General features: G+C 32.0%; 2 protein-coding genes across 5 annotated transcripts in view; both read left to right on the forward strand.

Moving 5' to 3' along the window:
• Nucleotides 1-3,300: 3,300 nt before the first annotated feature.
• Nucleotides 3,301-55,865, forward strand: LOC123710075. 4 transcript variants are annotated; one of them, XM_045661766.1, is made up of 23 exons: nucleotides 3,301-3,406; nucleotides 10,553-10,682; nucleotides 31,216-32,492; nucleotides 32,564-32,771; nucleotides 33,273-33,316; nucleotides 33,843-33,933; nucleotides 34,005-34,686; nucleotides 34,798-35,478; nucleotides 35,564-35,759; nucleotides 39,780-40,003; nucleotides 40,359-40,481; nucleotides 40,976-41,134; nucleotides 41,338-41,582; nucleotides 41,920-42,077; nucleotides 45,162-45,277; nucleotides 45,602-45,758; nucleotides 46,187-46,309; nucleotides 47,198-47,389; nucleotides 47,896-48,551; nucleotides 48,983-49,150; nucleotides 49,615-49,716; nucleotides 50,655-50,748; nucleotides 52,303-55,865. In XM_045661766.1, exons 2-23 carry the CDS (start codon nucleotides 10,603-10,605, stop codon nucleotides 52,407-52,409), a joined length of 5,883 nt encoding a protein of 1,960 aa, XP_045517722.1. In that variant the 5' UTR covers nucleotides 3,301-3,406; nucleotides 10,553-10,602; the 3' UTR covers nucleotides 52,410-55,865. The 4 variants fall into 4 exon arrangements, with proteins under 4 accessions (XP_045517722.1, XP_045517719.1, XP_045517721.1 ...); XM_045661763.1 differs by lacking the exons at nucleotides 40,359-40,481; nucleotides 40,976-41,134; nucleotides 41,338-41,582; ... (8 more) ...; nucleotides 50,655-50,748; nucleotides 52,303-55,865 and adding an exon at nucleotides 36,318-39,558 and having other exon boundaries at nucleotides 33,273-33,315; nucleotides 33,845-33,933; nucleotides 39,780-39,877; XM_045661765.1 differs by lacking the exons at nucleotides 3,301-3,406; nucleotides 10,553-10,682; nucleotides 40,359-40,481; ... (10 more) ...; nucleotides 50,655-50,748; nucleotides 52,303-55,865 and adding exons at nucleotides 15,986-16,110; nucleotides 16,239-16,286; nucleotides 36,318-39,558 and having other exon boundaries at nucleotides 39,780-39,877.
• Nucleotides 55,866-63,556: 7,691 nt separating this feature from the next.
• LOC123710197 (endochitinase) overlaps nucleotides 63,557-72,089 on the forward strand; it is a 15,525-nt gene continuing 6,992 nt past the window's right edge. Inside the window, exons 1-4 of the mRNA XM_045661953.1 lie at nucleotides 63,557-63,578; nucleotides 67,752-67,811; nucleotides 70,344-70,510; nucleotides 71,632-71,797. Coding sequence (XP_045517909.1) covers nucleotides 67,757-67,811; nucleotides 70,344-70,510; nucleotides 71,632-71,797 — 388 coding nt within the window. The 5' untranslated portion in view covers nucleotides 63,557-63,578; nucleotides 67,752-67,756. The remainder of the gene's footprint in view (nucleotides 63,579-67,751; nucleotides 67,812-70,343; nucleotides 70,511-71,631; nucleotides 71,798-72,089) is intronic.

Consider the following 72,089-nt stretch of genomic DNA (forward strand, 5'->3'; position numbering starts at 1 on the left):
GGCCAGATTCGGGATTTTATGCTTCTAGTTTTGTGGGTCTTTAGCGTTAGTGGGTCACAACTGTGAAAAAGTGTGTTTGTCAGCCAGGTCTTCAATCAAAGTAAAAAAAATAAGATGTATCTTAATAATAGAAATACCATAAATACATTTTAGGCAAAAATAGGTTATATTTCGGCTATCGGCGAAAAATAAACCCCAGAATTTATTAAATACTCTACTATACTATGTCTATAAAGTTTGTGGAGGTACTTAAATTTGCCTTCCAAGCCATCTATCTCCAATCATTACCACTATAAATACTTGATCTTACTTGATAGACTAGTGGCAAAGGCATGATTAAGACTAGCAGAAGTACTGTGGGCATTAAACTATATCTATATTTAGAAATATTAAAAGAAATGTACTAAACTCATACTTTACCAATTTCATAAACTTAATACTAATGCAATAGAAACTTATGGGTACGACAATTAAACTAAGAACATAATATGACATATCCGGAAAAACAAAGCAAGAAAACATATAATCTATAACCTAAACAGTTTTGTAACATTTTATGAATAATGCGAACCTTGTGAAGTCAGACAGTGCCCAATTAAATAATAAATACTCGTAGATTAGTTTACATGCATTCGTAGTACGCATTACGCGCGAAAACTGTGCTTCACTTAACTTATATTTGTATGCTTTTGCGGCACTGCTAGCTGACCGCTTACTACGCCGAATGTGAATATTTGGCACTTGAGCCTTAGTCTCACCAATCCGAATTATGTACTCTACCTTTATGGACCTTAAAATATGTAGTGATTTAGCAACGTCCCTCCTTATTTCTAACTGGTTGTATCTCATATCCAAAACAAACAAAAACCCCGTTGAAATAAAAATATCAATATCCATATATCCTTATCTTTTGAATTCCATCCACAATTAGAGACTGACTGAGACTTGTGGGTCATCTCGCGCCCGAATCGTGGACTTACACTCCAAATAGGTCCTACCAACAGCTAACAAGTGCATTTTACAATGTCATTATTGAGAATCCTTTCGTCATCCGCAAAATAAACCCTAAATTCCTATAATCTTATTTTCAAGTTATTTGTTAACTCGAAAATTTAAATTTACGTTTAAATAAACCCAAAAGTCATAAACTTCTGGTACTCTTAGATTTGGCTGTCCCAATTTTGCATTCGTACACCATATCGTTCGCTATTTATCGGCTGTCACAATTTAAGATCGTCCGCTAATATACCAAACATTTTGCGTCGTCCACTACACCAGGTCATGTACCAGTAACAAAAATTTTAATGATTCCAAATTGCCCCCAGTGTCACACCGAATCTAATATTTTTTAGATTAATTTGCAGCATATTTAGCATACTGTTCCCTATCCGTATGTGACGTGTTATAAACCGTTGTTACGGATCAGAGAGTTGAGAGCTTGGTCGAGAATACACTTTTGATGCGCTGTCACCATTAACTTCGCTAATGTTAACAAAATTGCCACCGGCTTATAATGATCCACTCTCTCACTTCGTTATGTTTAGGCACAGGAACAACTTTTCTGCCTTTTCATCGATCTGTAGTACTTACGGCGTGTAGTACTTACTCTGCCTTAAAGATGGCGTAAAACAAAAATGTAAATAACTGCTGATGTTAACTTTATATTAACTTCGAAACTTGTTACTAGATGGCGTTTTTAAACATTAATCTTATATGTTAATTATTATGTTTGATTTAAAGCTCACCATGAGCCCGATAATTATGTGATAAGACTTTATGGAGCCCTCAATCCGATTGTTGTATTTAACATATAATAATTTGCTAGGTCTATTGGCTATCCTAAATAGCTACAATAATTGTGAATACTTTTATGAATTATTTAGTTCAAAAGAAGAGCATCAGTGCTTGTTTACATAACTTAAAATAAATGTGTTAAATACACGAATTCATAATCTATCGTCACAACCTTGAAACAGTCGCGTAGTAAAGTCTAGTACCACGCAACTCACACCCTTACTTGTTGGGGTGGGTTATGGTTTGCCGTAAAGTTCAACATCGATTCTACCGAGTACATGAATAATAAAATACTTTATTACCTTTAATGTTAATTAACACAATCAGCAGCACATTACAGCAATTTAATAAAAAGTTAAGTTCTCAGAATTGTTCATCACGAGTTGACGTTTACTGAAGCCAGGTAAATACATATCAGGGACCCAATCTAAAAATCTGAGCCAAAATCTGTCTTTAACTAATCGACTATCAGATAAATTTTGGGAAAGAATAACGTTAACGTCAAAATCTAAAGCAATGTACATATTTTTTAATGACAGCGGCAGCCTGTTTAGATTTTTTAATTGCAGCAGTCAAATCCGTAATGAGGAAAAATAAAATGTAACACTAGTCCGGATTCACCCTTTCCTCGGTCGAGTGTTGACGAAAGACAACCCTAGACCGCGGTGAGGGCCCTTTTAATTTACACAAAGTACCTTAAAGCACTTGCGTTCTTTTAAGGGCTAGGTGTTAATGCCTACGAGATCTAAAGCAGACTTTTGTAAAGGTAATTAAGGGGAAAATATATGAGATACTTTGATGATAGGGGCGTGAGATAGATTTTTAATCTCGTTACGTGTTTAATTGTTTTAATAATAGCGTATTCCTCTCATGTATATATTTATACTAGATATTTAGTTAGTCAAGACATTATCTCAGGTTTTCGTTTGAACTTCATTTAGCCTTAATATGATTTTTTCCTACCTTTTTAGTAGCACATCACAACATATGAAACACTTTGCTATGCTACACCAAAGAGAAGCATAAGTACTAAATAAATTAAAAATTTACATTTTTTTTTGTTTTCAAATTTTTCTCTCCATAAAAGGCTAAGAGTTCAAAGTATTAGAGTATAAAGACATACTCGGATTGGCCCAGCCGTTTTGCTAATCAACATAAATATTTATTTATATAGACGATTAACTTAGGTCTGATCAGGATTTAAGATTCTTAAACACAACGTACGTATCGCGATAGCCTTTTGAAATCTAGTAGACATTTTTACATGAAACGAACGACAGAAAATGCTATAATTTTAAGAAAAACGAAAAGTCTATAAACTAGCGCCACTCCCAGTGGATCTCTTTCATGTAACAGGCGCTACGTGTTCAGCGCAACATATTTCCAACCCCCGAAGGCGGGAAATGATGGAAAACGCGCGCACCCGGCTTTCATTCCGTCATAGACCGCGCGGCCGCGCGCCGCTTAATCGATACCACGCTTATTCCATTTTCAAATAATCACATACTTCCATTATCTATCATTAAAACGTTTAAGTGTTGTGTATAGACTATATACTGAATGTAGGATAATCTATATGCATATTTGTGACGTAAAATCGCTAAGGCATTAGGTAAGTTGTTAATAACACTATGTATAGGTAATTATCGGCACGTTATGACCCAGTTATTGTTGCCATTCCTTGGTTATGATTGTTTTATTGTTTAGTTAACTTTATTAATATGATAGTGCAAGTAAAATGTTTAAATTTAGCGAAAGAATCGTTACCAATATATCGATAATTATATATTTTTATTTTATTGGTAACTGATTCGTGATTATTTAGATATTATACATTATGTCAATACATATTTCTAGAAATCTTTAGGACTGATACAATAAGATACGGCACCCTATAAAGACCCCTCTGGTTACCAAATTCACCCTAATGTTATTTTGTGCGCGTAATATAATTCCGGGTCCACGGGAAGATGCTGAGACGATCATCGATTACATTTTGAAACCTAATCAAGCTGCGTAGTATGTTTAAAATACGACATATGCCCAAATAAGTAAAGTAGTGTATCCTACCCCAGTAAGATGAAAAAGAATAGGAACTCTTTTTCCTAGATAGTAATCTCTATCGATCTCTATCGATCTCTATCAATTCGTATAATATTTTTGTATGCATGTTATCTTTCGTTTTAGTTTGATATAATATTTTCTAGTTGGTCCCATGATGAATTTGATAATGGATATATAGAGGAATTAGGGGAGTATTTTAATTTGTAATACCACGTAATTGCGGTTTTGGAAAGTACAATTTGGGAGAAAATGGAAACTATGATGATCTACGTAGTAACGTAGCATTACTATTTTGTACAGAAGTTAAAGTTTTCAAATTTTGTAATCAATATTTTCATTTGAACATTCACAAAAGGTTTTTTATTATTTAATCTGGAATTGCAGTATCTATTATAATATATTTTAGTCTGCGTGTCACTGAAATTTGTCTAATCTCTTATTAAACATATTATAGAGAAACACAGAGTCTAAATTTATATTATGGCGAAAAGCTACGTTCCGGTTCGTTCCATGTTGAATTTGAATTTTTAGATAATGGACATTTTGTTGCTTGAAAGTAAAAACTCGAAGAAAGTGTCTTTGACATAGAAATCTTACTTGAAAGAATTATTATCTTAATAATTATTGGACTTTCCTAACGATTATTTCTATACTGGAAAGCGAGTAGTCTGTGCCTAAGTAGGTACAGACTCTTATACTTTCTTTATTCTTACTTCGAACGGATGCAGTGCAAAGTGTGCTGGTTATTTGTTGGAAATTGATTGCAGATGTTATAATTTTGTATCACTTTAGTCCAATACATAACTTATACGAGTAGCAAAACAGTCTATTATAATTTTACAAACGGACATGAACAAAGGCTCACGAAGTAATGTTGATATTAATGCGAGTAAAAATTTACATAAACATTTTTCGCCGTCTATTTTATCTTTGAATAAATATGATATAATAAATGACTTTGATTAACTGAGCCATAGAGACACTATGTAATTGCTTAGAAACAAAAACGCTAAATATAAGCTCTATATTTCGCTTACGCTATACTTTCATGATTTCATCATCACATGTTCGTAAATGTCATGCATAACTGCTGCGGGAAAAGTGGATATGAAAACTTGTGCGAGTTAATTTGCGAGATGAAAGCTGTTTACCAACATTACTCATAGTAAAGTAATATTTTGGCCGTCGGTTTCGATTTCATATTCATTTCAACAAACACTAATAATAAATGTGACGAATGTAAATTGTGATTTTGTTGTTCTTTAAAAGTATATTATGTCGGGTGAAGCCAGTGCTTCAGAGTACAAATAGAGTTTTACAGGCTCTTGTGAGTTCTTCTCGTGCGTTCTATAGCCATGATATGAGAACTGCTTGTTGTAAATGTAAATTTGGAAATATTCGTTGTTTATTGACATTCATAAGTACACATATCGATATGGTATTTTCATTTTGATTTATAAAAACGCGTACTTGAAGTTGTTATATCATGTAAGGATGTCTTATAAGCGTCACACATTTATTTTGTTAACTCAGTTAATAAAAGTCCGATTGCCTATAAAATCTTAAGAGTAGATTTAGGCTTCAAAGATATTTGTCATATTCGGGTATTAAATTTAATTATAATATAATGACGTAGTCTTGAATTAATTTTTACTCACGATGAGTTCGAATTAGGGCTGTGCTCCAATGGATTATTATTATTAATTTCTTTGAGTAAATTAAGCACTCGCTCGTACTATAAAGCACATCGTGAAGAAACTGGCATGCCTTAGGCCTAAAAATCAACGTGTGTCAGACATAGAAGGCCGATTGGATGATTAATGTTGTATGATTATGTGTGAACTTGCCTATTAAAAAAAATATCGGTTTGATTCAGAAATCAGACCTGGAAGTTGTAGCGACACTATGTTTTTGGTTAACTATTTGACAAAGGAGAATTGTAATAAGCTTGTATTTAGAAAATTATGTAATTTAAAGAAGAGAACGTTCAGGAACCATTTTATAGCTAATAAAAGCTTCTATTTTTTATTATCGAAAACGACTCATCAAATCAGTATTACAACGGATTTGTTTACAATAAGTATACATGAATAACTCCGAAAATCATGAATCATAGTCACCATTAAGGCATAAATACAGTTATGGTAGGGACACTTTCTCCGGAGGCTCCATAGATCACGCAATCATCTGATACCTCTCACAAAAAGTACCAATAATAATTGGTAGTGATTGCCGCGAGCGTTTCGATAAGGCAACTAAGACTATTGAAAATCATTGTAAAATATTTATTTAACCTTTTCGGGATTTTGTAATACAAATTTAATAGTAAGAAGAATTATTGAATGATTTCACACATAAAATATAACTTTTATATGAGTTTGAACGGACAAGTTGCAGTGAGGCAATTACATATATTAAAAAGTATTATTACACAATTACAAATAATTTAATTTAATTAGCAGAAAACAATTTATCTCTAAGCAGAAATAAAAATATTATAAGTTTTTCCTAATTAGGTCTCTTCTTTAATATTGTCATGTATAATGTTACATAAAAACTTTTCTGTTTTTTAACTTTTTAATTATTTAGAATTTGGAACAGAACTTATGGCCTAACTAGGTATATAAGTTCTAGATATCATTGAAAGGAAAGGCCTCAGAACGCATTTACTTATCGGCTGAGACGTTTAGATAACTAGGTCGAAGGGATGAAGGCCAGACAAGCCGCCTCTGAAGGTCTTTAAAATCGATAAAAACTCTATAGTATCATTGTGTTCCATTCAGTACTGTACAAAATCAAATATGTAGGTACATATATTTTAGAAATACGAAATTATAGATCAGTCAGATATACTAAATTTAATCTTAAACTATAAAAGTAAACGTTATGCATATGCCAAATTGCCGCTTTCTCACTTCACATATTCCGATAAGAAATTTAACTAGCTAACAGCAAACTGTAAAAGCTTTACTGAGATATTTCAGAAAAGGTTAACATCCACCCCCTATCTTAAGAACTAAGGAACCATTTTAAAACTTTAATAGTAATATAAATCTGAGAAATGTTGAGACATTTGAAAACCTCTTTTTGGGTGCTTTAGGCTTCAACGGTGACAAACTCCCGTATGTTTTTGACACATTGTAGCGCTGAATATGAACTGCATTACCCTTATAAATAGTAATATGGATTTCTTAAGCTGTCTACATTTTCATGAAGTTGGTTATAGGTCTGCCTTAAGCCCTAAGTAGAAAGCTCTGTCTAAGTATAGGAGGATAATATGGATGATCCGTTTATGTGTGAACAAATGAAGCCGCAGGCTAAAGAAACCATCAGTTATCCATATATTTATTCAGCATACGCTTTCCTAGGGTCTTTAATAGGGTAGTCTCGTATAACTATAAAGAGTGACGGTTACTTTAGCTAATACTTTTGACTAAGTATCGCAATATAGCGAGGTAATGCTTCGAGCATTAAAATTAGAAAACGTTTGAAATTTGTTTTAGTTTTCTATTTATTTCTATTATTTATAATTTTTTAATGTAATAGGAGGCAAACGAGCAGGAGGCTCACCCGATGTTAAGTGGTACCTCGCCCTAAGACACATTGCCACAAGGCTCGCAAGTGCGTTGCCGGCCTTTCAATAATTGGTTCACTCTTTTCTTTTTGTTAATGTTGTTATTAGGCGCTATATAAATTTAAAGCGAGCTAATATTATTTTATGAACTGATATAATTGTACAATAACCTATCAAACACAAATTCAATACGAGTATAAGTCTAAGTCTACATACGACAATTTTTGTAATAATGTATTTGCATGAAGGGCAGATTTTTTTCTGGAAATGGTTATAAATATGGATACTACATTTTTATAACAATCATTTTATAACTTCAAATTCAAATAAAGAATTGACCCAGTATGTTTGACATGAACGACATCTGTCAATTTGAAAACCCTAGCGTCAGCTCGACTGAAAGAATACATTAATATTGAATACACAATTTTGTCACGTTCATTCGGAAGCCTTCAAGATTTCATGAAATATGACTGACGAATGTCGTACATTTTACATTTAAAACTTGCGATTTTATAGCGAATTTTTAGGTTTAAATCTATCGACGAGGAAATTCGATTACTTAAAATGGTGATGGGCTTATATCTTTAAGTTTCTAAAGTCGTAGCAGAATGTTTATTTCATTGTATTGACACAAATTCCATAAGGCATATGTGTTAGCCTAGAGGCTTGAGGTCGTGCGTTCGATTTACGGGCGTGCACCAAGGGACCATGTGCCCTTACACATATCTGAGGCCAAGACCAAGAGTTGTAGCGATACTGTTTTGTAATACATAAATATACTAACTTGATTTGTCAATATATAATAGAAAACCTTCATGGTAAAAGATATTCAAATGAAAGAGAACAAAAATTATATCGATATAATAAATAAATACGTAAAAATTGTGTTGTCAACAATTCATTATAATGTAAAAAATTGCATTGTTTTTGGTATATGATGTTTACTTTAAAAAATTTACTTCCCTAAGAAGAATTATAACAACGAACTATTCCCTTTAAAGTTAATTAATGTACAATAATTATTGTAGTTTGCGGCATGAAAATGGGATACCTAACAAAAACTATATTCATATTTCTTTACTTTTACTTCATGTGGAATTAATATTATCCATAGTGTCAAATGCACAATATTGGTTAATCTTCAAGGAAATCCAATGGTTGTATTTCAGTAGGCTTTTCTTGGTCTTATAAGCGCCATATCTTTCAAAATCGTTGTAATTGAAGCAAGTCGGCGACACGATCTTATGCTATAATGTTTATTTTGGTGAATATTAAATAAAAAATAAATTACTAAAACTAGAACATCTTTTTTACCGTACGGTATTCATGTTCCATTCTCGCACAAATCTACTAAGAACATCCAGTGAATCTTTAATTAATTTTCTAATAGTAGAGCGTGCAAATGAGGCATGCCTAGTAAATCAATACTGGTCATTTGCTCTAGTTCTAGTAGGTCGTGCTTTACAAACAATACATTTAATATGTAGATATTGAATATCCTCAGTATTATGAAAACATGGACTAACTTTAGTTTGGAAATACAACAAGTGCTCACAGGCTGCGAACAATGACCGCTCTATATAAGATATTTATGCTGTAGAGAGTAATTTAAACATACAGTGTTTAATCCAAAACATATTACCACATAATGGCCAAAAAATTAGACTGATTATTTCACTTTAAAGTAACACTTGTGTATACGGATTTATTCATGAATCAAAAATTATACACGTAATAATTATTTGTTAATGCATAACATTTTTATTAATAAATAACTTTCACCATTAAGTTGTTTACCATACTAAACAAATTAAAGATTTCCGTATAACGTGAATCAACTATTAAACATTATATATGCAACATAACGTAACGTCTAATATTTTCAATTAAAATTTTTGTAAATGTTATTTTTTTTGCACATGGCGAAAGAAGTTTTTAACTCTAGGCAATTCCAAAAATAATTAAAGTAAATATATTTGTTAACATTTGTCAACGCTTCTAATTTTTAACTATAATCTATATAAAATTCTCGTGTCACAATGTTCGATGTCACAATGATTTTTTTATGCATATTCAGTAAGTCTGAGAATCGGCTGCTACCTCAAATAAGGGAATAAGTGATAAGGGAAGTCCACCCCAAAAATTTATTTTTCTTTTTTTCTTTTAATTAATTAATGAAACAGCATACATAAATTCATACAACTGTTACTTGTCACTACTCTACAATCAACCCCTATTTTTTGTTATAGTTGATAGGTTATATTTATTGAACTAAAAAAAAATACAATTTTTCTGGAAATAATATACATGGCAAAACGACGTTTGCCGGGTTAGCTAGCATATATATAAGATTTTTATATGAAACTAGCTGCCCCCGCGAACTTCGTTTCTCCTTAATGTGGTTTTAGTTAGCCTTAATACCATGACACGAAAGAATAATTTCACTGTATTATCGTCACTATGATTTGAATTTGATTTACACTCCGGTCTAAGTAACACGTGGCTATGCTAACACCAAAAATTAAAAAAGTAGAAATAATTTAATTTTACGGTATTTCGTTTACTACAAAAAAACAATTAAACTTTAGACTCAATAACACGTGGTAATCATGATATTGAATTGTAGCTTATATTACACGATTGTCGGTTTACCATAGCAGTGCCATCTATTGATTACTAACTCAATCCAGTCGAAAAGTATCGACATCTGTTAGAATCTTTTGGAGTTAACAGATAATTGTGACTGTCAATTAATTATGGACAAATAATTTGCAATAAAATAAAATTGTGACTATAATTAAAGATCTAAGCTATCCTATCTCTTAAGTTGGACCAAACTGCTCACGGTGTGCCAATTTAATTTAAATTGCTTAAGTAATTTAGGAGTACATCGCGGACAAACATCGTGACAGGTTAAAACGCTAAAGGACTCCATAGTCCTTTAGCGTTTTATTATTTCAGTCATACTTTGGTCATACTAAAGCAGAAAGCACATTATGAAAATGTGGAACTTAGCCCACGCTTATGGCATTAGTTATACTAAGCATAAAAACATAGTACTATTATAAGAGTTTATGGAACTTTATAATCTTTACCCTATTTTCCACTTGGTTACAGGTGTCCTATGTATGGCGTAACGTGTGTGCAAACAGAAAAACATAGATAAGATGGCAACGGCACCGGCTTCCTGTATGAGCACTGAAAATGGTTGCGTCATGTTTGACTGTCTCGTGCACTTGTGGGAATGGTAAGTAAATTAGGATAAACAATTAGGACATTACATATAATTACAAAAAACAAAATAATGTAGACATATTTTTAAGTAGCAATTCTTTTGCGTATAAGATTCATTAAGTAGATGTCCCAAAAGGTTACGTGATGTTAAAATTCGTAGAAAATATTCTTTACAATTAATGTTTTATTTTGTAATTCAATAGTGTTATTTCAAACTTAGTTTAGTTATTTTTACAACAGTTGTCTTGTTGTTTTACAACAAGCGAGTAAATTAGTTATATTTGTATTTTTTGAACTAGTAACATTGGTATAACGCTTTTATATAAATATAATAAACTGCAATTCCCTTTTTATGGGTCACGGGGCAAACGACCTGGCGTGTCACTAAAGAAGTGCTTAGATTAAGAAGTGCCCATGGACAACTACAACGCTAAGAGGCATATGGGTGTTGTTGGAGTGTCAATGAATGGTACATTATCCTCTTGAAGGCCTCTAATAAGACAATCTATACACACTTATTTATGTTATATAATTAGTAAATAGTCCAAGGAATAGTGTACGTATACAAAAAGGTTTTGATATTTTTATTTGGTGCCTTATTTGTTTCCTTTATAGGAGTTCATAATATTGAAATCCTATAGAAAATGTTGTAAGTATATTAGAAAACCTAGTAAAGCAATAGCTCTAGTTATCAACTGGATCACATATTCAGGCTACGTGAAGCAAGCTGTGGTTATTGTGGTTAAAAACTCAAAGCGAAGTAGGCACATTGTCATTCCTGGCTCTTGTTACTGCAGCATTAAGGATGCAGATACTCAACGACGCTTTCAATCAAACAGCTATGCTTTGTTCGGCAGGGTTGCGAGATGTAAAGTTGGATATTCCTACAATACTCTTTTTTATTATTCAAAACTCTATTCAAACTTTATTAAGAGGAGTTTGATGTGATAAGTTTTAGTGTTGTACTGCTATTTTACAGATACAGAAATTAATTCAGGAGTACTGAAAGACTAAGATATACTGAATAGGAATTTGAAATTACATTTGTCAATATTTTATTCGTATATATACAGCCGCGAGACAAATTACCTTATTTAATTCATGACTGTAAAACAAATGACGATAATGTTCGCGTGTGTCGATTCATCGTATTGCTGAATAGCATATATTTATTCCAGTAACGCGGCACATAATTTTTATTTTAACGAATGTTGCCTCTACGCCGTTGCTTTGAGAAGATACACAAGTGTACATAGTTATCTTTATTAGTACATTTTGATTTAATTAATAATAATAATTTATTTGCAAAATGTGGTATAAAAATGTTATGGTGGTACAACTTAGAGTTCGAATATTCTGCCACTGCGTACAAATTTGTCTTAAAAGGTAGAATATAAGTTACAATTACATTACTAGCAATATCATTATGTCAATACTAATATTATTTTATCACATTATTAAAATATATTATTACGTTAATACTTATAATAATGTTTCACGCAAATATTAATAGAATAATACATTGAACACATTTGAATCACTTTCAAGTTTCAATCTAAATGTGCAGTCTGTTAATTTTTTATATTTCTATCTCGGTTACTTCTTTTAACAGACCAATTAGTAGTACGTAACTAAATTTATTTTAAACATTTAGCAGTTTCATTAATTTCTCAACAGGAAGGGATAAAGTTAAAATTATTTTTTTACAAACATCCCTAGAATTTCACATACATTACAACTTTACGATGGTAACCCTACTCCCAAGCGACGCAACATTGCATCGGCGGGAACGATCGCCTACAAAGGGGTATCCAACGTGCGCTGTCTAGTATCATTTAATTTGACACCTGTTTGCTCATCAAAAGTATGAACAAAGTCGTGGGAACTGGGCCTGCGGGTGTCGTTATTTTTATTACGTTAGTATAATTTACAGAGCACTTCTCTAGTTTTGTATAATTCAAATTATGTCATGTACACACCTAACTTAAATCGCCACACATTAATGGGTTAATCGTTCATTTTATACAGAATAACGTATAATACTTTTGCTAATAAAACTTTGCAATTTTCAATCTTTGCTCGACGTTCATGCCGATGAGAATACATTCTCGTTCACGAATTAGAAAAGAAATTGCATCATTCAGTTGATCTATTGAAACTGTATATACACACATATACTGTTTATATATGTATATGGATTTTCCAATGTTTTGTACTTTAATTCACATATCCTACGTTTGTTTTCTAACTCTTACGAGATTTACTATGATTATGATTGGACGAATGATAAAGCGAACTATGATTCTCGTATGTCAATATCGAATTTTGCCTTTTGCCATAGTGTAAAATAAGTAACCATTGCTTTCGAAGCGTAGAAGTCCGTTTTAGATTATTTCCTAGAAGTAGGTACATTAACTTGTTGCTTGTCGAGAATTAGGGTAAAATTTAGAAAGGAGACTTACTATGATAATGATTAAACGAATAATAGTTCGCTTTATTATTATTAAAATCCAATACAATTATGACGTACGGGATCTAGCGCTATCTTTGTTAATCTTAATCCTTAAAGGTCAGTAACCTCTATTTCAAAAACGTACAGGACTTGACATAGGAAACCTAATGCTAAGCTCTAGACTTAAAGCAAAAGTCTTAAAACGACTCTAGAGGACTAGACTTTTATGCCGAGAACAGTACCATAGAGAAGACGATGGTCTACTTTGATTACTTTGTTAAACGTGGAACTGCTAAACGAACAAACCACAACAGGTTAATGCTATAGGATTACACAAATTTTGTTACATGGGTTGGATAGTTAACACCTTTTGAGTTTTGACCAAATGCAATTAGAGTCAAATAGATTATAGTAAGAACAATATTTTTATAAGAAACTTTCTTAGTAGACACACGTTTGAGTTGCGTTCTATCTAAATAAAACGCGATGTCGATACACTGTGCCCTTTGCCCCAGCTAGAGGATGTAGAACAATCGGTCAAATAAGTCATGTGATTTTTTTATAAATATAAAATGTTTGTTATTTGAAACAGACGTAAAGTTATGCCCCAAAATCTCTATTATTATAGATATCAAATGCTATATACAACAGATTGCTCTAACTATGGATTTTAAAATATAGAAACTCTAAAAAAAGAATTTATTTTGAGATTTGTGCGTCAAGATTTGGAATCGCATCAACTCGTTTGGTATTTAGGTGACATCTATGTGGATCAAACAATGTGTTCAGAATAGTAGGCGATATTAGGGCTAAATAACTTCAGTCGAGTTATTAAAAGTTTTAAAGCTTTGTCGTATTACCGTTATGCTTTGATTTAGCTGGATATATCTAGAAATACACACATTCAAATGTAAAGTATAAAATATGCGTATTGGGCAGACCATAGGCAGTAATACACTAAAGGAGATATTTAAAACAAATGTTACTCTTAATTAGCACATTGTCAACGCACTTTAAAACTTAATTTAAAACACCCAAATTCAATACTTTCCAGCTTCTGGGATTCAGCTGTAAATCTAGCCAGACATGCTGAAAAACAACAGTCGCAATAATATTTATTAAAATTCGATCTGAATATAAATACCAACTTCGCGGCAATAGACAAATTATAATATCAAATAGTTATCTGTTAAGTGTCAACTATTGCCGCAAAGTTTGAACACGACTACTGAAAGCGCTTTGATTATATCTGTTAATTTTTTTAAGTTTATTGCCCTCCGAGGTATCTATGTATGCTTTCGAATGTAAGGCTATTAGAACGTATGACCAACGGATGACGAATCGCTCGTGATTGTTTTCTAAGTCATGTCCTACTGATGACAGCTATGGTCATTATTATTCAACGTAGCACGAAGTAAAGAGGTCAACCGTCTTCGATTTCCAGCTTAAACAATTCAGAGCATGCGGTTACATATACTTATTGTTACCGTTCATTATATATATATACTGCAGTTTTATTAGTTAATCTAAATATATAATAGCAAAGACAATTAAAGTAGGTATTATCAAAGATTTATTTATAAATTTGATGGCTATTTAAAAACGTATGTGTGATTATTTTGAAGTCAATAAATGGTTAATTTTTTAATAGTTTTATTTTTATTTTTGAGAAAAAAAAAACAAAATGGTAGCCCATTTGGTTACTCTCCTCCAATAGTTTATTTTTTGTAACTTTTGGATTGTTTATGGTAGGTAATTGTTTACTTTGTCGATTTAGTTAATAATCAATTATAAAAACATTCGTATTGTATTCATGGCGATACAATCGTTGTATTCTAGACTGTAATAAGTATGTCAAAAGAAAACCAGCAAATTTTCACTTAATTTAGGAAACAAAGCGTGTTCTGTTGAACGTGATACGCCTAGCTAATTGGTAAAAGTACTTGTGAAACAATGAAAAACAAATAACAACTAGAAATTCACTAAATGACCGATTTAGAACAGAACGATTTTTGTTTTTGTTACCGTCATCTATCCTCTTATAATATTATGTAACTAGAAAGTTTTATATTTTTACTATCGACATTTCTGTAAATCTATATATGTTTTTATAAGGTAAATGTCTTTTTAAGAATGACATCTATAAGCAATAATATAATATATAAAAATAATATAACTAACATTTATGATTAATACATACTCATACATGACAAAGAATAAACATTTTTGAGAGAGCCCCGTCACCATTATTCGTGTAATATTGTTATACCAAAGCATCTATAAAAACTCTTTTTCGTCTATTAAATCCAATAAAGTAAAAAAAACAAAACAATTAATTGTTACGAATATAAAGTTTTTAATAAACATATTTTTGAAGTAAAGGCAAGTCATTTAATAAATTATTAAATAAATACCTCACATGTTGTCTTTATAAATCATTGATTACAAGTTTTTAAAGACGATGACCTACGGGAAACCGTTAAAAGCCGTCATATTCAAATTAAATTTAAACGTTTTTATTGTAGCCCTTCAAGCACCTATATCTACGTAGAACCTCCGCCTTGAGGCTCTATCTTTTTCACTCCTCAGGAATTCAAATTACCTTTATCGGAACGTATATATACAGGTAAAACCAGTATAATAGTAAAAAGGTGAGGAGGTATTGTATGTCTTACATATTTATTGAAGGAGAAGACTTTTCCAATTAGCTGCATTATAGACTTACCTCGTGTACTGGTGATGACGTATTTGCTATCTCATCTTAACTTAAGAGTTAGTGTATAATGCTATCACTTTTGCTCCTCCCACACTGGTGTCCTACATAGTTGTGTGCGTGTAGCATGTTGGTACGCCACTACTACATCAGTATTCAGTCGACAACGAACGGTCGTTTGCGTTTATGAAGCAATATTTAATTCTGTAAATAATTCTATATTCTTATTTGTCTGTAATTTAATTAAAATCATAACATTCTCAATAATTCCAAACGGTAATCAATTTAAAAATCTAAAACGTGTTTGATAAAATTTAATAATAATAAAAATAATAGATATGAAAAAAAAGTAACAAAAGGTTCGTGTTTTGTGTAAAGTGTATTGTGATTCGGAAATGTTGCAGGATTAAATTGAGGCGATCTAACAGAGGATTTGATGCCAGTAAATAAAGGTACGAGAAACCGGATATTATACTAGAGCTAGACACGACTAGTTTTACACTTACTATTGGTATACATTTATCATAAAACTCTCAGAACTTTGAAGAATAATAATCATATATATTGATACTAGCTTACGGTTATTATATTTGAGATAATGGAGGCGGTAGATTACCTTAATTTTGCATGCAACACGCAGGGTTGATTGACTTTGGGTGGTAAAATGTTTGGGGCACGCCACTATGTCGAATAAAGCATCAACAGGTGTTTTAAAAACTCGTAGGTGTTTGAGGTGCTCATCTGTATTTTTTAAACTAATTAGCATGACTATTAAGATGTAAATTTAAGAATGTAGACTGGGCAATATAACCGAAGCTCACGCTGTTAATATTCAAAAGAATCTGTCAATATCTTGCAAAGAACAACAAAATCATTTTATTTTTGTAAATAATGGCTATCTCCATAGGTTTAAGTAAGTATAATACCGGAATAGGAAGGGGAAAACATATATATACAAGATTTCGTGTCCAATAATTATAAAACATTACCATAATAATGACTAAATTTTTAAGAATGTTCATCAAGTCATCAAGAACACAATTAAAAAGCAATTGGAAATGCACATTATCGTTGTTACTTTATAGATAATGTTTACGTAGTGGTAATTTTTATAGCGGTCTTTAAATGCGTCGTAATACCTACGCTGAAGTTTCTCAGCTGCATAAGTACAATAAATGTCAGGAAATCAAGAAAAATATAAAGACTGAATATGGCAAATACAATTCTCTCTTGACGTCCGGTAAAAGTTTCCTAGATCTTTAGAATTTATAACGGTAATACTATTTTTTTATGCTTTCACAATATTGCTCGATACCTACATAACACATACTTTTATCCTCTCAAAAGTCTCAACTTTTATGAAAACGTCTACCTACAAATCAATAAATATGAATTTTATAATACCAATACGTGAGTCATTAGACTAGCTATAGATTCAGATCCTGATTTCTCAGTTCCTATACAATGTGTCATCGACATTGCGGAATTTTGTACTCGAAAAACAGGTAGTCGAACTTCGAACCTTTTTGTATGGAATTTTTTGTCTGTGGTGGACGATGAATGACGAAAGCCGCCTCGGGCATTTGTTGCATTGTACCCATGTCTTTTGTTTTCTATTCAGACTTTAATCTTCCTGGAAAGTTTTGTCTATGATTCTAGAGCGGACAGTTTAGCTTGAGTAATTTACAAGAGATAGATAACAGATAAGTAACATGTTTCAAAAAGTGAAGAGGAAATAGGGAACTGGTTTTGTATGAAACAGTCGGATTGGTGTTATAAAGATTATATTAACCTTTGTTTATGTTTATACCTGTACTTTTGAGTACTTTGTTAGCAAGTTCTATTTATTTTATAATCCTATCATTTAAGTATTTTCGTCGTACGTCGTATGAAATTAAAAGGAGGTTATATTTCCCTGCGAGTCAAATTAACATTAAGTTTAATCTTTTCCGTAGAAGCAGAAATTACTAATTTCTTTTTAGACTAATGCACTAAGATTAGGCTACAATCTTTTTTTAGTAATTTTACCTACCATCCAAGTCCACGTTGTATTAGAATCTCCTCATTTCGAAGTAATGTTCGCAATAATAATTATGCAGTCTTAGGAGTTCTTCTTTATGTCGGTACGGTATAGAAACTAACTTTATCCTCGTATATTGTTACCATGTTGGGCTTCAGTAATCTAGCTGTAACTGATAAAACCTATAAATACTCCTTAATATAATTAAAAGTATATAATGTGTAGATGTAATATAAGCTATAAAGGTCGATTACAGATATACCTGCATGCATGATATTAGTTATAATCTTTTTATATATGTTTATACTTCTTATTCGATAAACAAACCTTACTAAATATACGTAAAACTTATTAAACAGTATTATTATGGAAATAAATGACGTTAACATATAGCAAAAAAAATATTTTGCTAGCAATGGTGGGGGAAAGTGTCGCTATGTATTTTAAATACGGCTTTTGCGCATCTAATGAAATTGGCCCACAAATTTGGCGGGAATTATAACTCTTTATAAATATGATATACCTCTCCTGCTCATTACATATATTTTTGTTCCAATACTAACTATCTAAGATTGGTTATATATGAATACAGGTATATTACATTGTGACGTTAATAAACGTTACCACAATTACGATAGGTACTAGTAAACAAAAATGTAACCAAATGTAGGCTCGTTAAGTAGCACACTCACCTGTTCTTTTTTCATCACAAACAGGTTTTTGTACTACGAAATTTTGTTCCACGTACTAGTTGTGATGCAAAGGCAATGTGTTTGACATTTTACTAAAACGTGAAAGGATTTAAGGAATGCGAGATCGATTAGATATATTTAGAATATTATCCATCTAAAATTAATAATTAATTTAAACTGAAACTAGCACCTGTGCACTTGAACCCCACGGCCCAAGTGTTTCAACTTTATGTTGGAAATAAACAACAATTATATGTTGTGTATATAGTATAGATAATATATTAATCATACTACATCATACATTGAGCCATCTTCTCATAGACAATGTTTTATTAGTGAGTAAATTCACATTGAAAAAGTTATATCTTATTCGGTCGTAAAGTGATGTTAGTCCTTCCTATTAAATTAACTATTCAAGCCAAGAATACTTTTGGAGTTCGAACCCTAGTCTTTGAGATTAGTGCATAATAAAAGCTATTACGAAAAGAAATTATTGGTAAGTCCTACCGTATCATATTACTATTGAATAAATAGACAAAATTCTTACTACTATATTTTACTTTGGAAATGTGTAAATGTGCTGTGTTTTTTGGGATGGGCACACCTGTTTTAGAATTTAGAGACTATCCTATCTCTAAAGTACAGTTACTCTGTTTACCCTCACAGGTTTGTTTGAGGGCAAACATGGGCGTGTTTGTCAGTTTGGAACTTTGAGGTCGTCAAAGTAAATTAAATGTTCTATTTTTGAGTTAAAATTTTCCCTTGACTGTAGAAGCGGAAGATAGTAAGTTTACTTTTAAGTACTTCGAACTAAAGTAATATTATTAAATAATGTGGTTGATTGATTATTATCGGTACAAGTTGTCACAAAAAGTGTAAAAAACTAAGTATGTAGTATTCATTTCAAAACATTACATGTTTTCTCTAATAAATTTGACAATGGTGAAAATGGTCAAGACTACATAATGACTGTTTCATAACAGTTAAGCCTCCACATAGAAAAAAACCTCATTGTTGGAGGAAAAATGTTTTGTAATCATTAAAAAAAGGCTGTTGTTAATAAAGCTGTTGACGTGAAGGATCGTAGTTTTGTAGCAGAGATTAAAAATTCCAGTGTAAACGGCAAATTAATGTCTAACGGAAATTTCTCTATAGGAGAATAAACCCTTATATACGAAAATAAAGGTTAAATTTGCATGTATGCTTTAGAATTTTCACAAATAAAAATCTCAGTACTGAAAACGGATGTTTTTTATAGAAATAAACCAATATTGAAATTACAATACGTAGCTTTTGAATGCTTAATATTCGTAGGATTTTACACTAATTTCATCGTTAATTTTTCATATTCTTGTGACATTAAAAAAAAAAGGAATGCCGACTTCGACGCCGTCGAATTTTGTTTTGTCCCAGTTAAAAATAGTTCGAACCAACGCTTTTATGTTTTTTTATCATTCTCATCAACATGAACAGACACTACAACGCTTAATCTTTACTTTACTTGACTAGACTAGATGCCATCTATGTCCAAGACATGTCAGTTAAAGAGAGTGAGTGTTAGAAGCATCTAGATGGACTTTCCATTGGTGCGTAGCCGAGATTCAAACGACATCAGAGTATTATTATAACAGATATAATCTTCTGTATTCCCGCGATCCACAGTGTTGTGTCAAGGACGCAATATTTCAGTGCAAGCGTCATATAACCTGCAATGCGCCGATTTCTTGGCAACCTAATCCTTGTTTAAAATGTGCGCCTTCCGTTGATTACGTAAATGTTGGTCAATTAGATAATTTAATTTGTTAACTAGCTCAATACGATTAAGATAACCTAAAAAGGTATCTCATTTAATCTAGGTTAAGAATTTTTACGCGTTTATTGGTATTTCACACTATCATAGCAATTTATAAATTCGACATAGGTTTGTCGGCATATTTAATTAAATTTAAGGTTTTTAAGACGACCTAATTCCCACAATTTTTATTTTAAGTTTTTAGGCTCACTACACCGTCACATGGTACCTTCATTTTTTTTATTATAAATGTTCATGTATAGTACTCATAAATCTTACTAATATTATGTACATGCATAATTTAAATAAAGTTAATAATAGGTTTAGATAAAAATAAAAGGTCAGTGTATAGTGTATTTTACGGAACGTTTCAAAACGTTTTTAAACAATTTAATTAAATTTTGGCTTAACGTATTTTTTTTCCTGTCTTTAATTGGACAAGGTAAAAATGGGCGATTTCATCTGACGTTAAGTGAATTAACGTGGCAAAACAATCTGAGTAGATTTTAAAAAAATGTTACATACGGTAATATCCAAAATATGGACTTCGGCTAGTAACTGTGTATTATGTTAAATTACGCGCTTTTGTTTTTTACTTAGCGAAGTTCAAAGCCACAATAAAATTAATGTAAGTTTCACTTTCGCACCTAGTATGTCTAAATAACGGAAGAGTATATTATTATTGTTACACTTATGTACATTGCCGTATACGTACTTGGCAAAATTATATATTGTACCCGAAGAAGCAATGGATGATATATATTTGTTACTGTCGTTCTATACGATGGAAATGATATTAATTATCATAATTATAAGTAGTTTTAAGTGCAAATTATTATATCGTGGGAATGGAAAGTCATTGTAGTATGAAGACTTTATCTTACATGTTAATTTGGGAAATGGCAAATTGTAGTATAATTATTATTTTTGTTACTGCGTCAAAAGACTAAAATTTATTGTAGTATGAAATTCCTATGGTTAAATCTGGTATATAAAAATAGTAATAAAAAAGCCCAATTGTTTCCAATCTTCATAAATGTTAAATATACAGTTTAGATTTGTGACATATATACATTTATTTCTCTTGTTATGAAAACCTAACTTCCTTCAGTACCATTGATCAGAAAACATTCACGGTTAAAGGCCCCTTTCCAAATTATTATCTATCCAAGGCCTTTTTTCCTCATTAGCTTCCTGCTAAATATCGTATCCAGAATTTTTAGGGCGCCCTCTTTTCCTTGGTCTTTGCTACATATATATTTTGAAGACCTCTATTTATCTGTGCATCTAGCTATGTGCTTGTTTTAGGGGGAGGGGAAGGTATATAAAAATACTATTTGAAAATTAACCTCTTTATTCATAAAACGTTGGTGCACTTTTGTCAATATCTTAAGCATCACTAAGATGTATTTAAATGACTTATACCATGTTGACAATGTAGTCGTAATCAACTCTTACCATTAAAAAATATGTTAAACAGACACTTTTCTAAATATAATTGGTATTTATTTTTATATGTTGTATTTTTGTGTCATGTTTCCTTGTAAATCATGTACATATTTTCCACGTAGGCACGAATTCAAATCCGAAATGATTTAACAAACAACATCCTTAAGTTTCCCTTTGGTGTAAACGGGATTTTAATTTCCCTAGTTATTGCAAAAAGAAAACAGAGAATTCTCGACGGCTTAGTTCCAACATTACGCTTCTCGGAATTTAAGGAAGTAATTTCTTTTTAAATTAATTTTTCCATTTGTGAAAAATAAAACATTGTTTTACCTTTACTGCGAGAATGTATTTGGAACCATTGGGCCAAGGCTATTTTTATCGAGTAACTTTCAAATACAAGTTTAATCTTTATGACATAAATCTTGGTTTTTCACAGATAATTAAAGGCAGTATTTCGAAAGTGTTTTAAATAGAATGAGTCATAATGGACGTATGTAAAAACTCTACATTCATACTATACTCGTAAAAGCGTTAATAAGACTTGTTCCTTCACAATTTATAATCATTTTTATAAAGTAAATTCGGACACAATTCGTAAGCTTTATGCAATACATCCTGGTAAAGTGTGTTCGAGCTCACCACACACATCTTTACTTGTTTTATTGTCCGTGTAAACTTGCAAATTATCCTATTTAAACAACAAAAACAAAATCTGCTGACTCAAGGTTTTTGGCATGTGTCACAAGTAAAAATAAACTTCTGAAATTGCTCTCTTTATTTTAATTTATTCACATTGTATTGCACAATATGACCAGTTTTGGCTTAGTAGCTTCATCATGCGACACTACTTATTTCAAATTACGTCGAAATCAGGCTGTGCACATATTTATTGTATTGCATTTATCACTCGCTAATACCGTTAAGGAAAACATTGTGAGGAAACCAGGATGCCTTAGAACCTAAAAGTCGATAGCGTGTGTCAGGCACAGACTGATCACATACTTGCCTATTAGCAAACACAAATATCACGAAACAGAAACATAAATCTGTAGCCTAAACATAAAACAACCATTGTTTTTTTATTTTACAATATGAAAACGATACAAATGTAAAATATCTGTAGTAACTTTCATCTAGATTTATATTTGTAGTAATTACTTAGGCCAAGTAGTAATGTTCACTCAGTGGCGTCGGTGCGAGGTATACGTTGACAATTAGTTTCAGTGGAGCACGCGTGTCGTGAAATTATGATCGAGGCTCTGATACACAGAAAGCCGATTCGTGGCATGCTCGTGGACAATCGGTTCACCGCTTAGCTTATCGTGCGGATTTATCTACGGAGGTCGGAGAATGTAATCTAGTTTAATTTCTCACATATATATTCATTCGTCTTTGTAAATGTGTATTTAGATACACATTTCTTCGTCTACTCTTCACGGACTTCATAGTGAAATTAGTGTAAAATTCATTATAATAATGTGTTAGCGTACGAAGTGTTCGGACTAGTAGAAATAATACCTAGACAAAATAAGTAAATTTAATAGTGAAACGTATAATTTATAGGAATTAAAATAGATGAACATAAATATCTTCCGCCCGCATCGAGCTTTCTGAAACTACTTTCCGGCCTAATAAATTATTTCATTAGCTTCGATCTTTGCAGACAAATATATCCAAATCATGTCAAATATTATCGCTATATACAGTTGGTAATATATGATAAAGAAAACGTTAGACATTTACATTAGCTGTTTTATCTTTTAAAAGCTACAGCCGTACTCAGAATCGTTACATGTAAATCTAAGAAACGGTGCTACTTGTCATCGAAATTTTCTACAAAATAAGTTAATGACAAATTTAGCTTAGAGCGGTGAAATGCAGTTAAGGTCGGAACTTTGGTGAATATAAGCACATATAAAAGCACCAGTTTGAGATTTGTACAAAAAAATCCAAAAAGCAACGTCTTGAAGAGTCGATAATTACCGTGCGTGTGTAAACTATTTAGTATACAAAGAACAATCATACATGTGTGAGATTAGGTATCTTATAAAACATTTAAGTCGCAATAACAGTTATTGTTTGAATTATGCAATCGACACAAATTAGATAACATTAACCGAATATTCAAAAGGGATCATTGTTTCACGATTTAAATAAACTACGGGTTCAACTCTCGCAATTTCATAAATTATTAGTTACTTAACTAAAATCTTGAATTTTTTTTTGTCTTTTACATATGTACGCGGCTTGATTATTAAATGTCAAATTTAAATCTTGTTAAATGTATAGTGATATATCGCAAAATACCTGGCTCACGGTCAGGCAGGTGGTTCATACATAATATCGCATTGTAAAGAAAACTTTTCACGAAAATGATAACTACTTCTTATCGCTACTATTGTGATCATCATTGCATTTAATTGTCAATTAAATTTCAATTCATATTTGTAACGCAAACCTGAACACAATGTAATGTATAGCGAACACGTCTAAATTACGTGTTTAATCATAATTCTGGCATATCATATTATTACTGAACACTTTATATAATAGAATATCAATGGAAAATATAAAAAATAACTTTAATTTAAGTCTATTTTTTAAAGTCATGTAGTTACTAGGGTGATACAAGGGTTGTCTAGAAGAGATCGCTTGTTAGCCATAAGGCCTCCTGTTGTTTCCGTATGTTATGTGACTGTAAATGTACTATTAATGTAACAAAGTCTTAATAAATAAAAAATAATTATACAGTTACATAAGCCGTTTCCAGGGTTATTTTCAGTGGCGCATGCGTCTGTCTGTGAATTCTTAGGTGTTCAGACTAGGAGTTTAAACCGTTGCATAGTCAACAAAACATAATTACATAAGCCTTGATGATTAAAAAAAACATTAGTACAGCAATCGGCTATCGATAATATTATTGAGACTTAGAAATCTTTATAAATAATACAGATGATGTCATATGCAAATATGCATAAACCTACGCATTGCTCAAGATTGAATATTTTATAGTGACTATAAAAAATTATTACTCATAGTATATAATATATGTAACATGTAAATTACAAATCAGCTTTACATATCTGAAAAGGAATACTTTTTATGTATTTTAATTCTTAAAAATTATGTTAAATCCTTTCGGTGTCCAATTAGAGATAAATAATAAATTTTTCGTCCCAATTTATTTGTCCAAACTTCATATAATTATACAAAATTCATAAATAATCCCATACTCATTATATTTCAGATATTACTGAAATTAATACGTGGGATGTAGGCTTCGGTAATGAAAGCTATTGTTCACTTTTAATCAGTGTATCCATGCACATTTGCATACCAGGTGCTCGGTATCAGACTATACATTTTAATGAGTCTACTTCCATTTAATGCAAATTTTACTTATCTTCACGGTACAGTGTAAGTTAAGACTTTATTTTCCTTATTTAAAAACACTGAAATTGTCTACGAAACGACTCTAGCCTTTCGTAACAAAAAATATACGCACTTTAAAACAGTTTGGTTGGCTTTAATGCTGTATCTAAATACAGCATTAAAGACAAAATCAATATGAAATTGGTAATAATGTGTATGTTAGCAATGCTTACGGCTCAAGGGGTGCGAATAAAATGAAACACGAAACGATGCCGTTTTTCGTGTGACTGTGATTAGTTAATGCTATAGTTTCAATTTAAATTCCCACTTAGGTTTTAATTATTGTATTGTCGTAGTAATTTTTTGCTATTATTATTTACGCGAGACGGATTTAAAAAAAAATGTGTATTTTCTTGTCCGCTGTTACAGTTACTCCGATGTTCGGATGAATCATCAGTCATTACGGGATTACGGTTTAAGTTTTTTTTTCTATTTCATAATCCATTAATTTTCTATTTATTACTTACTTTAGGTTTTTTTACACAAGCGATATGCGATACACGAGTATAAGCGATACACCCGTATATAAGATTCACGTGCTCCAAAGTCAAAGATTACATTTATATGAATAATGTAACGTCACCGTATACTAGTGTTTATGTTTTATAATGTACTGGTGAAATCACCATTTTCATACGGAATACGTAAATATATTATTCACTTAAGATATAAAAAGTTCAGCCGAGTACGGTCAAAGGAAATAAAATTTTATTTAAAACAGTTGCCATAATACTAGAACTGAGGTAGCTTTGAAGTGGTTTTAATTCCTGTTTTAGTTTATTTGGTTTCGTGTAAACGTTAGTATTTTTTAAATATTTTACGGCCTCCTGGCACTATTTCCTTATTATCAGGTCTGAAAAACATTCAGTGACCAGATTATGCGCGTATAACAAACAACATGGTTTACTTAATTTTTTTGCTATTTGCGAACATTTCATTTTTTTTCTCAAGACCCCTAATATAGGTCGTTTTTTAAGGAAGATAAAATAAACTAACTGATACTTTTGACTAATACTACAATAAAAATAAAAACGCGGCAAATTTTTCCTCTCTCTCACGATTGGTAACGGATATAAAAACCCACAAAACGTTGCATTTTGTCAAGTGCCATGGTCTAATGATTATGTACAGACAGTACATGGAGAAATTTCTCCACCTTTTTTTTAATTGGGAACACAACGGTAACCTTCGCTTTAATATTTTTTAACACTAAGTTACACTAAACAATATATAAAATGTTTTAATGAACTCTAGTTGACAATAGCAATAGTTTTAGGAATTACCGCAAAAGCAAATACCGCAATTAACGCATAGAATTTTTTTTTACAATCAATTGTTTTTGTTTTCATTAAATAACCAATAAATTCACGTCACGGTAAACTTCAGCTGTCACTGTACTGATATTTGATCCTATCAATCAGTTATCTTAGTTGTTTAAATAATTCTACATCTAACTCGAATACTTCACAGCAATTATGGTCAGGCAGAAACTGTCACATAAAGTTAATAGATATAGCTATTTGATTTTATAATTAGAGTTTAATTGAAATGTTGCAATATTAACGCCATCTATTGCATGGAATTTGCGCTATTCCGCCAAATTTTTACAAAAATTACACATTGTGCTCTATTCTTTTATATTGTAGGTATATGTACTGTAGAGCTGGTGTAAAAAATACAATATATGTACTTGTTCTAATGCAAAATATTTAAATTTGCTAATTTCAGTGCGATTCGATTGAAAGGGTGAAAGGTATTGTTTTTCTATAGACAACATTATTATAGACAATTCGTCTCGCAATATCGGCCAGAGAGAAACTATGGTTTCTTTTAAGTTTAATTAAGTTGTGATTACCTTGGTGAAATTGGATTAAGTTTGGATTTTTTCAATTATTCCGTGCGTGTGTTGTTCTAATTTTAAATAAACTTAGTTCTAGTAAAAAAATCAGATGAACACTTTGTATTTTTATACTCCGTTATCGAGATAATATTTTTTCTGCTTAATTAGCTAAATAGTATTTATTAATAATTGTGTGAAATGTAGATAATCGTATGAACTACTATATAAGTTATAAAATGGCGGGGCACCGTTCAAATTAATTTGGTCGGGATTATGGATAAAGGCTCCCACTGTCCCTCAATAGTATATACAATAAAATTCGTGTCTGGAATGTTATTTACAGATTCTTTTGTCTAATTCGACGTGGCATCAGCTATCTCTTTGTATGCCGGGTATCCTAACACTACCCTCTGGCAACATTAATGATTAAATTAATTTCAATAACAATTTGTTCAAATCAAAGTAACCGGATACGCTAAGTGTCATTGCTCTCAATTCTAAATATTTCTTAATGTTCCAAGTTTTTTATCTATGTTCAATATGATTTGACCCAAATGTTTTTTTCACATATTCAATTAAATTCTGCCATCGTTATTTTTACAGTATAACGCTTAAAAATATAATATTAAATATAAGTATACTTTTATGATAAAACACATTAAAAATAAAACTTAAAATTAATAGATTTGTTAAAAATAATTTGTATCGATCTAGTATTCTCTATTAATGAAGCTCAGTCTTACTTCGTGAATATTTTAGTTTTCAACGATACTATAGTGTGTTTTTTTTTAATTTTACATCATTGAAGGTACTACCTGAAAATCCATTACTCAATTTGATAACATTGTATATTAATATAACCGTGTTTTAGAAAATTAAAAAAAATAATATGTTCAGTTTTTCGGTAATTTTGTTTATGATAAATTTCACAATATATGGCAACTTACTACGTACTATATCAGTCAATTTCAAGTATCGAATACCGCGTTCCTTTAATTTTTTAGTAGGGAGTTAACATGTGTAGCAAGTGGGAAACTTTAGTTACGTATCCCGTTTGGGAAATTCTTATAAGTACTGTAGAAAGGAGCACAGCGCAAGGACGACAGCGTATGCGCAGGTTGTTAACCTCGAAGTAAGAATGCGCGGGAACCTGGCTGATCGCGGCATGAGAGGCATGACCGCCCGATATTCGACCTCCACATATCTTACAAAGGCAAAAATACCACACTAATTTCACCTAAATGCTTTCAAAATCGCCACAGCAAACAAAGCCTCCCATAAAATTTTTAAAACATACGTCTAAAACAAGAAAGCCTACAATTAGACCTGTGTAAAATGTTGTAGTTTTATTTATTTCATACTCTTAACAGCTAACTTAAAATATATGTACCAAAAAAATTATGCTAAAAATATAGTCAGTAAGAATACACAATATATACAAAATGCCTTAAAACATTTGAGAAACTTCAAGAAAACACAGCAATTGTCATAATTAATTGCCGTTCAATATGTATGCATTTCTCGTGATTACTTGGAATGAAGCTCGTAACAAGTACGCTTTTGGTTGATCCCTTTAAAGCTAATCCAGGAAGATCCTATGAAATTGCGGTTTAACATTAATATGCACATATAAAAACTGTTTAGTTGGGACCCACTTCATCTATCGATTCCCAAGCCTCAAAAACCAGTTACTGAACGCGTTTGACAGCTTATACAAATGAAATAGTAATGCGTTTTTATAAGGACACTTGATATACGCCGTAAGCAAATACTGGCTACATGCCTACATAGTACCTGAGTTTTTACATTACTAGTATGGCAAGGATGGCCTTCTTAGAAATACTACGATTTACCGTTATAACCTATACAGGTTCGTAAAATACAAAAGACTTGCGAATTTAACACCTCGTCTGTATTTAACACAAACGACACAAAAATAAATGCATTTGCAACCTTAACTGCTATATATGCTAATTTTTTTCGGTATAGTAAAAAGTAATTGTCTATTTTTTTACTCCAAACTTGCGCTCTAAAGATATTGCAGGGCAATATTATAAACACTTATTTTTTGTCATTTATATATATATCGATGGACTCAAAAGACGTTATCCTGGCATAACTATGAATATTGATTTCGAACCTAATAAATATTTCAGAAACAAAGTATATATTATTCTAATGTTTTATGATATACAACATTCTTTGTTTGTTTATCTGGTGCATATATAAATCATTTATTGGTTTTCTTTTGCATGCTCTTTGACTATATATGTAGCACGCATTCTGTCAATGTTATGTCAGACGCCATAAGGTTACATGAAAAAAGTTTAAATTGTAGTAAATTTGGTATCGTAACCAAATTATTCTTACATTTTCTAATTTTCCGCGCAATTTTCTTATTTTTTTTCTTTCATAAGAACCTTCTTCTGACAATAACAAACACAACAAAAAAAGAATTAGCGAAATCGGTCCAGCCGTTCATCTGTCTTTATATATTTATTTTCAATTGTAACATTAGATTAGTAATATCTATTAATTTTAAGGGAGATATGTTTATAAACCCCCCAACGAATTATATTTTTAGTATACATTAAGAGGTTATAATTTAAAATGTAATTGATTCACCCTATTAATTGATCGTTTATTAACAATGTACAACATGTAGTACAGTAGAATTATTTCCCGCGGCACGTGGTGTTAGCGTTTTCATAATGAATCATTGTCGTATTGATAGGCTTGCAAACATGCTTTTTGTTGTATAGGAATTTACAAAGTTTTGATTTCCATTGAATTCGTTAAGCATATTGCTTACTTTAAAAATTACATTTCATGGATCTCTATGGTTAATTAATGCCACTGTTGTGTAAGAATTGTATTTATAGTCATTATATTAACCATACATAATATTAAAATATTTTAATTTGAAATTTGTCTAAGACAAGACTTTTTAAGTTCTTTTAACTTTAGTCCTCTTGTTTATTTCTGTCAAATTGTATTTGACGACGACGACAAATACTGTTATGAAAAGAGAGAGTCGAGCTTTAGTTAAAACGGTGTAACTAGACTGATTGTTTCTTATTAATAAGGGATTCATTAAGTAAAAAAATTGTGAATTGTTAAAAAATATCATTAACATCTAATTCTCAATTTATATACATAAATTTCATATAAGCCTTGTGTTTATTTTTTTTATTATGCCTTTAAAGGTAATTGTAAATATTATGAGCTTATATATTTCTATTTCAATAGATATACCTTTAGTTCTTAAGTACATCTTTTAACAGAATACTTAGTTATTTTGTACACAAACATTTGAAACTTTATTAGTGACATGCAAGACATTGCATTTGCATTTACCAATGATATTTTGATTTAGGCAACAATTCTACAATACACTGATTGGATCTGTGGAACAATGTTTCTTTAAATAGAACTAGGCTGTTAAATGTGAAGGCTACTCTTAAAATACAATGCGATGAACGCATGCGATTATTGTAAAATGCATTAAGCAAGAGTGCAATTTAATGTCTTAAAACTTTCATCTATTGATCTTGATTCCGTACAGGTTTCAAAGTAACCTCTATTGTTAGATTAATATATTAAGAAATAGGATCTAAAACAGGTCATTGCCTCGATTGACATTGGGATTAATCAGGTATGGTGTCGCGATCTAAATGTGAGAGTTGCTTTGGCATCTCTCCAAGTAGACCGCTACATTATACTATTTATGAGCCAGACTAAACAAATTATGAAGTAAAGAAGGAATAGTGTTTACTAATTTTTATACGCAAACATAATTATACTGTGACCTTAAGACTAATTAAGTAACAAATATGTCATTAATATGGCGGACACTATAAAATATATTGCTTATACAGTCTACCTAAGAATATAAGTCTATTAAAATAGAAAGAAGCCTTATTATGTCTGTGCATAATGCACACGTCGCAATATTCTCTAATGATGTTACTAATAACTTGCACTAAATGAAGACGTCGTGAGACGTTTCCGCATATGTCATTATCGGATATAGGTGTTGAGTGACAGACTGTTGGTAACAACACTTCCTGCCATTAGGAAATAATGGAGATTTAGTTATTTCTATATTTTAGCAGTAAAAGATGCACTGCTGAAGATTTTACTTTAATTGTTTCAGGATTGATCCTCCTCTCCAAGAGACGCAGTTTCAAATGGACGCCAAGAAAACTATACCACCTACTCAGCAACCGCTGACTCAACAAAACATAATGGCCCACCATGTTCATCCTGGCCAAATATATACCCAGCAGCAAATGTCAAATCATGTAACATCCAACCCACCTATACAAAATCAGCCTAATGGCGTTATACATCAACAGCAACTCATACAGAATCAATATCATGCAACCATGACCGCGAGATCACCTCTTTTAGAAAACAGACATGAAATATATGGAACCAGTCATAATCACGAATACGCAAGACATTATGGCGCAAATGACAACTGCAACTATCAGCAACAGCAATCTCCAACCACTGAAAGAACAGAACAAATTATTCATACAGATCATAATGTCAATCACGATATTGTACATAACATCCCGAAGGGGTACAACGCCGAAGTTTATCAAGACTATATGAAACGTAACCCACCGAAAGACAATAACCAAATATATCAAAATCATCAACCTATGTATAGACATAATATGAATCAATATGGTTCAAAACCTTATTTGCCATATTCGAATAGAATAGGACCTCAAAGTAATACAGAGCTTTTGAGGAGACAGTACAATGAAATCCAACAGCTAAAAATGCAACAACAACTCCACTATCAGAATCAGGCACAAATGCATCAACAACAAAAATTCGCTGAAAGACAACTCCTATTGCAACAAATACACGGAGTACAGCCTCCACCTAACTTACAAAACAGCATTTACTCTGACAGTTCCTATAGAGATTTGGATAGGTACGGTAGTAGAAATGATTTCAAAGACTACAATACAGGAGACATTCAAAAAGATGTAGACAAGTATGCTAAAAATAATGAATATAGGGAGATAGAGGGACAAAATAAACAGTTCCAAGAAGCGCAGTGGCAACATAACCAAGAAGGATTTAAAGAGATTGAACGGTATAGAAGTCCACCAGAGGAGGAGAAGACAAAGCACAGATCCCCACCAACCGATTTTAATAACCAACTAAAAAAGAACTCAGGTACGATGTCTCCGATGAAGTCCAGTGAATCCAGTTCGCCTAGCGTAAAGTCCCCATCAACAGAAAGTCGCAGGAGTAGCAGTGGCCAAGCTTTACGGTCACCAACAGCGCAAAGAATTCCCTCTGCCCCTGTTACTTTATCAGGAATGCTTTATAAACAGGGATCCGATGGCCTAAAAGTGTGGCGGAAGAGGTGGTTCGTGCTATCTGAATATTGTTTATTCTACTATAAAAGTAAGTATTTTTATATTACTAATTAAATCTAAATAATGTTAAACAAAATATTTCTACTTAAATCTTTATAGGTCAAGACGAAGAAAAACTGTTGGGGTCCGTTCTTTTACCATCATATAAGGTATCCGCTTGTACTAGTGAAGATAAGGTAATGAGGAAGTACGCATTTAAATTAGAACACGCAAATATGCGGACGTACGTATTAGCAGCGATGGATCAAGAATCTATGATGAAATGGGTTAAGGGACTAACTATGGCTGCACTTATGCAAAACTACAGGTATATATTTTTGCCTTGTCCTATAATCACAAAGGTATTACTTGCAACAATGTTGTTACTGTTATTGCATTTTGAACATAGTGCGCTCTAAGCAACACCTGAAGTATTGGTTTACGTAAAAACCAGATAAGTATAAATAGAAACAATTTTTCAAATATTTATTTCCAACACACAAATAATCGGTATGTACTATACTATTAGTAACATATAATATAGTAATAATAATAATTGGAAATGTATTAATACATACTATACAAATTTAAAAAGTGTGAACCCTTTAACGCTCGCATTTTTTCGCTGTACTGCGATACTTATTCCTTGAGCGAGGAAAGCAACAGCTCCGGTGTCACAGGTACTATCTACCAGGCGCCAACCTTAATCTTTAATTAGCGCCTGTGCACTTGAGCCCCAGAAAATAAAGACAAAAAGAAGTATACATTAGTTTAATTGCGGTATTCGTTACACGTCACTTAGGAATTTATTAAACTCGTTTTTTTTCAGCGAACACCAACGGAAACAAATTGAGCGAACTGCAAAACCAGAGGTGCGTATTATCGTGTGTATAATGTGAATCGATGCAAGTCCTCAATCAATGCGCTAGAGCGTAACCAAGGACAGTCACCGGTTTATGGGCATAACTGTAAATGTTTATCGGTGTCAATACTAACCGCTCAAGTTTTTCTTCTTTTAAGTAATTATAGATAGACATATGTACTTTCAAATTTAATGGATATCTTAAAAGAATTGATTATATGTTTACAAAGTTTATAAATAGTTTATTTATATTAAATTAAGTAAAAGGTTTTTATGTCTTCTGTCGTTAAGAGTCGTATTTTAATGATGGTGACAAAACGTAAAGCAGTTTGTTCAATAAAATGCGATAAAATAAAGTCGTGGGATCAACATTATATTAAAAATATATAAAGAAGGGTTTGAAGTATATAATATATAGATTTATACTGTTGTTTCTTTGTAACAAGGAATCATACATCTACCTAATTTAAAAATCAAACATCGTATGTATTAGTTTATTGGTAGTTGGGTTCACAAAGGTATTTTAAAAATATTTTCAGGATGACGATATTCCTGGACCCACATACGCAAATGCACCTCCCAAGCCACGGCGGTCAAATGATGGATACAATTCACCAGGCTCTGACATGTCAGTATATATGCGTTGTTGTAGTGAACCAAAGTTATAGTTACGTACTCAATGACCTATTACTATTTCAGATACGACCCAAATTACGATCTTTTGATCAAACCAGAGTCTCAATATAATCAAAGCACTCCGAAGCAATATCAAGATCAATATGGAAGTAAAGTGAATCAAGAAGCTTACGCCAGAACTCCACAGTCCCCTCCCCAACAACCTCTCTATCAAACAAAAAGATCCAACGATTTACACAATGTTTCTGGATCGAATCACGAAAGACCTCAAGAACTATATAAATATCCACAATCGCCCCCTTTTGAAACAAATCGTCTTCCCGATGAAAACATGTACCAATCACAAAATAATCCCTTCTTACAAAACTATTCAGGCCAGGAAACTCGTATTCCACCTCTTGAAACACAAAACACTGATCAAAAATCCATAAAAAGTTATGGAGACAATTATCCAGAATCGAAAACTCGTAATGATCCTAATGTATATGCCAGAGATGTGTATGGTGAATTAAAGGATCTAAAGCCGGTACCAACGAATAGTGTAAATGATCGAATTATGGAGAGGCGAACGCCCGATGCATACGGGCGCTCCACGACGATGTCGAGTTACAAGAACAAACTCGGTGATTATGAAGATGTATACTCCGCATATTCAAGTGAAAATCCTGCGAAGTCACCTAATTTATCACTACATCGTGACAATATCAGTTTGTCCAGTCAAAAGCAGCAACAAAAGCCTAATCAGGTAGGTTTCAATTGCAATTTACCGTAATACTACTACTACTAATTTAGTGATTGATTTCTGCACCTTATAGCTTTTGAAAAGATTCGGTATAACTTGTGTATGACTTTTCAGACTCAAGAGAAAGTGTTTAGCGGGCCATCAGTTCTTCGAAGAAAGAAAATGCAAGCAAGTGGCATACAACCTCCCATGCCCAGGCCACATAGCGCAGATTTTCTAGAGTACGAAGCTAGAAACGAATCATTGAATAAGGCAATGCCAGCAAAAAACAATTTAGATGTTCATAAAAATCCACAACGGCCTAAGTCTAGTCTTGACATAAACTCATATTACGACCCCAGCTCTGAAACATATTACTCCGAAGAAAGCTACGCAGAAAAAATGAGACAGTCAGCTCAATATTTGCAGCAACAAGGTCTTGCGCCTCGTAATATACAGATACCTCTCGCAAAATATGCAAGTGGTTTAGCTGAAAAACAATTGCAGTCCCCCTACGCTCATACACCAAACAACAATTACGAAATGGAATTTGGCGCAAAACAACGCGATAATATCAGCTACACCTCAAAATACAGTGATCTAGAAGGATTAAACTCTAATTGGATGCTAAAAGAGAAAGATTTAGAACAACAAAAGGATTACTTGAACCGAAGTGGGAGTGTAATGAGCGATGGATCTAATGGAAGTTACCTGAAAGAAGCAAGTAAACTGGAGCCTAATTCTGATGGTTTTATAAGATCTGCGAGTGCACGATTACCTTCTACAGAACGTGATGGTGAAAAGAAAGTTCAGCAGGTATTAATGGTTTTTATTTTATTTAACTTCTAGCTCTATATTAATTGCTTTGTACAATGTGTCAACTTATTGCTGTTTGTTGCAGCGCGAGGAATCAATGAAACGCTTATTGGAATGGAAACAAAGAATGTTGCAGTCTCCTTTGACTAGAAAAAGCACTCCTGCAACTATTTCCTTAGCAAGGTCTCTAAATCAGAGTCGACAATCATTAAGATCAGATCAGTACAAACCTAAAACATACTCAAATAATTCATATAACAGCTACTCATCTGATGACGAAGGTTAGTGCTATAGCTTTAATCAATTAATTAAACAAAGAGCATGTATCTCTAAACCAATTTTTAAAGCATGTAAAAATTAAGTTTAGTGTGGTCGTACGCATGATAATTCGTGTTCAGTGTATTTATTTTGTAGTAAAATATGAACTAGTCATTAAAGTCCTCGGCTATTTTAAGTAGAACTAATAATATATAGTTAAATTTATTTTTACATGTACTTCATTTACTTTATAAATATAAAAATGCCATTACATTACTTGTTTATAATTATTATATTTTATTGTATTCAACTATAAACAAGCAGCCTTTGATGACTTCGCTTTGCGGAACGGTACCTTCCTGCCTGCTGGGATATGTCACTAACAATCGCATTTTAATGGTGTTGGGTCAGTAAACCTATATAATTACTGTAGATTATATATGGAAGCCGTAGATCGTATTTACATAACTTTAATTGGAAAAGGTGCAATAATTACTAACAATCAAGCATTATCAAAAGCAGTATTAATATATTATTTGCAAAGTAAGAAATTAAAATTTGGTTTCGCTTTTGCACCTCAGAGGAAACACCTGGGACTGATCAGCAAAACTCAAGTGCTATGCAGGCAGGAAGGTCTTACATACAGGGAATAGAGAGTCCCTCAATAACAAAACCAAAATCCCCTCACGAGCCTTGTTCTGTCCTATTGCCTGATCCAAAATTCGAAATAGCAAGTGTTAGTAAAAACAATAGCGGTCTCCAAAACGCATACGAAAATATTAATGTAGAAGAATCCATGGCCGACACTTTTAAAAGTAACGCACAGGAAGAAAACATTTACGAAGATCATATTCCTCAGCTTATTGATAAGCCTGAAGAGACTGTGCAGACATCAGCAGTTATTTGTGATGGATATGAAACTCATGAAAGTGAATCAGAATCAGAAGCTCAGATAGAATATACAGATAATGATTTAGATGAAGTACTTCTGGAATCGGATACTGAAACATCTAAGCAAGATAATAACGAACTTGTAAGTAATGCATCAGAAACCCCGCCGATTCTACCATTAAATGAAGATCATTACTTACCGATGAGCCCTAGAAAATTATTGCCCATAGAACCAGCACATAAAATGATTTTAGAAAATTTAAGCGTTTTCGATCAATCTATGCCAATAACTTATGAAGATAATCCATATGTTGAAATGAATTTGGGAGGGGAGGAGGACGATATGCAGACTTATGAAATTGTTTGTGTAAACAATGGCAAAATGGTTGAACCAGTGTATATGGAATTGAATAATCTTACCGCAGCTGATCAAGAAATAGAAAATACGAATTTAAAAGATTGCCACTCAGATACAGCCTCAAATTTTGCAGACACCAAAGATCCAACATTAAGGAGAGTGTCAAAAACTGAGAAAAATAAAGAAAAGGCGGAAGGTTCTGACGCTGATGATGAATGCTCTAAAGACCTATCAATAGATGCACCTTTTAGTAGGTTAAGTATTTCAGATACATTCCGTCCTGCTTCGTATTATCTCAGTGGTAGTTCTATGATATTGGATAGGCAGGATAGTTCTGGTAGTGATATCTTGCCACCTCCACCCATTCCAAGTTCATCTCCACCATGCGAAGAATTAAATGATGAAGCCTTGTCCAGATATATTTTAGACAAATTAGATAAATCCGATATATCTCAAGATAATTCTATTTTAAAAATGTTAACGAACGAAAAACAAAATATGAATAAAATGAAAAGAAAAGCGACCTCGTTAATGATATACGGTAGCCGAACTTCAATTCACGATACTCTTACTAGGGGTGAAAAAATTCGACACAATAGAGCGAGCTTAACAAACGATAGGAGTAAATTATTTGATGAAAAAGAAACGGTCAACCTATTAAATAGATCTTTATTCGATTTGAAACACAATTCTTCAGATTGTATTGACTCTGATTCGTTCAGAAGTTGTATTGTTGATAGAGATTCATCGAGATTGTCATTAGATTCAGATGTAAGTAGTAAATTTGAAATTACTCCATCAAATGTATCTTCAGAACTTACAAGCTTAGCTGACGGTGACTCGATATATGATTTACGTAATTCAAATAACTGCGCCGATGCCAGTTTATTACGAAAGAACCAGTTTATTTCAGAAACTTATTTGTTAAGTCAAATTGAACGCAGCGATTTGAAACAACTTAACAGAACGTCAAACGAAAGAGATACCTCTTGTAATCCAGAAGAAACTAAAATGAATAAAACACAAACTTCCACCAAAAGTGAACATTTGAATACTGTATGTTCTCACACACGTTCATCTAGCACCCCTGTTAGTTGTAAAAGCAATATTATTCGTGATAGATCAAACAGTCAGGCCTTAGAATCGAAGCGTATAGACACACAGTACAAAAATATTGCGGATCACACATCGGGATACATTGGTTCACAGAGCTCTTGTAGCTCACTCGGTGTTTCTCATTCTCCTATATCATTTTACACTAAGTATTCAAAAGGAGAAACGTTGCTTAGAAAAAATTTGAATAAAAATACAGATATAATAAAGGAAATCAAGAAGATTAATATTAAAGAAAAGTATAACGCTTCATCAACAACCACTGGTTTTCATAGTAGAGAAAGTTCTGCCGAGCACAGTGCCCCCTACTACTATTCGGATCTTTCTTCACAAGAGCATATCGATATTTTACCAAGTTCTCATTTTATGAAAAATACTAACATACACAGAAAATTAAATAATCAACGACGGAAAGGTCTCTTGCATAAACGGAATGACATAACACATATACATAACCCGATCCATAGTAACAATATTTTTGTATCCGATAATTCTTTTGAACTAGCGGCAGCTAGAAGTGTATCCGTTGAATTTCTAAGTGCAACGGAAAAAGATCCAGAAATAGATATTAAAAATTTATATGAATCGTCGAGTGGCAAACGCTCTAAAATACCAGAATCGATTGGTTTATTGGGTAGTCTAGGCTGTAAAAGAAATACAAGTAATTCAATGTTTTCCTCAGAAGAAAAGACAGTATCCGACCATGCAGAATTACAACAACGAAATTTGTTAAAAGCTAGGGTCTCTACTGGAAGTATGTCGTCACACTGCAGTGAAAACTCATCAAATACTGTATATTATGACGCTGAAACTGAAGCGACTACATATGAGAATATTTTTATTGGAGAAAAACATTGGGATGAAGATCAACTGTGGAGAGATAATTTAAGAAGAGTCTCTCATAGACATGCTCGTTCAATGGATGATTTAGATGCTTTGCCTGAGTCTGTAAGTTCAAATAATACACCCGATTTTAATAGCATTAAGCGCGTTAAGAAAATTATGTCAAATAATAAGGTAAGAAGAAACGTTACTTACGTAAATTGCGATATACAAGCACAGATTTTAAGAAAGGATACAAAAGTGGGCCATGCTAATCCTGATGAGAATGATGTTTACGTTAGTCTTGCAAATGATGTTAACATAGCCTCAGACAACATAATTGATGATGAAGGTGTCTATGAACAATTGTCAATCGATACAATTGAAATATCGTCAAATGACATATGTAACACTAAAGAGAAACACTCGAAAAGCAATAGAAAACAATTTGAAATAGATAGAGAAACCTTAAGGCAGTGGGATTTGATGTCGAGTGGATTAATGAAAGATGGTTCAAGGCGAGTGCGGGGTGCGGTTATGGGTGTTAACGTAAACGAAGCTGCATGTATGGAGAACAGAATTGAAAATGCAAGCAAGGGAAGTATCCACTAAGTTTCTGTGGTCCAGTTAGTATCGATGTAAGTTAAACTTATATTCATTTAAACGCAAAGCAAAGTCACTTTTGGCATTTTTATGTATATTATTAAAGAAGATAGGTGTACATATGTACGCAAGCATGTTTTGATGTTAACACTGTATATAGCACTGAACTTGTAAATACATGATACATACTTTATCATGTTGAAACTATACTAAAGCTATTCGTAAAGATAATATATCGTTAGTTCATTTCTTGCAGCATCCTTAACAATATCAGGTACTAACATAGAATCTAACGCAAACAATAACCAAATTCAACAAACATTATCAAAGAAATCATTTGTCGGGAGTAATACATCTATTGGACGTAGTAATAGAGATGGGAATATACCAGTAAGAGCAGTCAGCCCAAGAGTGCGATGGGTTGAAGATAAAGCAAATGAACATTACACGTCACAACAGATTAGTGCGTCGCAACATAATGTAAGTTATATGTAATCTATACTTTTTATAGTCTGTGGTGACTATGCCTAAAATACAGAGAAATATCATCCATGCATGCAATGAGTAATTTTAATCATTAAAATAATTAAATTGGTTAAGCATTTTATTGAAACCGCTTGACACTATATTACACAATTATTTAACAACAGCGGCTTGGAATCCGGAGACAACAAAAATAATATGTATAAAATTTTATAGTATCTTTTTATTCTGAATATATTAGAAATGTCTATTTGCGCTGTCTATTTAATAGAATAAGTGTAAGAGAAATAGAAGTATTTACTTTATTTCTAAACCACGAGGTTATGAAACTTCAACTTATCTGATATTACAGCTTAATATATTACCTGGTACAGAAGAATCTTGGGCCACAATTAGGTCCCCGTCTCGGATGTCCCAACAGCCCGTAAGCGCTGTCAGTCCCAGAGTTAGGAGGAACACTGAAACTGACGAAATGGTATAGTGATTCTTTTATTTATTATCCTTCCGTACATACACGTATTATTTGTGTCCTATCCATTTTGTTTAGTTTATTTGGATGTGAACGTACGATAAGATCGTTATTAATGCAAGATGAATTACGTTTTGAAAATAGTCTTTGATTCTGGGTTTTAAATTGTTACAAAAGAACGGGCTATACTATCTGTCAAACGTTGTCAACTATAACCATAAACCATATTGCCAACGTTTGACAGATAGTGGTAGCTTGTAATAAGTGAAAGTTATCTACACACGAAGGCGCCAACGACGCGAAATTTAAACGTCCGTCGCCGATTGTTATAATTTAAAAAAATTGTAGATTGTAGAAAAAAAACAAATGAAAAATGGCTTTATTATGTAATACTATACATTTCATACTACTATACATTAATAACGTTCTTAAACTATTAAATAATTTTGTTTTCCTTTTTCGTGTTCTGTACATTATGTTGCATTATTTGTTGGGTATAGCAAAAGATGCCTCGAGAATTGGTAGACATACCAACAGCTGGTGAACTCCTGGGGCGGAGTCATGAAGAATTGGTTCTCCTTCTCATACAATTACGTAGACGTCATGCTGCAACACATCGATCCATAGAGCAATGCTGCCACCAAATTAATAGTATAGAGGTGCTTAGCTTTTTATGTTTTACGTCCTTGTTTATTTTTATTTTTTGATATATATGTATATATTATACAAGTCATATAAACTGTTTATACTTCTGAAAACTACACTCTCATTCACTACAAAACATAAAAATGTTTTGCTATAACATAATAAGTGAACTAAAAATAGAAATTTATTGATTACTAACAAAGTTTATCTCTTCTAGGAATGTCTTAGTTCTTTAAAAGCTTTAGAACGGGAGGAGAGTCTACGAAGGTTGGAACAATTGAAGATGCAATTAATGGAGCTAGAACAACAGTATGCAAAAAGCAAACCCCTTGTTCAATTAGTGGATAATATGGTCAAACTGGGGTCACTGTACAATAAACCTGGATCCACAATTGAACGCCTTGAGAGAAATCAAAGGCTAAGACATAAGGTTCTAGCAGAGCATGCAGTTGAGCAACAACGGTGTGTGTGTGTACTTAAAATATCTTGAAATGTATTTATCTATTTAAATAATTACACACATAATAATGTTTACATACATACAAATTGAATACCCAAGACTGTGCATAATCTACAGTTAACATGATAGTGACCCAAAAAGTAATATAGAACTATACAGTATATAAACTGGTGACAACAGTAATTTGAAAATTTCTATCTTTTATGTTCATGTTTTAGAGATAAGTAGTCAGTGTTTTGTAGTTTATTCTTCAGGCTCTGTTTTTAATTAATTACAAATAATTTAACAGCCACTATTAAGTATTGACATCATCTAGTAACTCCACCTGAAACTTTTTAGGTGGTTGGAAAGTGCTGCAGCTGGCAAACCCTTAGAAACAGAAGCAGCAAGAGCAAGAGTTGCTGAACTTTGGGCTTTGGAACAAGAGTTAGCCGATGAAGCGTCCATACTGCAAGGACTCAAAACTGATAAAGATGCCATAGAATCATTGCTTTCAGGTGAGCTTTTTATTACATACTCTTAAAAAATTATTTCTGCCAGTATTATGGATATTTATTTATTTATTCATTTGGGAAACAAACAGATACATCTCTAAAAGTAGAAGTCAGACAAGAAATATAAACATAAGAATTAAAGCATTAGATATATCCACAAAAAGTTTCACTGATAAAAAAAGGATATAAAGCAAAACAAAACGTGACATGACGGAGAACAAAATATTTAAGTAGACAATACAAAGTATATAGCTCGGTAGAAAAACAACAAAACACATACTAGTAGCCAAAATAAGAAGAAAGATACAAGGTTTACTACTCGAATAGTTGTTTTAACCTATTCTTAAATGAAGCAGTAGAGGAGTGCGAAAAAAGATCGATATTAGTAGTAGAATCAAAAGTAGAACACATCCTGTGAAGAGGCTCACGGAACCCAATGCTGGTTCTGGGAGTCGGAAGGTTAAAGGTTCTGTACGAGCGTAGAGATCTGGCAGGAATATTGAATCTTATGAGTTCGAGAAGATTTGAACAAGTTAATTCATGTACGCATATTTTTCTTATAATGACACAATCTATCAAACTACGCCTAGTACTCAAAGAAAGTAAATTATATTTTTTTAAAAGTTCGTTGTATTTAGCCCTACCACCGTTCATGCGACAATTTAAAATACGTAAAAATATCTTTTGTACAGCCTCCAGTTGTGTGACATATATAGCGTAGTAGGGATTCCAGATTGGACTAGCGTATTCCAACTGAGACTGCACAAGCGTCTTATAGAGGTGAATATATGTGGTTTTGTCTTTGAAAGGTTTGGTGACACGCGTTATGAAACCCAACATACGGTAGGCTTTATTAATAGTCAAGCCTATGTGTTTATCTAGGGATAATTTGGAGTCAAGAAGGACCCCAAGATCCCTTACAGAGCCCACACGTTCGAGGGAATGGTTTCCAAGGGTGAAGTTGGCCGTGATTGTTTTATGTATTTTCCTTGTAAACACGATATGCTGACATTTACTGTATTTTAAGAATAATTTGTTTATTTTGCAGTAGTTATCTAGCCTATCAAGATCTTCCTGAATAAGTTCCACATCAGAAAGTGCAACTACCGTTTTATATAACTTTAAGTCGTCTGCGTATAGTACTTGCAGTGTAAAAAACATTTAGATATGTTGTTGATAAATAAAGAAAAGAGCAACGGCCCAAGGATTGAGCCCTGGGGGACACCGGATGTCACTACTATTTGAGAAGAAGTAAATCCATTTATTGCCACTGATTGAACACGATTAGATAGATATGCCGTAAACCATCTTAAAAGATTGCCCTTAATACCATTAAAAGACAGCTTTTGTAAAAGCATCATATGGTCAACCTTATCAAAAGCCTTCTGAAGGTCGGGGAAATTATGTCTATCTGATGGTTATTATCTAAACCGCTAAAAATATAATTAGTAAAAACAAGGAGGTTAGAGAGAGTAGATTTACCAGCTGCGAATCCGTGCTGTTGGTCTATAATAACGTGCCTTAGGCTGGAATAAATTCGTCGGTGAACTAATCTTTCCAAGATCTTAGGGATTGCAGAAAGTATTGAAATCGGTCGGTAATTTTCGACATCACTCCTTTCACCAGTCATGAAGATAAGTCGTTATATAAGATAATTTCCAGCAATCAGGAAAAGTGCCACTGGACATACACTTATTGAATATAATCTGTAAAGGGACACACAATGAACGATGTGTATGAAAAACTGGTCTAATTTGATCTGGTCCAGGACCTTTACTCGGATCAAGCAAATATAGTTACTTGCTGATCTCGTCTACATCGAAATACAAGTTATGCACAAGGATCTGAGAGTCACTGGAAAGGCTCTCTTCAACTGTGTACACAGCGTCTCCATCCGAGTGAGTTTGAGGTTCAAATACTGAACGAAAATAATTTGAAAATAACTCAACTATTTGTTTGGGATCGTCGGATGAAATGCTGCCATACTTCATTAGTTTAGGGTAACCTAAATTACTTTGTTTTAGAGTGGACGTGTATTTCCAAAAATGTTTGAGATAAAGTAAATTAAAGTCACCTGTAATTATGTAATTAGAAAATCGACTAGCATGTTATATGTTTATTATGTTTTATACAGCAGCATATATGTCAAATGTAGATATCTAAGACTAGATGCAAGAAAACTATCAGAAGTAGCGCCTACATATTTTAATACCCTCCAGGAGATTTAGAATATGGGTCAGATTTGATACGTCTCTCCTTATTTTCGAGCGGAAGAGTCTTTCGGCCTATTTACGACGACGGTGTTTGGCGTATTCGCTACAATGAGGAACTTTATAACATCCTAGAGGACGCCAACATCGTCCAATTCATAAAGTGCAACAGGCTCAAGTAACTGGGACATGTGCACCAAATGGCGAACTCACAACCCGGTGGCAGGAGATCACCTGGTAGACCGAGGCAGTGTTGGTGGGAAGGAGTCAAGGACCTCGAAATAGGGGTTCGCAATTAATTGGACGTTCATGTCTTCTCATAATGAGTCTGCATTATATGACCATTTTTAATGTAATTGTGGAAATAAATAAAGATGTATACCTATAACAATAATTCATAGGTTGTTCGATAACGCCATCATTAAAATAATGTCTATTTGAAAACTGATTGTTATTCATAAAATCTAAATAAGTTTAATATCTGTTATAATTAAAGTTATCTATTTTAACCGACCTAAAAAACGAATTTTTTATTATTGCAATGTTAATCTATATAAATAAAAATGATTTGCATAATATGTTGCTAAACTCAAATTTGATGATGACTGGACCAATTAAAATATTCAAAAAAATATAACAGAAACTTTGATGAAGGTTTTATGGAAAGAAAAATTTGATAAAAGGCTTAAAAAATGCATATTAAGGCGAAATGAAGTTCGCGGTAGATAGTACTGTAATATAAATTATCATACAATAACTTTTCGATGACTATGAATTTCTTTAAGCCAATTTCCTCAGCATATTATTAAGAGATTTTTTTTAAGAATCGAAATGTGATGATACGCCTTATTAATGTAGTACAAAATTTGTTTTATAGGTGTTCGTAGTAAGCTGGACACAGTGAATTTAGAAGATCCACTTCATGGAGGTGGTCTTGAGGTGGAATTGGCCAGAGTTCACACGATGCTGGCGCACAATTCTAAGGTTTATAAGGTTTTCATCTATACAATGCACTTATTATTTTATAACATAGTCACCTTTTGCTATATTTTTATTATTTAGTTTTTTAGAATATTAATTTGGTTTGTTAAAGTATACACGCCTTAAATGTCTTTTAATTGGCTGAAAACTATTATAAAAACAAACTATTATATTTGTCTCTTTCTGTCAAATTCTGTTAATGCAGTGTTGGAAAGAGAATACTGATTAGTAATAATAAATGAGGTATTTGGTCCCGCTATTGTCCATTCTATCCGACATTTTAAAGAATATATATTAATTTAAAATAAATGCAACAAATTTTTTAATAAATTACAGAAACTAGAGCAGACTGTAGCTGAAAACACCCGATTAGAGCGCGAATTACAACAGTTGCGTAGGGCGTTACGAGCAAGGAGGGCTGCTCCACAGCCCACACATTCACATCCCACACAGCTTGCACAGCCCATTCATCCTACCGCCATGTTAGAAGATGGTTAGTAGATACTACTTACATTATTTAAGAAAAAAGAAAAGCGTTCAAATATTTAGAAAGCACAAAAAACTTATTTTATCATATTTACAAAAAATAATAATAGATGGCGCTCACTGACGTATATAATCTATTGTTTTATATTACGTATACGTGCTATTGTTAAATGTTTATTGTTATAGGCACTAAAAATACTAGAACTTTTGTCAGCTCACTTAACGGACATTCAAAAAGGTCCTTAACCTATGTTATTCATTAACTAATGTAACACAGCCAATAACAGCCCTTTTACATGCTAAATCCTTTGCTGTGGATTGTCCTAGTAATGATTAGCATCAATATGAAGTCATTAATCAAATAGCGTCCTCCAGTAAGTTTAATTTAGTACAAGTAAAAGATTTTAATAGCAATATTATAAAATTTATTTGCAGAAGTTTCAAGAGTCCAACAGTTAGTCACAGCTCTTCAAAGACAGCGTCAAGAGTTAAGTCGCGCCGTGAGGCACTTGACCCAGCAGTCCCAGGTCTTACAGACGACACAAGATTCTATGCCAGGTACAGGAATAATTTATAAACATAATCGATATTGTTATTTTAGAAGTTAAAGATACCGATTTTATCACCAGGGTTATTTATTACCGATGTAATTTCCATCTAAAAGTGGTAACCATGGTAACAAATAAAGCACTTTAGTCTACGTTTTATAATGGGTTTGCGTAAGTTTAAATTGGATACATATTAGATCTGTTGTAGGGATACCTTAAGAAATCTGAATAAGAAGTATGACGGATCAATTGACTATGACAAGTTCTGTGATTTTTTGAGGCCTTATTATAAAGTGTCCGTGTTGAATATAGTCCGTTTGTTTCCGGTTATGTTTATTATTATATTTATATGGAAATAACAACATGTTTACATTTATAGAATCAATTCGACTTCGGATCCAGTAAGAAAAGAGCGTACCAATTTTTAAAAGGCCGGCAACGCACTCGCGAGCTATCTGGCATTGAGTGGCCATAGGCTCACTTATCACTTGACATCAGATGAGCCTCCTGCTTGTTTGCATTCTAACTATAGTCTACGTTATCACATATCATAATTTGTTTATACGTATGTACTTAATTGAATCCGAATACGCCGAATTTCGTTAAGACAGCCAAAGACAACTATTGAAAAGTGGTCAGTGGAATCATTGACATTAAAATAAATTACAAAAGTAGTGAAACAGAAGACGAAAGGAGGGCGAGTTCTGTTCATAATTATTGGTCAACAGCATCTCTAGACTAATACGCGATAAGATGCGTCATGTTATTACATCCATCTGATAAAAAAACCCAGACCAGGTTCGAGTTTGCGTTGGAACTCGAAACTTGTCCACAACAAATTTTTATTAACATAAACTTTTGGTTTATTATACGATACATTTTGTATATTTTCTTACAGGAAAACATCGACCATTATCATTCTGGCAAGAAACGAATCTAGATACTGGTCATACTATTGACCACGGACAGGATTATGAGTACGAAGGCCATCCAGTCCACTACGGACAGACGGAACCATTGTATGTTGATACTAGACCTGGCGATATCACCTCTCCCATGACCAGTGAGGACATGCAGAATTCGGCATTTGGTACGTATTAGTTTTTTTTCGAGAATAAGTGCTAAGTATGAGAACAATGGCAATGTCAATATAGATTTATGTAAGTCTAAAAATATATACGCTCAAGATCAGTTCAGAAGATATATAAGATCCATATTGTAACTTTACTAGATAATAATAATAATAATGCATACTATGCCTCTCAGATTGCATCCGTTTTATCATTTTTATTTTATAGACAAGCAGATTATTTTTTTTCTGACACATGTAATCGATTTTTGGATTTGTGAGATGCCGCCAATGTTTTCTTCTCAGTACGAGACATACTGTCATACAGTGCGTACATAGACATTACAGTCTATTTGTGTACAGCCAGCTGAAACCGCTACGCCAGCTTTATTAGATCTATTATTATTATTATATTTTAATAAACAGAAATAAAACGAAATTTGTAACAGTTTATGTAAATTTCTACAAAACCTTATAATTTGCTTATATAGTTACATAGCGCTTACTAAACCCAAAATATATTACAGGTCACCTATCCAACGTCGAAAAGCAAGAAATCAAAACGGTGCGTATAGTGAAACGCGAGAGTGAGAGACGTCAAAGAGACCGAGAGCGCTCCCTACAACCAATGTCCGATTGGTCCACAAACATGACGACCAACATCGACCAGTTTCTCGAGGAAGAATTGGTCCAACCCATCAACAACTATCGGGCCTCATCCGTCCCTAGAACGGATTACTCCAAATTCGAGGAATACTACGCTAAACAAAATAAAGAAACGCCGTATTTGAAATTCGAGAGGAACATGGAACTCAGCCCAAAATATCCATCCAGTCCTTCTCTGTCTAACTACGACTACTCCCGAGATTACAAATACAATTACGACAGACTAACTCTATCAAACCAGTACCTAAACAGCCCGACGGACAGTTCCAGAACTGTAACCAATGACATTTCGAAGGCCAGCAGTGTCATGAGCCTGACGAGGTCCAATATGGAGTTGTCGCCGATATTCAAAAGTGAGGCTGCGAAGGAGATAATCACAGAAATGTCGGACACGCATAAGAATGGATCTTCGCATAGGAGACAGGTTCCGAAAGAGAAGAGAAGACATTATACGGCGCCGCATCATTTGAGTGCGAAGACATTGAATGAATCACCGAAGAACGGCTATAAACAAGATGTAAGTTTCATTTCAAAAAAGAATGTAATCAACTATACCTATATGTAATATTGTGAGATATGATTTTTTTCGAATTATTTATTTAGGTTTCTTGTGTTTAAGCTTAAAGTCGACGGCGTATGGTAGGAACAAAATGGTTATAACCCAAGTAGATAACCCTATTAGAAAAAAACAAATGGTCATGACACAGATACAGAAATCCAGATCTAAAAGGTTTTTGAGGTTTAAATACGCCGTTGGTTTTTTATATGAACTATTTAATAATTTTATGTTTAAATATTTATCCGTTGATATGAAAATCGGAATCTTCGGATATTTGACATAAAAATATTTTACGCATACCCGAACGTAAGGTACTCTAATTAAATAAAAATAGAATTGATTTTCCGTGCCGTAAAATTCACGTCACTAATGAAACAAATATTGTTTAGGCAATGGCTCGTTCCGTGGACGACGCAGATATGGAGCGTGCATTGCGCGGCGCCGCGCCTGACGTGGTGAGGTCTGCTCTCCCCGCTACCAAGATACGCGACTCCATCGACCAGTTGCTAGCTGCACCTCAGAAAATCGTTATTCCCGAGCGATACATTCCTGAGAAGGTGAGTACGTAGTACGGGAATGATCAAATTTTGGGACTTAGATTTTTTTAATGTAATAAGAGGCAAACGGGCAGGAGGCTCACCTGATGTTAACTGATAACACCGCCCATGAACACTCAAATTGCCAGCGGGCTCGCAAGTGCGTTGCCGGCCTTTCAAGAATTGGTACGGTCTTTTCTTGAAGGACCCTAAGTCGAATTGGTCCGGAAATACTTTAATAATATAAAACTTAATAGTCTTATATTATTTCAATTAATAAAAAAAATCAGTCTAAAGAAAATAATTAAATTATTTTAATCAGGACATAATAATCAAGATTATATTATTTTCATGTAATTTTGAGTCGTAGAGTAAATATGACTTAACATTCAAGTTTTTTTTTCAAAAATTTGCATTTTTGCTGTTATTTTCAAGGCAAGCTTATATATATGTATTAAATTATAATGATTTGTTTTTGATTTCAGCCCCCAGAACTATCTCCAGAAGAACAACAGAAGAGACAAGAGAAAGTAGAGTCGATCAAAAAGATGCTGTCCAGCTCTTCGGGCGACCAAACCAGCACTAAGGTAACAGATACACATACTCATAAAACATAATTTGAATCAAGAATAAAGTGTATTAACCAAATTCTTTTAAATCATTTAGTCAATTCCAAGAGTTTTATCTTTCCTATTATATTGTCTATAAATCATACATAATAGAAAATATTGCTTTTTCATAGTCTATGGGCTGTGTTTAAAATTATGTTTTGATACAAAATTATATGCGTAAACGTTGACAAATCTAAAAAAAAGTTCATTGTCATTCTAATGAATCATTTTTCTAATCATTAATGTAGTCTTTTGCATCGTGTCTTAGTCTGCTTTGTCATTTCTATGCATGTTTGATTATCATAAACTCATAAACAAATTATCTAGATTGGCCATTGTTTGCAGATGAATTTGTAGTTAGTTTCATTATTATATTTCGAAGGACTACATCTATCCTCATCAGACCACCCTGCATTTTTTTCATTAAAAATGTCACATCTAATTTTTTTTCAATCCATAAATAATAAATATCTTGACAGATAAAAGTTCGATGATGCAGCCTAAACATGAACTAAAATTGTTCATATTTATGTAAATTTTAACAGCTCCCACATATTGATTTTCCATAAATATTATTTATATTAAATATCTCATACAACCATTAATGCATTTCTAACCCTATGACATACCATTGCCATAGCCTTACCATTGTAGTACTATTCAAATTATATCATAATTAAACTATAGACAAATTCATACATCATCTTGAATCTCTACAATTCCTTGACTAGAAATGACTAGAAAGTTCTATTAGTCAATTGGGTGCGAAATTAAAAGAGCATTACTTAGACTACATTACAATGTTCTCCACAATTTTGGCGAATCATAAAAAATCCTGCCTATATAATTAGTTATATATCTGCAAACACTGGCAAGCTTTTGGCTGTATATAAGCATATCTATGTGCTTGTTAGAGCCCGGATGGAGAAAAACGACAGCGGGAGCACTTACTACAAATGAACCAGATACTCGCCAAGCAGGTCACGGAGATGAGCAAAATTATAGCTGGTAAGTGTTTGGATGTTTGCTCTACTTGGCGTAGTAAAGCATTATTTTGTGACTTCATTACTTATTTTATGAATACCGGTAAAAATAACGTTTTAATTTTTTTTAACATGTTAAAAATAAAGTTTGAAATACTTTTTAAAGAGGAAAATTCTGGTTATCGTTATTACATAAAGCGTTTATAAGTCCTTCGTATGCCCTGTTATATCACTTTCATATTATAGAAAAATAAATTACATTAAACACAAGAGGACATAACTTTCAATTATTGTTAGTGTTAGAATATGTATTTTGGAACGCAACCAATTTTTTTTTGGTAAATATACATAAAATACATATTCTAACACTAACATTTGTCGCTAGAGTCCTTTTATTACTTCTACTACTTTTGCACAAAACGTTGTACTTGGCAATACATTAAACTTGTGTACCTAACTAATTGAGTTTTTTAGTCAATCACGTCATAGTTGTTTTAATGCTTTTTTTTTACACCGGTGAGCAGAATTTATTAACTTTTGAACTGTATTACAAGAGTAAAATTCTAAATTCTTAGGTTAAGTTTTAAGTACGCACGTGGTAAAATCTTGTGGTAAAGACTCTTACTACGCCAAGTAAATTTAAAATACCTTGATTTGGATGTATTAAATGCAATGAACTTTGTGAAACTAAAAATTTCATAGCTTATGTCTAGAACGAAACAATTGAGCCTTAATACATCCATAACTCCCAAAGTTGCTAAGTAACCTCACGAGCAGCATTTTGAATGTAACTTTTTTGTCCAGTTTTGATTTTGCACTTTTTATTTGTGTTGTGAGAATTATCTGGTGCATGATTTGTTGATGACATGTTGCATTTTTCATGCAACCTCTATGGCTTATTATATATTTTATGTAGTCAATGTTTTGAATTATTTGAAGGACATTATAATAAATTATTTGTATGTATTTCTAAAACGGCCAAGACTACGCGAAGTTTTATACTTTAAAAAAATATGCAACGGCTGCTACTAATATACTGTTTAACATTCACTTTGGTACTACTCTTGCAGTGAATACGTTATAATGTTGATACAATTATATACTGTTCTTAATGGCCGCAAAGGATATACTGCCTATATACTGATTGTATGGTGTGACATCATTGCCCATACTCATACTACGCGGGCGTGAACCCAAATTGAACAACCCTCCGAAAGCAGAGAACGTCACATTCACTTCTGTTTATCATATTATTGAAATACTACCATCATGCACCACGACAATTCTCATCTACTAACGTCACGTGTGTCCACGCATGTAACAATAATGCTTGATGTCGTTTGTCCCACCCAGGAACCAATGAGGGACCGTCGAATTGATCCATTTATCATATCCTTAGCTATTACGTAATTGGCCTCTCCGGATCATCGTGCAGCATGGTTTTTATGCATTTTGTTGTGAGTAGTTTTTGTTTTTTTTTTCAACCGACTTCAACTGACTTTTTTATTGATTTTTATTTAAATTTGAAGTCGGTTTTCAGTATTAATTGGGACTTACTAATCGATTTTTGTTTTAACAGTGAAAGCCTTGGAAGAACTGCCTATAACGAACAACGCTGATGATTCGGATCGCTCACCAGATGTGGAATTGCCAATATATCAGCAGAGGGAGAATTTCTTCACCTAAATATAAAGATATTGCAAATTGCGTCAGTTAACAAAGTTATTTGTGGCTTTCGGTCTTTTAGCTTTGGCATGGAGTACAATGCCTAAATGTATGTCGTTAAACCAAATATCTGATAAAAACCTCTTATAATCAGAAGGTTTTGATGCAGATGCTTAAGGAAAATTAACGTAACGTCACAGTTAATTGACACTCTTGAATATGACGATAGAAGAACTCAAATTTAAATGCTTTATCATATCGTAAATTATGTTCATATCATGTAATGCCATATCTATATTATGCTAAGGAAATTGTTTAATTGTTGCTTAGCATTCTGCATTAAAAAACAGTACAAGTAATATGTAAAGCTTGTTAGTAGATGACAAAATCAAATAATAGTTAATGATTTCAAATTTGCCCCAGTTTTCAAATCCTAAGTATTCAACGTATGACACAGTATTTTATTATTAAGTCATACTTATATATCGCTCTCAACTAAAAGAGCTGTAATGATAATAATTTTGGGAATATTTTTGACTAACAAAATGCTTCATGAAAGAAGTATCTAGGCTCTAGGCTTTTTATAAGTAAGGCATACAGAATGTGTATGAAAACTCGGTTTATTATTTCTATCGACTATGTACATACTATAGATATATGAAGATATTTAAAAGTATTATTTAGCAATACCAAAATGTTCTTAATAGTTATGTAATAGTTCTAATATTCATAACAGAATGGCCTACAAATTATTTCTTATAAACATAAAGTTCTTATTTTAAAACAGACCTTGTCATAGTCTTGTTTGGAGCGCTGTCAAAAATCGAAGATAAAAGAAATTGACAGATAAAAGCGATTACATTTAACGATTTTAACGCATTAGTTTTAATTTCTATACAATCAGTCTATTTATTACATTAGCACGAACTTTACAATACTTTTGTCAATATTCACCAACGTCAATGTCAGTTTTTGACAGTTTGAACGTATCTATTTTTCCTAAAATTTGAATCTCTCTGATTATTGCCTAAATGCCTTTTGTTTCATACTTCAAGGGAGCGCTCTATTATCCAAACAAAATTCTATCGATACTTTTTTGTTAGTTATTCTATTTTACATATTGTTCGTGCTATGGCCTTAAAGATGAATATAAAGTATTTAGTATTTAAGATACACAAGAGGACGATGCCATGTTAGTTAATTTAGGTTAAGTTTCATTTATTATTATTGTATGCCATTGTTTATCATTTTAATTTTTAAGTGTTATTTAATTCTATTATGTTGTAGATTTGCATTGATACCATTTGTATAATATCGATTTATTTTCATTTAATAAAACTAAATTTAAGTATAAAATTTGTTGTTAATATTTTTTTTCTTTGATAATACGGTTACACTCATAATATAGTTTTATTTAATCTTTGATATATTATATATATTATAGATATTTTGGATTTTGATACTTACTACGTGTACTTGCAGATGCTATAAAGTTACTGTGTCAACTGCTTAAAGTCTCACAATACCTTAGGGCGTGGGGCGGAATTTCCTTTTCTCTATTGATATTATTTCTAAGTAAGCAAGCAGAGTAATATTTAGAATCGAGACGCCGCTAAATATGCCTTTCATATGTCAAGAACATTTTTAATGTTCGTGTTTCTTGGCGCCAAAGTAGGGCCAATTTAATAGAAAATATTTGACATCTGTCAGCTAGCTTCATATGACGCACACTGACGTTACATTCTTACGACGTTCTGTTCACTCTGAAACTGAAATAATGTTTAGAATGTGTATTTAAAAGTAAATTGTGTAATTTTCATTAATACGTAGTAGCTATTATGCAGTTCCAACCTAAATAAATATGCGAGTTACAAAGTTCCGTTCTCAAATTTTGATGAAATGTCAATGGGTATTAAATTGACTATGTTTTAAGTATCTTACCATGTTTGCTTCTTAATGAATTGAGTGGTGAAATTAAAATCTATTGGTATACGGGCTTCTAACAACTAGGGTTGAAAGTCGCTTAACCGCTATATTTGAAAATATACCTTTTATTCTAAGTATAATGAATGCCGATATTACACAATACTTTCAAACAATTATTCGTACTGCAGCCGTATTACTTATTGCCTTTGCACATAGACCGTCAATTGTAGATAATATGCTTCTAAATCGCTTCAAGTAGAAGCAACGAATTGGTAATCTTTGTGATAAACATATACAAATATATTAATTGTAGTAAAGTAGGCCCCTATAAATAGCCTATTAAAGCTTTAAAATACTTATGACTATTGTATTATAAATTGTCCTATCGACGCAAAACGTAAACATTAAAATGTATTTAAATGGACCTTAAGACATTTCTCCGGTATTACGATAATTTACTAATAATTCTTGGACAATATTATTTTGATGTACAGAACTAGACTAGAAACGTTGAATTTGGCAGGAAAATTGGTTAAGAACCTATATATAAAACATAGTAATCAATGAATATTATTATATAACTTTTTATGACAAGTGATAAGCAAAATTAAATATTGCGCCATCTACATGCAATTATTGTCGATTTTATAATAAGCCCGTTACTCGAAATAAACCAATATAATATTTATTTCATATATAAGTTAAAACTGAAAATATAAAAATGTAGATGAAGGAGGGTGAACAGCTCTAGTGAGCATCCTCGACTAGTCTAACCACTGACTGACCCGAAGGCCCCAGTGGCTAAGGTTGAGAAGTTGTTACATATATCCTTTGCGCTCGCAATAATTTCGTTTAGCTAACGAATATGACGTCATGGCAGTAATTGTAGAATGTAGGTGTCGCTACAAAGATACATTTATTTAATCTATTTTAATTAGTCTAGTTTGAGTACATCATAAATAGCAATGTCTGTATGTTAACTATTCATAACTACATATTAACGCGTAATTAGCGTTTAATTATTTATTTCGATCCTTTAAATTTTTCAAACTAAGTATATTTAAATAATTTCCAATTATCATTCGTATCTATCTATATATAAATATTTAAACTAAATATTAATTTCATTATAAGCAAATGGTAGTTGCTAACGTTTGTATTGCTTCATAAATGTTAACTCTACGCGTAACACACTTGTATACAATTATTTTCACAAAGTCCTCCTATTAAAATGGTGTTTATGTTGTCGAGATTTTTCCAAAAACATGAGACAACTAATTATATTATTCACATAACGTATGATTGTAAAATTATACTGTATGTTATATATATACTTGCCTATATTTCTATTACCCTTATTTATCCCTTCTGTACGAACAATCAACTACTAAATTTTATTCAGATTTCGCGGATATCAGGTAGTAGAAATTTTTATGAACTTATAGACTGATGTGTTGGTACCACTCTATCGACTGTCCTATTTGGATTATTTATACATAGTCAATTATGTACTTAACCTATCCTTGTTATGCAAAAATTGTTTTATAATGTAATATTAATGTATTGGAAATAAAATATATCAAATAATTGTGTTTTATTTCGACTAACGTTTAAATGTTATACAATTATTTTCCATTGTACCAAAAGTACAGTAAGATAAAGTTATTATCTGTAAAAACATATGAGAATCGATGTACGCTTCAGATATAACGAAACTCTTAGTATAAAGAGTATATATATATATACTATGGAAGCAGAAGTAACTAGTATATACTTATTAGAAGTATCAAAAAGGCTTATACAGGTTATATATACTTAATGTAATTCTAATGACAGTGGAAAAATCAATTTAACCTATCTAATATATAAATTAGTGAGCAAAAAGATTCGGACAAGTAGGTTATGTTAAAATGAGTTTTTTTAAAAAACTTTTAGTTTTGGGCGTCAGATTTATATAACCAACCATCAGATTTATATGCAACCTAGGTCTCAGGTCAAAAAAGGTCTTTTTATGTAATAGCAGGCAAACAGTCAGAAGGCTCACTTGATGTTAAGTGATACCGCCGCCCATGGACACTCACATTCCCAGAAGGCTCGCAAGTGCGTGCGCCTTCCTTACAAGAATTGGTACGCTCTTTTCTTGAAGGACTCTAAGTCGAATTGGGTAAAGGTTGTAATACATTTGTCACTAGAATGCATTATTAGACCATAAAATATTTTAATCTTTAAGCTCTTCAGCTTTATAAGCCAAAATTAATAGCACACGATATCATGACAATAGTACTTTGAACCTAGCTAAAATTCTCATGCCTTGACTTTTGTTGTAATCTACACGTCGACGCTGACATTATGTCCGTTTAATGAATCGTAACATTTTACTATATCCTTAACTCGGGAAGAATTTACAAAGCATTGTAACATTTCGTGATTATAAGATTACTATTCTATAGCGTCTAATCGAGAATATCTTCTATAAATTGCTTATTAGAACTCTTATTTATTTGCAAAATAATAGGTTTCAAAGGAATTTTTGATAAGGTGCTTATGAAGATTGTTACTCCTGCATTCGTGTTTTGGTAAACAAATCTAGTGTTGAAGGTATCATTAGGCAGTATATTGTCAGCTACATATTAATTTTAAGGAGTGTGGTGGCCAATAACTATACAAATAAAACCTATATCAAACAAGTCCTGTTTGTCCCAAAATCCAACCTGTTAGGATTATGTAAAAAAATATTTCGTCAACTTTACAAAATGTATTAATTAACAATATTTCTTAGTAATAAATAAAAAAGAAATATACAGTATTTCAAATATTCTTAACCTACATAGTGAAGTAATAGTGAAAAAAAAAAAAACAGAACCAATTTTAAAAGTTTGGTCCCTATGCTATACCTTTCCAGCATTTCCTCGTTGTATTGCGATATTTATTCGTTGAGCGAAGAAAGCACCGGCTCTGAGGTTTCCGGTATTATCTACCAGGCGCAGGAACTTATATCTGTAAATAGTGCATGTACACTGGAAAACCCCAAAGCCTCTACTCCAAAGGGAAAAACAAGTGATTATAAATATACGCCTATACAAGTATATCTATAACATTAGTTGATTTTTGACCTTGACTATGCCTTTCTAGACGTAAATATTGAAATTTCGCATTTTTACTGCTCTCGCTGATTGCATTAATGTCCTAAAATAACAGTGCATTTATTAATAAAACTAATATATCTTTTTTATTCTTAATAATAATCATAATAATTATAATGATGTGTCATTCACTACTGCTGCGTATCTCAAATCCGCACAGACTCTAGAAAAATATCCGTGACTTGGCTTGGATAATATCTATAAACAATTAAACTTTCTTAATCAGAAATAGTGGTAAATTATAACCGCTCCTCCATTAATCTCTTAGTATGGCTCAAATCTTACATAATTCATGTCAATTAAGGTTATAATACATACCAATAAAATGTAATGTGTTATACAGAATAATCTTAACGTTATATCATCTCACATTATGACCCTATATGTCTGTTACATCGATAAAAATGCATAACAGTATAATTAATACTCACTATGATTGTAATCATAAATACTTACATCTTAATAACGTAACAAAAATAATGTAATTCAAACGCACTCAAGGAAAAGAAGATCTTAATTAATGAAGAGCTTAGATCGTGCAAAAAAGCTTTAACACTAAAATGTCACAGACTTATTTTTACGTCTGTTTAATTTCCCACTTAGTTTGCAAGTTTACCCTTCTACCTGACACATTATCAATTTTTGGATCTAATGGACCTAGCGATATTTTTTCTTTGAGTTAACATCTTTATGCAAAAGAAAGAAAACTCAGTAGTTGCAATTTCGGAATTGTTATCTGTACCAGTTTAAAAAAATATATAAAACGTATTGGTTGTTTTTTTATTTCTCATTGTGACTGATTACCTATGATCACCACACTCCAGAACAATCCGTGCATGATTAAAATAAATACTGTAAAATTAGTAGTCACAAACATTTCCCCTAATGATTTCAATACAGTGGCAAAAATGCTTGGGGTACGAAAGTAATGACGTATATAAATTTATTTCTAAACCTTAGAATAGATTAACTCGATAATTACGCTATTTATATATCAATTAAGTTACATATTATACAGTTATTTAGTTCAAAAATGAAAGCGATTCTTTGCGTCGTTGTTTTGGCAGCAATATATGCAATACAATATTAATACATTGACATAAATACCTCGTAGGTGTAAATGTAGATATTTTAAGTTCACATAACATTCAATGTTTTTTCTGTTTGAAATATGACAAGTATTTGGAATCAAAACAGTAATATGTTAATACCACCATAACTTATCATCACCATAACATGCCTATTGAAAAGTTCTAGAACTTGTTAGAATTAACTTTATATTTATGTTTTATACTTGACTTTATTCTCATTCTACTAGAAATATTGTCTAAATTACATAATTTCAAATCCTTAATGATTAGCGTATGTAATAATATCTTCTAGAATTAAAAAAAAAAAAACTTTTACGTACACCTACTCAGACTTCTAGGAATAACTTTAAGCAGTTTTATGTAAAGTTTGCCTGACATTATAATAAATATTTAAATACATATAATAAAAAGTGAACTGTGTTGGCCGAGTGGATTCCTGAGGTTATTGGTTCGAACTCCGGCACCAATTGACTTTCTGTCTATGTGCGAATTTAACATTTGCTTGAACTATGAAGGAAAACATCGTGAGGAAACCGGCTTGCCTTAGACCCAAAAAGTCGATGGAAAGTTTCAGGCACATTTGCGTATTACATAAATCTGAGACCCAGGCCGGTAAAGGTTGTAGCTTCACTGATTTAAATCTAATAATTATGAAATTAACTTGTTAACATTTTTATCTGTATTTTCGGAAATTTATACCTTTAACCGGCCAAGTTATATTTTTATAGACTTTTGTGATTGTCTATGGTGGTAGCAGTATGGCGGTCAATTCCTATATTGTTACGAATATTAAATCATACATAATTAATATTAAATCATATATAATACATTTTATTCATATTAAAGTCTTTAAATAAAATGGGCCTTAAACAAAGATATATAATATTTAGAACAAAGATATGTGTGTTGAATACGATCGGATGTTTCTTTGTCTTAATTGTTTGTCATTCTGTGAGTGCGCAGAAATCTGGCACGCGCGAGACGAATGTCGATCTCTTCCTTCCGTTAGGTTGACATCTTGATACACCCACGACAATCGAACTGAATGTAGGGTGAGTATAATTTGACAATTTAGTAAAATGAAAAACTCTACATTATACAATTAAAAAGTCATGAAGATGTTTTTGGGAAATTAGCTTTGTACTTTAAGCTAATTTATAGGAGTAAAATCAGGAATAGCCAATTGGATGTTATACAGCGGTTATGTCAAAATAAGTAATTTTAATATCTAATATTTGTCCTTGACATCAAGTATCAAAAAAAAATTTTTAAGATTCCTACAAGCCGATATTCTGTAAAAATCTGCCGGAAACATTCTGGCATTTGTTTCAATAATTGATAAATCAATATTATTGAAAATATAAATACATGCCCACCCTGACTGTGAGATTTAGGTTTCTGTTCGAGTTTACGGCTCTGTTGCAGCCCGTATTCGATATAAGACCGGCTAACAGCGTGCATAATTTATGCAAACAACTCAGATTATTTGCGAATACTTACTCACCCAGATGCTTATAACAAAGAGTTCAACGAGCGTTAGGAATAAATGTACATTACACTTATATGATAATATTTGACACATTTGTTACACATGGCGTTATTTTAAACATAAATCAATTCCTTGTAAATAAAATAAGCATCAAATTGTAAACATCCAACCTGATTTTAAAGTAGTTTAAAAGGTTTAAAAGATTGGAGTTACTATTCTTCTGTCTCATATATTCTGTTTGTATGTCTGTCTGATATTCTCACGATGCTTCAGGGATTACACCCTTTAAGCACAAAGATAACAGTTGCGTAATAGGTAAATTGAAAGACTGAATTGGCTATATCTATACAATGTCGGCTATATATGCAATAATAAATTCGCTATTAAAGTTAAAGGTTAAACCTGGTGATGAGCTAAAGCTATGGGCAAGCCAGTGGAAAGCCTGCTTCTAAAATATTAACCTATTTAATCTCATGTCAGTGGGTTAATTGGATACAGAATCTCTCAGCACTGATAAAAATTTACCACAGGTTTAGACGTTAAATGGTTTATTATTACAATATTAAGTGAAAATTCGTGTTTTATTTAATGGATGCTTGGTTGGTTGGATGGAATAAAATATTTTCTATTTATACTACGCTATGAGATTCATATAGTATCTATAAGAATAAAGAATACCTTAGATCATTCAAATATATTACCATATATAGAGCCTCCTCGGAATATAAGTTGATAAGGCGAAAAATTTGAATAAAATAGATAAAATAAGATTGTTTATATAACTTTTAATGGCTCTAATACTAAATGTAGACTGTTCAAAGTAAAAACATTTTTTGTAATGTCTATCTAAGATTCTTACAGTGTATAATTCGTTTTCGATTATCTATTTCAAGAACTTTATTCTTGACTGTAATAAGACATTGAACTTGGTAATTTAATCTGATAGAACGTTAAAAAAACATAAAAGTTTATCTCAAATAAATTATCAACCAGCGTATATGATATTATCCCAATTTATATGTCATTAAAATGCAAGTAATGGTTTAAAAAAGGTGTTTATTTATTATATTCGTAAATAATTATTTATACGATTTTTTACCTCTATTCGGATTAAACATATTGCTAAAAATACCAGATTTTTCCTCAGACATCTTAATTGATGTCTTATACGAGTATATTGTCTTTGTATCATGTATTTATGTGAGACATATAGACTGATTGAGAATCAGGTGATCTCCTTATTTTACGAGATCGAACATGAATTTATATTACTATTTATACCGAAATATAACCTAGGAAAATCGCGATGTGCACCAATAACAAGCTAAGTGTTAAATTAAAATATATTAGATGGTCAGAATACAGTGGTAAAATGTCGACATTCTTATTTACTTAAAACTTTAAACATTTACCATTATTAGTAGGTCGAATAAACATGTTTTTGTTTGGAAGACATACTTTCAAAAAAGAAAATTCCATTAAGGAGTAAATGAAACGTGTAAATATTTAGATAAAAGGCATTTGATGGGCAAATATGCTTTATATTTCAAATTTAATAATGACATTTAAATTGTTATCAATTTAACTTTAATTACCTTTGGTTTGAGAAAAAATAATGAAGGGACTTATATTATTAGGTATACACTAAACATATAAGTTAGCATGGGATTTAATGTTTTCATATATCAATCAATAGGCTATTTGAAGCTGAGGGTCACGTAAAAAGGACCTTAAATAAATATAACTTTTGTGGGAAGTTTTATAAGTTTCGGTTATGCATTTAAGGTTAATTATATATTTTTTAAATATACGAAAGTGTAAAAAAAGTATTATTTAGAATGTTTAAATACAAGGGAATAAAGAGTTGGGACGAAATCTGCTGAGACAAATTTTTGTATCCTAAGCGATTCGTCTAACACCTCAAACATCTATATTGGTCCACAGAAGTTAGTGTGAAAATACTTACAGTTAAAAAGGTCCAAGCTCCAGGTGCAAAACAAACAAACCAATAATTGTATATAATAATATACAGTTAGTAAATTAATGTAAGTAACTTGATATCGCAGTTGCCACTATACAGGTTTGCGGACCGTTGTTCGACCCCTCGTTATCTGTTTCATGCACTTTTCGGGAATACTTTTATGCAGTTACAATCATTTACTAATATCATAATTTTTACACACACAATATTCCAAACAGGTTTAAGATTTGTTAGATTTCGATTTGTTCAGCGTTTTTTTAAAAAATCATTTTGAGTAACGTAAATAGTTGCGTAGCGTAGTACAATGCGTTTTGTAAAATATCCTCTTGTTTTACAAATGCGTACCGAGAAGTACCTCCTTTTTTAAATTGATTTATACATAATTACAATAAAATAAATGTTACAAAGATTGAGCAGGATACGATATGGTTGAGTAATGTTTATGTAGTTCTTCTACATAGCGATTTCTTTAAAAGAGGTTAGGAAGGTAGGCAATCGTATGAAGTCGGACAGCGTTATCCACAGCTTAATGGCGGAGATCCTTAACGAATTACGTAATAAGGATGATTTATAGGTATCGTAAATTTGGGTAAGGACGTAAATGAAACACATGTAGCAAATCTAAGCGGGATTTTATTAGTACAACAAAAATTAAACTCAAATTGAAATGTTGCTAAAATATTGCACCTCGAAACTGATCCCCTGCTTGCTACACTGATCAAGTAAAAGCCCTTACGGCTCTGCAGCACCCACTCGCAGAGGCTTGCCGAAGATAGGGTGCGGAGATAGAATGAAGTGTGCGACAGAAGATAATATGGCAATATGCTCAAATGAAACATCACGTAACTATTGGAATTAATTTAGTAGTTGTAAAAATATTTTATTTAAATATTAAGATAAAGAAGACATTGGTAACCACAATACTTCTTATGTTCCGCGGGTAAGATGTAACCAGTTTAACAATGTGTAGCTTATTTTCCTGAAGTTTTGCAATATGTTTATTGTTATGTACTAGGGAAACGTTACAGATAATTATTTGATAACTTATGACGCAATTTATTCTTTTGTTTTACTTCTTATAAATACTTTCTTAGTCTACTAGATTAAAATCTCTAGTTTCGTCACGTAGTGTCTTTTGAGGAAAACACTCAAATATAATATGAAATTGTTAATGTTTTTCCAAATTATTTTTGGATGTTTCACTTAGGCTTAGCTAGATAATTTATGTTTAAACTTCAAAATCCGCATAAAACTTCAGACCCTTTTGAAATAGCAATATATTTAGATTTTTTTACTAACATCAATATATTAAGTTCAATGCACTGATTAAGGTGGTAGTGCTCGTTGCCATGGTAACTATTTTTCATTCTATTTCTTTACGAATAGTATTTTTTATATTAAAAGCATTTTTATTAGGGTAGCAACAAATTAATTCCACCTAAGAAAAAGGTTTTAGTGACATGTTTGTACATTGTGCGCACCCTGTGAGGATGCGCGGGCGCATAAAACCGCGATGCAATGTCGCCACGGGACAATCACACGCACGCCGCCTCGCGAAACGTGAGTACCTTTCTTATACTAGAGGATTGAATGCGTAAAAATAAATCTAGTATTTATAAAACAGTGAACGTGTTATAAGGTTTTAATTAACTAAATTATATTTAAGTAATTATTCAATTACAATTCATTACATATATAATTATTTCGCAACTTTTTAATTTAATTTAATAAATATTTTCATAAGAGTATACAAAATTAATATTTATTCGTATTTTAATAATAATAGTATAAAGCAGTAGATTTCGTGACTAACTTCGTTAATTTTTGCCAAATAAGGTTGTTAACTAACTTTTTCCGGTAAATTCCGGTAATACATATTTTAATTAGAGTTGCCAGCATTGTATAAATAATGCAATAATTCATTTCCTAAACATTAGATGGATATTGGACAACACTTTAATGTATGTAACAATAAAAACGTATGTGATTCGCTGTTTGTAAACATTGTTAAATACCTGTTAAACTCGCGCCAAAAGGAATTTTTAAACTCAAAATAACATTTTAAATGAATATTAAGATATGAATGAGTTTTTCTGTTAACCAAGAATTAGTCACATTATTTAACCTAATTTTTAAATTGATTAAATGTATATATTTGAAGTTTAATTTCTTAAAAAATTTTAATGTTTACCAAAACGATTTCAATCTTTTTTCTTGTAGTGTAGTGTGGTTGTATTTTTTCATCAGATATTTAAATTTCAAATAAAAGTTAAACAATATTGAACGTGAAGGTTCTACACCAGAAAGGTTTCACTTTCGGGCGGTGACCTTAAGTTCTAAGGATATTGACACTATGAACTCATCACTTACTATGCCAAGCACGTGCTGTCGTTGCATGAGCCATGCTAACTGCCTATGAGAAAATGCTTTCAATATTAGCAACGAATTATGATTGTACTGGAATGTATTTTTTGGTCAGCTTCGCTAGGGTATATGTATTAATTAACTTTGCGTTTAAAATTTGGTCTATAGAAAGATCGCGTTTATACCTATTTGAAAAAGTGTTAAATGTTTAAAAACCTTCGAAAAATTCAAAGATATCTGCTGAAAAAAAATTCAAAGAAGTGTGCGTTCTTTATGGTTGAATATAAGCTATACACTCGATAAACTATTCAGGGAATCCATTTGAAAATTGTGGTGACATATACTGTGGTACAATAATATAACAGATATTTTTATTTATCTCTAATATTATTGAAGTAATTATAAAATATTAAATTCATGGCAAACTTTTTTCAATTATAACAGTATTTTTTTATATCACACGCATAGGCTGTTATAGCCTTTGGATGAAAAATAGCAATCAAAAAACTGCTTAGTTACTTCATTAAAAAACAATATTCCAAATTTAAAATATGCCATAGACATCAATTTATATTTTTCTAACATGTGCTACACAGTTCATTGATTCGATGATCGATGCCTGCATACAAATTCGGGAAGTGTTTGGTTTCGCTGTTTGAGGAAAAAGTAAAATAAACAAGGAAAAGAACAATTGTTTAATAAAACACAATCTGTTCAATGTACGTGATTTGGTTGAATGAAAAATTCTTCGTTTCGTTGTCCTAAAATGGATTTGGTCTTTGTCATCAATATGAAATAGGGTCTTAATTTGTATCGGTAAAGAAATTTAAGTAATGATGACTATCCATTTTTCCAGCGTTCTAATGGTGAAAGTGCTTTTTAAATTCTAATAGTTTTTGTGAGACACACAAATCCAAATGTTTCCTCTTTACTATCTTATTTATCTATTTAAGTATTTTATCACTTAATTATTTATTTAAGTAACAAGTGGTATATTTGTATTCGTAGCGATAAACTATAAAGCTAAAACGATACCGCTTCTTAAAGCTTCATAGTTCATGTCATCTGGATATATTGACTTGAAGTTTTTAATGCTACAATGAATCGCCGTCTATTATTCACTCAATGTTGATTGAATAATTCGTAAAGTGTGAATATGAAGAACGAGCTTCAGTTATATTAACTACTGAGAAAGCATACCACAGTGGACATATAACCTCTTGTTCTTAGCTAAATTCTGTATCTGTTACAAGTACGCAAGTAGTTGATCTGCGCCGGTTTCCGCACGCTTCCTCGCGTTTTCTTTCTTCATTGTACGAGCGAGTTTTCGCATATAGAAAAGCCGTGATACGAACGGATGATCTATGGTTTAGTGGCAAGGGTCTACAGAGAGGTAGCTTTTATTTTCCAACAGTTTGAATTTGACAGGCAGTTAAACGTCTGGTCAAAAGATAAAAAGTCACGAATCCAAGAAAGTTTTAAGGGCAGTTTTAATTAACGGCTCTCTCGGATTGTCGAGTCTAAAAATAAACCGTTGAAAATGACATGAAAAATTACCCACACTTTGGTAGGTTGTCACACGAAATTAATATAAAGACTTAAAATGGTTTAAAAATTGGTGCCGAGTTTTAATGTCAACAAAACATTTAATGGGTTATTAAGATCAAGATCAACATTAGTGAATACATTAACATAGATAATTAAAATGTATTTAGATATTCTGCGGATGTCGAATCGGGTTTTGTCTGTGTCAAATAAGAACTAGTTTCTGAACTACTCTTGTATGTTATCTGTATTGAACCACTATTCTATTTTCAATTAGCGGTTTGTCTTGCCTTCCTACGGCTGGATTTTTTAAAGAACTATTTTGGAAATATATTTAGTCTGTTACTTAGGTCTGTGTAGGAATCAGTATATTTGAAATCAATGCAATTGTTAAGGTTACAGATACAAATCTTTTCTCTTTGTAATATTAGTAGATAATGCTTATTTAAGATCTTTCCTACCTTATAATGGTAATGGGTCCAAAACGTTTATTCAAATAATATAAGCTATTATCATAATAAAAAAGCCACTTTAATTATACTTTATTATTACCCAAATAGGGGTGCATACAAAACACGAAGTAAAGGAAATAACAATAACCAACATAAACTATGTGTATAATGACAAAAATAACATCCATCCATATGATTTGTAATTTTTGTAGTATGAAATATACCTAATATATTTGATAGATATGATAGCGCAAACAATAATTCTCACTTTGACAATAATACTTTTCAAAATACGAGTTTTTTTATATCAAATTACTGCAAGTGATTTTATTTCACGTATATATCACAATCATTCATTAGGAGTAATTAGATGTTTTAGTCATTTAACATTGAAATAAGTTCACATTAACTGTTTCACGTTAAACTAGTCATTAACAAATGGAACTTATAATTTCCTAGCTGATTCACACTGTTTTATGGATATTAATTAACATACTATTCGATAATAAATATACTACTAATAGTATATCTAAATATAAGTTAATGTAATTAAATTATTCTGAATATGACGATAAATGTGCTAATAAGGGCTTTGTCAAAAATACTTTGTTTAGCTTTAAACTGCGGTTAGATATTATTATCTCATTGTTTACCAACTTAAGAGATATCAATTATAATATTGAATAAAATATTAATATAATTTTTTGTATATGTTTAGTTATTCGCGCTTAAAACAATGTTTATTACCTTTTCTAATTTCTTTTCATACTAATTAATAACAATGGATTTAGAACGCTAAATAATACAAATTTAAGTTACTTATCGATGCTATTTTGTTTATATACCACAGGTATATAATTAAATTTTAAAAAATTAAGTGATTATGCCTGATAGTAATAATGAATAATATAATTTGTTATCAGTGGAAACATTGTTGTGTATAATTATTGTTGTTCCATATAAAGTTCACTAATTATAGGATGTTTTTGCTAAGTAGTTAGTAGTTTAGGTCAGACCGGTGATAAAGTAGAGCGGTTGTACCGTTATAGCACAACTATAATATTCCGTTACTCAGCTCATTTACTTGTTAAATGACATTTAACTTTTAATTTTATTTCCAACGCTATTTAAATTTAGAACGTTTTGAATTATATTTATTCATGAGTTTTTACTACAACAATTATCTAGGTAACTAAGAATATTTTTTTAAGAATAAAAATATATCCATTTTTAAATTGTCGTTTTAAATGAAAGTAGATTAAGCGGCAAGTAGTAAATAGACAAAATAGAAGTATTGACTTTTGTAATAAGTAATACTATTTCGAGGGCTATTAGGGGACTTGAGGCCTTTAACTTTTTTAATTTATTTCAGACAAAATGCGGTTATTACTAGCATCGTTGGTGGTCCTGACTGTGTTATCTGCTGCTGCGGGTGAGTAAAGTACAAAAATAAACTATATATGACAGTAATAATAAGTATTATAATACGCGTTATAATTCTGTAAAGTGTATTTAACTATAACATTAATATATAAGAACACTTTGTTGATACAGTTTATAATAAAACAAATGAAAATCGCTAACGCACCGTACTTAGTTAAAACACTTTGTTTTCAGGCTTGAAACTGTAAGCTAGACTGTTTGCGTCGGTTTCCTTTGTTAACGAAGCGATCGCATAGTTTCACTGTTTACTAATTCCGACAATGCCTTGAGGCTACTCCTATACTGGTATTAATTGGAAGTGTCTTGTAGCAAAATTCACAATTTCTGATAAAATGCTTCTAGTTCCAGCTATCGAATAGCTAATGAACCCAACTTCGTAACCGTGGTGGTGGTGTTCTAAATTTAAACTTCTATTTATTACCTTAACTAATTCTGAATTAATTAATTCTGTGGGCTTCTGACATGACATGACATCCAATGTAAAATCGACTAAAGTCTATAATATCCAATTTAAAAATCGTTTTTATGACTTATAGCATTTATCTGTAATGCGTTAATTATTTAGAATAATACATTCCATTTTCAAACTCCAAGAGAGTTCCGATTATTTTATTGGCGCGAATTTACGTAAAATTGGCAAAGTTTTTTGGGAAGTTTATCTTCTTCGCGTAAATCTCAAGTTTAATTTAAATCCGTTCACTCTTACGAATTATAATAGCAGTAAAGTTTATGATTCGGATCGGGGACGTGATCGCGGGATGTGTGCGGTTTACATAAAATCATTGGAAGAACTTACATTTTAATACGCTTAATATTGGAATTTCAGAGATCAGTGTAAATTAATTTTGTGGATATTGATAACACATTTCAATTATAATCTATACTGTAACGCTCTTGCTTATTATTCTTAATACCACTATATTAGTATAGACAAAATCAATCATCAAATCAATTAGATACCTTCTGTTTAACAACTTTTAAATAAAACACTTCCTTATAAACGTCATGTTTCGTCTTGCTCTTCCAGGCAAACCTAGATTTTATTATCACCAAGTCATCGCATTTCGCACATCCTGGTTTATGAGAACGTAAAACAAATGATACGACAAAACGTTTCGTTGCGTAAACGCCATAACGAAATGACTTTTGTGTTAATGCGTATTGGATATGATGTTGTCGAACAATAACAACGAACAAACGAAACGTTTATCATTCATCAACTAGCGAACTGTGGAATCAACTCCCGGTGGGGTCTTCCCTGAGAGATACAACCTTCAATTGTTTACTGAATGCGTATCCGACACCAAAAGCCGACACCAAAATTGGCGTTACTAAAATTTGGCGACCAAACCTCCTTTTTTTTAAAAACTATCTCTCATAACGTACGCAACATATAAGTAATCACTTATTATATCGCCGACTTTTTCGTAACTGTTTATCATTTACCCTACTTCTATGCAGTTCATGATTAATTACATAGTAATTCCAATAGGCTTGCTAATCTCAATCAAGTCCAATACGCTTAATTATTATGTCTGGGTTGACTTAATAACACCAATATCGATTTACCTCCGCTTCTGTGGGAATATTATCCAGTTAAGGTACAACCCTGTTATTATGGAGAAATTAGCTTACATCGTATATCTTAATATGGTATCATTTTGGGCTAAAACTATAACGACAGATATATGTGATCTTATTTATTAATGGACTTTAAGTCCAAGTACAAGGTTCAAGGTAATTTATTTACTTGTATTTATTATTTGGATTGGATTTTCAAAAACAAAACAAAAGCCAAAATACGTTCGTGCCAACGTGCGATAGAAAGGCGTATTCTCGGAATTAAATTACGCGACAAACATAAAAGTGAAAATATTCGCAGAAAAACCAATATTATTGTTGCTGAGCAATATGCCCATAAACTTAAATGGAGATGGGCAGGCCACGTAGCCCGTTGTACAGATGGTCTAGAGCAGTAACCGAATGGAAAGGGTCCGCAAGGAAAAAAGAACAAAGGAAGACCAATAGAGCGATGGGCCCACGGGATCGAGAGGGTAGCTGGTAGAAATTGGATGACGATGGCACAAAATAAATTAGGGTGGAAAATCTTAGTTAAAACTATAAATTTATCTTTTTTTTTATCAAATTTATGTCAAAGATGTGGAATAAAGGCTTATTATTATTATATTATTATTCGTTATATTAATAAATCCTTCTAAAAGCGGGCAAATGTAATAATTTATCAAGAAATTAGCGTACCAATTCTTAAAAGACCGGCAACGCACTCACCCAACCCCTGACATTGAGAGTGTCCATGTTCGGCTGTATCACTTAACATCAGTTGGGTTTCCGCTTAGCCCCTTTCTATAAACAACAAAATACTCTAGAGAAACAATAGAAATATATGAATTTGGCGAGAATATTAATCAAGTGACTGTTTTACTGTGGGATGAACAATTAAAAGTGAATTACCTATCAACATTTTTCGCGGAAATAACCAGTTTGAAATCTTTTTTACCAGCGGAACAAGGCCGTATAGTATGCTACTTCAGTAACTGGGCGGTGTACCGACCCGGTATTGGCAGCTATGGTATAGATGACATCCCAGTTGACCTTTGCACCCACATCATCTACTCCTTCATTGGAGTTACTGAGAATACCCATGAGGTGCTGGTTATAGATCCAGAGGTAAGTCACTTCTACATTCTTAATACTTTATTATCATTCTAATTGCTTAGTCACGCACATTACAAAGATCTTAATAAATAAATGTACCGTAAATACTTACGGCATTATTAAAGAATAGTACTTTATTTCATACTTCTGTGAGTAATCAAAATCTGGCTTAAGTAATCAATAAAAATCGTATGTTCAATGTCTTCTAGAACAGGTCCACAGGCATAAATAATGTCTAAAGCGTAAAGCGAGATTATAGCCGTAGATTTTGAGTGCTGGAAAAGGGGAGTTTTGAAGCAACAAAATGTACACAATTCATATAGGCCGTGCTTGGGTTCAATTCGAGCCAAATATACTATTCAGACTTGTTTCTATAGAATATAGAAAATTTGCCGACATAATCACGTTTTTTAAAAAACAAACGGTCGATGTCTTAAGCCTGCAAATACTTTGATGTCATTAAAATTGTTTAAATTGTTTCTTTTTTACCAAATTTCTAGACTTAAAACAGGGTTAATCCAAATTAAGTATTCCGCGTTAAAATTTAACGAATCAAATAAAGTATAAGAGAATTTAACATGCTTTAAATTTTAATGCGGCAATTATTTTTAATCAAGGTAGATACATTGAAAATTGATTTACGATCTTCGTATTAATTAATTAATTAAATTAATTAAATTAATAATATAAAACGTCATTAATTAAGTCCCGCGTTATCATTTAAAAATGACAACGTTTATGGTAATTTTATTTGTGATATTCTCGAGTGTCTTCATTAAATGTTGATCGCTTGTTCCTAGTTTGAATATTTTATTTCTATTAAGTGATGTTATTAACATATGTTAAAAACATCACTTAATAAAAATTTATGATTTTCAGTATAAATAAAATAAAATGTATTGTCAGATTAGGCATAGGTATCCAAAATGTTTAAAAACGTTAAACATATAATCATCACAAATGGAGACAGAAAAACGAATTTTCTATATAGCTATAAACACATATTAACTTTTACGATTGTCATCCTCAAAAGTTTCTAAAATTTTTGCGACGTCAGTACGAGTATGATAACAATAACCATATCTTACAAAACATTGTTTTCGACAAACAAGCTAATTCCATCGCATTTTCAGCTCGACGAAGACAGGGGAGGTTTTCGTAATTTCACCTCGTTGCGTAAAACACATTCAAATGTCAAGTTCATGGTTGCCGTGGGGGGGTGGGCAGAGGGCGGCTCCAAGTACTCCCGGATGGTGGCCCAAAAATCCTCCCGGATGGCCTTCATCAGAAGCGTTGTTGGTGAGCATTAAAACTTTTTTATTACCCTTATAATGTCTCAACACAAAAAACAATTGCCGTTTGAAATAAAAACAGTACAGCACACGCATTTAAACAGTATTTAATTTCGAGTCTCTTAATATATATGTACCTAAAACATACAAATTATTTTACAATTAATTACAATTATTTAATATAAAAAGGCTTGTTATTTGCTGTACATGTCTTAGTTATCATAAATTTAAAGTGTTTGTGTTTCCTACTTCTTAAACTAGATTTACAATAATAATAAAAATATTTTCCCAACCATATA

The sequence above is a fragment of the Pieris brassicae genome, chromosome 5, assembly GCF_905147105.1.
Source record: "Pieris brassicae chromosome 5, ilPieBrab1.1, whole genome shotgun sequence".
Classification (NCBI taxonomy): domain Eukaryota; kingdom Metazoa; phylum Arthropoda; class Insecta; order Lepidoptera; family Pieridae; genus Pieris; species Pieris brassicae.

Coding starts and splice junctions, on each gene's coding strand:
- LOC123710075 (XM_045661763.1), top strand. CDS start 10,603: ATGGCAACGGCACCGGCTTCCTGTATGAGCACTGAAAATGGTTGCGTC. Junction 10,683..31,215: donor CTCGTGCACTTGTGGGAATG/GTAAGTAAATTA, acceptor TAATTGTTTCAG/GATTGATCCTCCTCTCCAAG. Junction 33,934..34,004: donor AATTCACCAGGCTCTGACAT/GTCAGTATATAT, acceptor TTACTATTTCAG/ATACGACCCAAATTACGATC.